The sequence below is a fragment of the Camelina sativa genome, chromosome 7 (assembly GCF_000633955.1).
Source record: "Camelina sativa cultivar DH55 chromosome 7, Cs, whole genome shotgun sequence".
In the NCBI taxonomy this organism is placed as follows: Eukaryota; Viridiplantae; Streptophyta; class Magnoliopsida; order Brassicales; family Brassicaceae; genus Camelina; species Camelina sativa.
The window spans coordinates 9,340,472-9,408,393 of record NC_025691.1 but is presented as its reverse complement, the minus strand read 5'-3'; the positions used below and the strand labels follow the sequence as shown (position 1 = coordinate 9,408,393).

The 67,922-nt window shown below is 36.4% G+C and overlaps 3 protein-coding genes across 3 annotated transcripts; all 3 read right to left on the bottom strand.

Moving 5' to 3' along the window:
• On the bottom strand, window positions 4,098-4,676 carry LOC109125417 (putative F-box protein At1g58090). Its single transcript, XM_019227038.1, has 2 exons — window positions 4,639-4,676; window positions 4,098-4,585 (listed from the first exon to the last, which is right to left on the bottom strand). Exon 2 carries the CDS (start codon window positions 4,545-4,547, stop codon window positions 4,098-4,100), a length of 450 nt encoding a protein of 149 aa, XP_019082583.1. The 5' UTR covers window positions 4,548-4,585; window positions 4,639-4,676.
• LOC104700796 (putative F-box protein At1g58090) lies at window positions 14,207-15,414 on the bottom strand. The gene has a single exon (XM_010416384.2). It carries the CDS (start codon window positions 15,386-15,388, stop codon window positions 14,306-14,308), a length of 1,083 nt encoding a protein of 360 aa, XP_010414686.1. The 5' UTR covers window positions 15,389-15,414; the 3' UTR covers window positions 14,207-14,305.
• LOC104700795 (transcription factor BPE-like) lies at window positions 15,960-17,541 on the bottom strand (the record flags this gene model as incomplete). The annotated part of the gene is made up of 5 exons (XM_010416383.1): window positions 15,960-16,423; window positions 16,654-16,725; window positions 16,809-16,943; window positions 17,042-17,224; window positions 17,338-17,541. Coding segments are annotated over 5 exons (726 nt in total), but the record flags the coding sequence as incomplete, so codon positions are not given.

The following is a 67,922-nucleotide window of genomic DNA, read 5'->3' as shown; positions in this document are numbered from 1 at the left end:
GCATACTGACAATAGACATAACCTACCAACCATCATCCTCTTATCAACATGCCATGTTTTGCTAAAATCCATCACCTTTAGCAACTCACTCCACATAGGACCATCAAGGGTTGTTGGTATTTTCATTTCTTTCCAGAAATCATGGTGATCAACATCAAAGTTGTCTAAAGGGTCAAATGCATCACAATTTAAGCTTGTTATCTCCGCAAACTCATTTAAAGAAAATCTAATTGGCCTATCACCGATCAAAGACCAAACCTCATGAATGTTGTTGATTCTTAGCTGATGTGTTAGTAGAAAATGAACTCTCTGCGCCGCCCATGTGTATTCCAATTCAGAAAACTTTATAAACACTCCAAGAGATGATTGCTTCAGTTTCTCCCACACATCCACCCCTAATCCTTCTCTCAAAATTCCAATTTTCGACACAAAACAGTTGTGGTTCATGCTCCTATGTTGGAGAGGCGATTTCCCTTCTTCATACAGTAGAGGAGGATATTTGATGCTATTGCTTGAAGATGTCATTCCTAAATAATATATCAAATCTCTCATTAATACAAGTCAAAGAGAATCCGATAAACAATTATATCAAAAAACAACAAATCAACACAGAAAAATATATAAAATCAAGACCAAATTCTTCAATAACTAAAGACCCAAAATATATAAAAAGTGAAGCTCATGACCATCAATTGAGACTTGTGGACAACAGTTGGAATTGAAACTAGTGACACAATATAATCATTTCTCTATTACTTAAAAATGTTAGATATCCAATGATCTCAAAAGAGAACTACTTACGTAACAATTCATGGCCATTTGGTTACTATATATTCTAGAATTCTGACACACACTACCAACACTCAGATGTAGTATAACTAAAACCAAACAAGAGTCACCAAGAAAAGAAGAAAAAAGGTTTGTTCAGACTATTAGCTTCAGTATAGACATCAAGAACCAATGTAAAAAACAAACATTCAACTCTCGAAAGCAATAATCTTAATCTGCAAATTATAAACATTTCCATAGTTGATCGAATCCTGTAAATTTACTAACAGAAAAACAAAAATCCCATCCGTGAAGAAGGATAAAAGATATACCTGCTTTTAGTTTCCACAATTATCTGCAAATGGTTGATTTAATCTTCTGTTAACTCCAATGCCACTTGTATATCAAATCCTCCTTAGGACTCTAAAATCATACAAACATCATACAATTCAATGGAAATCAAAGAACTTGCATAATGTAGACAGGGATAATTGGAGAAAAAAATCATATCATAAAGCCTAACCGGAATTATGAAGCTATTGAGGATCAAGACCCAAAACAAGAAGCCTAATCCTTCCCACCGAATCTGTCACAAGAGCAAGACCCAAAACAAAAATAAGGTTAATCTACAATTGCAATTAACAATTCTGTTTATTCTTATAATAATCCAATTAAAAACTCACCGCCGGAGAAAATCACCAACCACCGAAGACACTAAATTCTTATTTCGCCGCCGGAATTCTTTAATCCAACTACGCTGGCGTCTGTAACTGGATGGAGCAGTGAACACCGGTGATTACAAATCACCAACCACCGAAACCGCTAAGTTCTTATCTCGCCGTCGGAATTCTTTAACCCAACTACGCTGACGTCTGTATTTGGATGGAGCATTGAACACCGTGATTACAGCTCTTAATCGTCGGTGGAAGATGACGGCAGATCGGGTTTTTTTTGGGGACTGTAAAACCTCTTCTTCGTTCTTCGCCGGCGGACGACACAAAGTTTTCTAGTGTTTAAAAAAAAAATGTCGGGTTTAGGGTGTTTTGATTTAATCAATTTTTTATTTTATTACTTAATTTTTATTTCCTTTTACAGTTTTAATTGGGCTTTTGGTAATTTAAACACTAAATTGTGTCATTCTAATTTTTCCCAAAAGGAGAGTGTCAATCTAGCAATATTTTTGCAANGTGAAGCTCATGACCATCAATTGAGACTTGTGGACAACAGTTGGAATTGAAACTAGTGACACAATATAATCATTTCTCTATTACTTAAAAATGTTAGATATCCAATGATCTCAAAAGAGAACTACTTACGTAACAATTCATGGCCATTTGGTTACTATATATTCTAGAATTCTGACACACACTACCAACACTCAGATGTAGTATAACTAAAACCAAACAAGAGTCAACAAAAAAAGAAGAAAAAAGGTTTGTTCAGACTATTAGCTTCAGTATAGACATCAAGAACCAATGTAAAAAACAAACATTCAACTCTCGAAAGCAATAATCTTAATCTGCAAATTATAAACATTGCCATAGTTGATCGAATCCTGTAAATTTACTAACAGAAAAACAAAAATCCCATCCGTGAAGAAGGATAAAAGATATACCTGCTTTTAGTTTCCACAATTATCTGCAAATGCTTGATTTAATCTTCTGTTAACTCCAATGCCACTTGTATATCAAATCCTCCTTAGGACTCTAAAATCATACAAACATCATACAATTCAATGGAAATCAAAGAACTTGCATAATGTAGACAGGGATAATTGGAGAAAAAAATCATATCATAAAGCCTAACCGGAATTATGAAGCTATTGAGGATCAAGACCCAAAACAAGAAGCCTAATCCTTCCACCGAATCTGTCACAAGAGCAAGACCCAAAACAAAAATAAGGTCAATCTACAATTGCAATTAACAATTCTGTTCATTCTTATAATAATCCAATTAAAAACTCACCGCCGGAGAAAATCACCAACCACCGAAGACACTAAATTCTTATTTCGACGCCGGAATTCTTTAACCCAACTACGATGGCGTCTGTAACTGGATGGAGCAGTGAACACCGGTGATTACAAATCACCAACCACCGAAGCCGCTAAGTTCTTTTCTCGCCGTCGGAATTCTTTAACCCAACTACGCCGGCGTCTGTATTTGGATGGAGCAGTGAACACCGTGATTACAGCTCTAAATCGCCGGTGGAAGATGACGGCAGATCGGGTTTTTTTTGGGGACTGTAAAACCTCTTCTTCGTTCTTCGCCGGCGGACGACACAAAGTTTTCTAGTGTTTAAAAAAAAAATGTCGGGTTTAGGGTGTTTTGATTTAATCAATTTTTTATTTTATTACTTAATTTTTATTTCCTTTTACAGTTTTAATTGGGCTTTTGGTAATTTAAACACTAAATTGTGTCATTCTAATTTTTCCCAAAAGGAGAGTGTCAATCTAGCAATATTTTTGCAAAATTGTGTCAATGTGGTCTATTTTCACATTAATAAATGCATGAATGAGATGTTAAATCAATTTAAAACTTTCACATGATTCACCATTTCATAGAATCCCCCATTACAGAATAAATCTTTGCCTCTGAAGTCTGAACAAATTAATAGATTGTTGGACATGAACAAAATTGACTCCGATGCAAGACCGTTATTTGTATGCAATTGTCGACTTGCTATGTTTGGGATATATCAGAAATTCAGAATATACATGGAACCTCTATCGATTGATCGATTGGAAGAAAATATAAACATCACTATTTTCCGGTGATAGTTTCAGACTTTTACAAAATTAAAGGACTTTTGTAATTAAATATTCTTTAAATGTTCAAGTTTGATTGATTCACTTAACTCCATGACTCAACTAACTGGCATGTCTCATGACNCAAAAATCCCATCCGTGAAGAAGGATAAAAGATATACCTGCTTTTAGTTACCACAATTATCTGCAAATGCNTTAAACTTGATCGGAAAACTTTGTAACAGAACCTACCCTAGATCTCCACTCAAATTAGATCACTAACATAGAATGCACTTTGAATCACCTAATAAACGACTTTGACATATTTAAAGCTAGCAAAATGATGGATGATAAAAGGGTATGTAAAATAAAAGAATCAATAAAGTAAAGAGGGTTCACGTATATTTCTCTAAAGAGTTACAGAAGATATTTTCCCCCAAAATTTGTAAAGCTATGATAAACGATCAAGTGAGTGCTTGGATCTTCAAAGGATGTGTCATCTCTCAAGGTGGTTGCAGTCTCGAACGTGCGTAGGTGCTGGATATAAAGGCACGGCCGCAGTATCGGAGCTTCAGCAAAAGTATATTAAAAAATGTTTATCAAACTGGGAACATAGACAGACGATTGAAAGTCACATACCACTTCATCTATCTTAATCTTTTTACATAGATCTCCCCTCACAATATAGACCCAAGCTTCTTTAGGTTTCTTGCTACGACAACACAGAACCAAGCTCTTCCCATATATGTTATTATCAACGAAGTAACTTGTAGAGATGTGTCTAACTAACATGGGAAAGTTAGGTCTTGAGACAGTCATGAACTTAATCCACACCACATTGCCTCCATCATCCCCATTAACAATTTTCTTCTCTGTCACCCAAATATTAGTCTCTCCTGTGCTTCTGGATTGTTGTAACACTGAAAGCCGATCTCCCTTGTAAATCGATAGGGCACGAATATGGGAACCAGCCCTTTTTCCCTCACACGGTAGAATACAAAAGATCTTTATTATCTCTTTCGAAAAATCCAGCATTTCTATGAAATACTCGCCAGTTTGGGGATACTTATAACCTGTCCAGTACAAATTTCCATTCAAGGAGACCCTAGACAAGTCGGGTGATAACTTTTTGCTAGAACTGGTACGATGAGGAACCTTCCACTTATTGGTGAGTATTACTCCAAGCCACCTCTATTCTCGACTCTAAAATAGAGTTCCTCTATTTATAGAGGAACCGTTTGTAGAAAAAAATAGAGTTCCTCTATAAATAGAAGAAAAAATAGCAAACTCTATTTTAGAGGTGAAAATAGAGGTGGATTGAAGCAAAATTCACTTTTGTTATAGAGGATCTCTATTATAGAGGAAAAAATAGAGGACCATTGGAGATGCTCTTATGACTTTAAAGACTTTAACTTTAAAATTTTAGCTGTAGATAATTTGGCTGTAAATGTTTTGATTGTAGAAACTTTAACTGTTAAAATTTGATTGGTAACAAATACTTTTAAAACTGAAGATGTTATTTTTATTATTAAAATGATGATAATGAAAATAAAAATAATTATTATTGAAATAGATCTTAAAAGAAAGAGAAAAAAATAAGAATAATTAATGTGTAAAAATAATTTACGTAAAATTTATATATAAACTTTTGGACAGCTTTGAAGTATAATGGAGAGAAAAAAAATAAAGTTTTATATTTGTTTAATTTTAAAATCTGGTTTTGACGCTTTAAAAAATCTGACAAAAAAAAAGAAGGAAAGAAAAAAAAAATGACTTACAAAGCTTTAAAAAAGCTAAAAGTAAAAAAAAGTATGATTGGCAAATAAATGGCTGTCAATGCTTTAAATGCTTTAATTTTTTTAAAATCTTAAAAATCTTGTACCAATCAGGGCCATAATATCAAACCGACGTGTTTAAAAAAATGTATATATATCAAACCGACGCTTAAGGTCTGTGGACGTTTTCAACGTGTCAAAAAAAAATCATTGGTTTAGATTAAAAATAAATCATTTTCTGGTTCGTTGAAGAGTGTTGGCTTTCTCATCCAGGTTTTGTTATCTCTATGAAGAATTTTTTTTGATTTTTCATGATGCTCAATCTCCACAATCTCGATCAACACAAGGGATTGCATTCCTAAGATTTCTATGGTATATCGATTGGCGAATATGGGATCCATGCATAAGAAAATCACGGAAAATTAACGAATTAATGCAGAAGGAGATACTGAGTAACATCAACAATGTACTGAGTATGGAGTTTCTTCCATGAGAGGATAGCCAAAAACAACGATCTGATCACTTTGGATTTGAATCTGGAGAGGGAATGAAACAGATTTTATAATCTGTTGGCGAGTAAGGCTTCGTTATCGAAGGCATCATTGAAATTCACTTCTCCATCGTCCTCTATAATAATCGGTTATGTATTTGTGGTTGTGTATTTTGTTTGGTGTTGTAGTGATGTATTCTCAATGTATAAGATTTCAAATTAATAAATGAATGAGTGAGATGTTAAATCATTTTAAAACTTTCACATGATTCACCATTCATAGAATCCCCCATTACAGAATAAATCTTTGCCTCTCAAATCTGAACAAATTATAGATTGTTGGACATGAACAAAATTGACTCCGATGCAAGACCGTTATTTGTATATGCAATTGTCGACCTACTATGTTTGGGATATATCAGAAATTCAGAACATACATGGACCCTCTCTATCGATTGATAGATTGGAAGAAAATATAAACATCACTATTTTCCGGTGATAGTTTCAGACTTTTACAAAATTAAAGGACTTTTGTAATTAAATATTCTTTAATTGTTCAAGTTTGATTGATTCACTAAACTCCATGACTCAACTAATTGGCATGTCTCATGACTAAAAGCTCATTCAAATCTATTTCAAGATTAAACTTGATCGGAAAACTTTGTAACAGAACCTACCTTAGATCTCCACTCAAATTAGATCACTAACATATAAATGCACTTTGAATCACCTAATAAACGACTTTGACAAATTTAAAGCTAGCAAAATGATGGATGATAAAAGGGTATGTAAAATAAAAGAATCAGTAAAGTAAAGAGGGTTCACATATATTTCTCTAAAGAGTTACAGAATATATTTTCCCCCAAAATTTGTAAATGCTACATAAACGATCAAGTGAGATGCCAAACGATTTATCTGATTTTTGAGTTGCATTGGCCATAGCTATGCACAGTACGCAAACAAGGTGAAGAAAATAGAAAAGCAGAGAGAGGAATAGAAGAACAGATTTGAAGAACGATAAGAAAAAGTATGAGCGGAGAAGAAAAGAGAAATCAAAGAAAGGAGCGGAGAAGGAAAGAGGAAGCAAGCTCTGATACCATGTTATAATTGGAACTCCGTGGAGATTATTATTCACGATAGCAAAGTATATATAGGATACAATATACAGATCAAATCGAATCCAAGATCATATCTATGCTAGAGAGATATTCTAAAGATATACTATATTGACATATATCCAAGATCACTTAGGATCTTAACTATCTAACTAATAGTAATTTTTTTTTAAAATACGATCCAAATTATGAACTGATGGATCCTATTCAAGTTATTGACTACCACTTGCATTGTTGCGCAAGAGACTTATGGCTGTCGTTTGGAGTTCAGAAGCTTTATGACCTTCTTGCCCGAGAATCTGAGCGGTTTTGAGGGAGTTGAAAAGCAATTTAATGAATTAAAATGGGATTTAAACTTGTGTGAAAACCTTTGTCAACGAGATCAAAGAAATTGTTTTCGACACAGAGGATATAATCGAAACATTTCTTCTAAAAGAGGAACTTAGTAAAACAATAGGCAGTAAGAAGTGTATATCAATTATCCCAACAGTTTACAAGGAAATATGTGTGGCAGACGATTTTGAAGAAGCTTAGTCCAAAACACGACAAGCAAATACTTTCCTTTACTAATTAACTAGGTGTGCCGGATAAATCAATTTAAATAAAATATTATGAATATTATTATTTGAGATTTAAGATTCGTTTGTGTAAAACAAAATATGTAAGTAAAGTTTATTTTTTAATTAATTCAAGTTTGCGTTTATTTTGTGTAAAAATACATTTCACCCATAATATATCTGAATGTGAAAAAGATATTCAACTTGGTAGAGAAAGTTTTGATGTTTTTTTGTGTTTCTAAAACCAAATTCATATCTTTTATGTTTTACATTATTACATCACTATGCTATTAAATAGATAAAGCAATATTTTTTAGACCAATCTATTTAATTTAAATTAATTCTATGTGTAATAATGTAATGAGAAAAATGTATGAAAAGTGGTAAAAATAAAAAAATGTAGCTCAGGTGAAAAATTATAGGAAAATATAATTGTCTAGGGTTTTCAAAAAAATTCAATAACATGGATATCATGTTAAGATCGCTGAGTCACATAATATTTAAGTAGTTGTTGGAATTTTAAATAGGAGATGAAGTTTTTGTTGTTCAAAAAATTAATGGTGAATAGATTTTATTTTTTTGCAAAATGTTATTTATTTTTAAGTTTATCTTGTGATAATTAATTTTTAATATACTTGTATAGTTATCAGGTTTTTTTAACCAGAAAATAAATTTTACGTTTTAAAAAGTTAAATAGGTGAATAAGTTTAAATTGTTTGTGGTATGTAATTTACATTTATGATTATTGTGATAATTCATTCAATTATTTTTAAAAATATAGCTGAATAGTCATTAGACTTTTTCAACATAGGAGGGTAAGTTTAGTATTTCAAAAAAAAATGGTTTATAAATTTTTTTGTGAAATGTAATTTACTTTTAAGAATTAAATAGGTTATGTAAGTGATAATCCCCTATATAATAAAACGGAAGTACACAACCTTTTTTTGTAGACTATATAATATGGATTAAAAGATTAATTATTTGATTATTTGATAAGTTATAGGTTATATGTGTAATCATTAGTTAAATATCGATTTCAGATTTTTAAAAAAAGGATATTCCAAAAAGATAAAATAAAATCTCCACAAAATATTTAATTAACCATATGTAGGCAACAAAATCTCAAAAATTAATCACTTTTCCGCGGATTAAGAGTGATTTTCGATTATATTAGCAACTATATATACATTAAAATAACAGAAATGATGTTTATTATGATTGATTTGGTAAATTTAAAAAAAAAAGGTTAATTTGAGGAACAATCATAAGAAATCTCAAAAAAAAAATTCAAGTCCACATATTTAGCATATGATTTTATTGCATAATGTTTTATTCAAAACAACTTTTAAAAACAATCACATAAATTATATTTTATATAAAAATTACAATATAAATAAAAGGAAATTCAACCCGTGCACTAGCACGGTCCAAATCTAGTTAAATACATTTTGGGATTTTAATAGTTGATTAAATCTAATCCCTCCGTTTCATAAGAAATATCATTTTAGAGACAAACATGAATGAAGAAGACCTCCAAAAAATGCTTTTTCAATTGTTGGAAACTAGAACTTCTTTGATCATCCGAGATGACATGTGGAGAGAAGAAGATTGGGAGAGAATAAAGCTTGTGTTTCCACCTAAAAAAGGTGACATCTTATGCTTCATCTTATATTCTACATGTGTTAGGCTTCGATTAAGATCAAAAATATAGAACATGACAAGGCATACCCAAATGATATGATTTCGTTTTTCTTAAAATTTAAAATGTATTATGCAGGATGGAAGGTACTACTTACTTCTCGCTACGTGAACGTTGGATAATTACATGTAGATTCTACGTGTGTCACTTTCAAACCAGGATACCTAACCCTTGATGAAAGTTGGACAGTTTTTCAAAGGATAGCATTTCCTAGGAAAGACACAACAACGGGTAAGGTTTCAGAGAAATACATATAAAAGACTCTTTTCTGCATCATGTCTTGCTTTTACAGCCCAAATTCATGATGTTATGTTGTGTAGAGTTTGAAGTTGATGTCGAATTCGAAGAGATGGGTAGGCAAATGGTAAATCATTGTGGAGGATTACCATTGGCTGTTAAGGTGTTAAGAGGGTTGTTTCCCAACACACATTAAGTGAGTGGAAAAGGATATCTCATAATATTAAATCCAACAATATTGGAGAGACTAGCTTCAATGAAAAAAATATTAGCTCTGTTTATGGTATTTTGTATCTGAGCTTTGAAGAGCTGCCTATTTATCTGAAGCACTGCTTTCTCTACCTTGCCCATTTCCCAGAAGATCATCTAGTACGTGTTTGGGATGCGAGGATTGGCATATCTTTCTCTTCCGCGGACGATACATGATAAGACAAAGTTGGAAATGGGTAATCTAATCAACATGGAGATGTTGGTGAATTTCTCAACAAAGCATAGCAGGGCGGAAGATCTTCAAAGAATGAAAAAGCTACGACATCTTGTGCTCTATAACGATGGCCAAGGGTGTACTAGAGAAATTCTAGATTTATCTATCCCAAGTGAATTGAGATGCTTTGGATATTATAAGATTGGTAATCAAACTTGGGCGCATGGGACCTTAATCGATGGGACAAGTTCATCTGGTACCTTAACCGAGGTGGATGCGACAAGTTCATCTGAGACTACCGATTAGGAGAAATGGTGATGATCATAACTCATGACTGAGAGGGTTTTCACGAACTCTGTCTGCTATGAAAAACTCTTATCTATCTATGAGGCATGTCGATCATTCTTGCATTAGTATAATTCTCTTTGTGTTGTCTTTTATTTGTGTTACTATGCGACTCAGCTTGACTGCTACAATATTTTTGTCTTTATTTGACTTTTCAAGTTTTATTATAACTTTGCTAGCTGCTTTGAAATTGTGATTTATTATTTCCTGCAACGACCCCTCGTAGATAAACTATTCATTCCACTATTCATGGTTATATATTGAGAATTGTGGCGGCTGAGACTATTGCGGTATCATTTGGAGTTTAATAGCTCCTGAATCAAAAATCTGAATAATTTGCAGAGAGATTATGAGCGAGCAAGTTACATGATACTATCATATGTTCTCTTTGAGAATAAACGAAGAACTTTGATAAAACTCTGTTTCTTTATTATAATTTCAAGATAAGACTACAAGCTGCAGCTACATTGTCTTATATAGTGACATAGAGAACATTCTAGGTTTAGGTGACTCATGTGTACAGCTGTGAGTAGGCTAGTCATTATCCTTATCGACGAGAGCATCATAACGGTTGTGAAGTAGAGGTGTTGCAGGTACAGTCAAGTTTGTTTTGACATGAGGGTATTGACCAGGTTCATGATTTGGGCTTTTACCTTGCTGGATTTGTTTTAGGCCCAATACACATACTTCACCTTCATTCCTCCTCAAACTTGTGGTGGGTGAAGCACCAACACCAAGTTTGCTCCTAAGAGCTTCAAATTCTCTTCTTGGAAGGGACTTCGTAAAGACATAAGCTAACTGAAGCTGTGCTGGAATATGATGTGTCTCAATGTGCCCCAAAACAACTTGTTCCCGTATGTAATGATAATCGGTATCAAAGTGTTTAGAGCGTTTATGCAGAGCCGGATTAGCACTTAGATAAACTGCAGAGAGGTTGTCACACTTGAGCACGATAGGATATTGTAGAGAGATTCCCAAGTCACGAAGCAGAAAACAAATCCAAGTTATCTCATGAGCAGTTGCTGTAAGTGCTCTGTATTCAGCTTCTGTTGAGGAGTTGGAGACTGTTTCCTGCCTTCTAGCTGACCAACTGATGAGATTGGGACCAAGGAGAATGTAAAAGCCTGTGGTTGATCTCCAAGTCTTTTTGCAGCCAGCATGATCACTATCGCAAAAAGCTGATAAGGACAAATTGAAGCTTTTCTGTATATATAGTCCCATGTGTAACATGCCCTTGATGTATCTTAAGGTCCTTTTAAGAAGACCAAAATCTGAGACTGTTGGTTCATGCATCCTTTGGCACACGAAGTTGACTGCAAATTGAATGTCAGGCCTGGTGATGGTGAGATATTGAAGCTTCCTTGCAAGACTCCTGAAATAGGTTGGCTCAGAGAACGGTTCTGGATTTAGTTTGTCTAGATTTTGTGGCAGCGGAGTAGGCATTGGGTTACAATTGGACATAGCAGCCTGATGTAGGATGTCTTTAGCGTAAGCTGTTTCATGAAGAAAGAGGCCAGTGGAGCATTTCTGAATTTCTACACCAAGAAAATAGCTCGGCTCGCCAAGGTCTTTCATTGAGAATCTTTTGTTCAGGGACATGAGAAGAGCTTGTAGCAAAGCCGAATCATTCCCTGTAAGCAACATATCATCAACATACATGAGAAGAACGAGAGACTTACCATTCTTGTGGTATGTGAATAGAGAAGGATCAGATTTGCTGCAGGTGAAACCAAACTCTATTAAGTACTTGCTGAAGGTGTCAAACCAGGCCCGTGGAGCTTGTTTCAGGCCATAAAGGGCTTTGGTAAGCCGACAAACATGAGATGGTTGCTGTGTGTCAATAAAACCAGGCGATTGTGTCATAAACACTGGCTCCTGCAATTCGCCATGTAAAAAGGCATTGGAGACATCGAGTTGTTTGATATCCCAGTTCTTTGAAGTTGCAACCTCAAGTACCATCCTTATAGTTGCAGTTCTTACAACGGGACTGAATGTCTCAAGATAGTCCAGTCCTTCCTCTTGATCGAACCCCTTGGCAACCAGACGAGCTTTAAGTTTGTCTACAGATCTATCTGGTTTGAGTTTTGTCTTGAAAACCCACTTACATCCCAAAACATTCATATCTTCTGTTTCTTCCACCAGATCCCACGTGTGTAACATGTGAATTGTACTGATCTCATCATGCGCAGCATCATTCCACCCTGGATGTTGTAGAGCAGCAATGATCTCCTTCGGTTCTACAAAAGCAAACCGCGAAGTGAGCAGCACATACCTGGGATTAGGCTTATGAACACCAGCTTTAGCTCGTGTAGTCATGGGGTGAGTGTTATCTGCTGGATCGTCTTGGAGCTGATCTTCAAGAACCTGTTCTTCGACTACAGAGTTGTCATTTTCATCAGTCGAGGAAGTGTCATTTTCAGAATCACTTGCAATCGAAGGAGTGGCAGTCTCAGAATCACTTGGAACCTGAATATTTTCTGGAGCACTTGTATCAACAAGGACGTTCTCAGTAACCGGATTCTGTGTTGGAGTCTCTTGGTGAGGATAAATAGGTGAAACTGAGACGTTTTCTGATGCAGGAAGTGCTTCTGGAGACATTGAAGAAGCTTGTCAAGCTTGAAGCAGAGGAGTTTGATATGTTGGGATGAGCGACTTGTATTGATGTTGAAAAGGAAAGCAATCTTCATCGAAAACAACATGGCGAGATATGTAGACTTTTCCCGTTGGAGGATAGAGACATCTATATCCTTTGTACTAAGTGTGATAACCGAGAAAAACACACTGTAATGACCTTGGATCGAACTTGTGAACAACCATTGGACGAAGACAAGGATAACAAGCAGAACCAAAAACTCTTAGCATGGAATAGTTTGGTTTCTGTTTGAGTTGAACCTCGTATGGACTGCAATTATTCAGAGTTGCAGTAGGAAGCAAGTTGGTGATGAAACTTGCAGTAAAGAAGGATACCATGAGAATAAACGAAGAACTTTGATAAAACTCTGTTTCTTTATTATAATTTCAAGATAAGACTACAAGCTGCAGCTACGTTGTCTTATATAGTGACATAGAGAACATTCTAGGTTTAGGTGACTCATGTGTACAGCTGTGAGTAGGCTAGTCATCATCTTTATCGACAAGAGCATCGTAACGGTTGTGAAGCAGAGATGTTGCAGGTACAGTCAAGTTTGTCTTGACATGAGGGTGTTGACCAGATTCCTGATTTGGGCTTTTACCTTTGCTGGATTTGTTTCTGGCCCAATACACATACTTCACCTTCACTCTTGTCTTTTAAGCTTTTTTTATTAGTTACTTTGTGAACTGCATAGTATGATTTTTATTTGGTTTTAGATATCATATTTAGTGATAGAGATAGTGGTAATGCCTAACACGTGTTTTTTTGCTGGAGCCAGACTTAAGGTATCAATGTGATTTTTAGTGAGTGGCAGATTTTTCATTTTTGTGCCATTTTCTTACAATGAAAATGCAATCAAAACCTTATTGTCTGGACCTCCTTGTTACAATTCTTAGAAACGAAGGAAGCTTTCTAGACGGCCAAGAGTTTACGTCTAGTATTGAAGAAGCGCTGAAGAATGTAGAGGAGAAGTTGAGGTGTTCCAAGGATGTTTGGAAGGGGAATGGAATCGCTAGGGCTGCGATATAGTCTAACATTTTTGACTTGTGGAAGTCAATCTTTGACAAAGAAAATGAGGTAGCATGTGCTGTGGAAGTGAAGATATGATAAATTCATTCTTTTTGAACAAGTAGCAAAAAAGTGATAAGAATTTGTAGCCACAAAACAGCTGGTCACTATTGCTAAATCTATCTCGTGCCTCAGAGTTCAACTTTAAAGCCACCGAGTACACAACTGCAGTAGACATATGGTCCACAGGTTGTGTGATGGCTAGACTGCTTGTGCAGCCTCTGTTTCCTGGCCAAAGTGCAGTAGTAGATCAGCTCGTTGAAATCATTAAGGTTTTCCGTACACCAACAAACGAGGAGAATACCTCTGGCTTACATACATATATATATATGATATGATTAGTATACTATTAAATTTAGACCTGGAAGTTCAATAATTAAAACGAGAACGCAACACAATGGAAATCAAACTTGTATCTTCTTGCATGTTCACTAGCTTCAGCAAAAGTCTTTCAAGAAATGGTGATCAAACTGGGAACATAGAGAGAGGAGTGAAACTTACATACCACTCCATCTATCTTAATCTTTTTGCACATATCTCCCCTCACAATATAGACCCAAGCTTCTTTAGGTTTCTTGCTATGACAAAACAGAACGAAGCTCTTTCCATAGATGTTATTATCGACGAAGTAACTTGTAGACATGTGCTTAAGTACCATGGGGAAGTCAGGTCGTGAGACAGTCATGAAGTTAATCCACACAACATGGTCTCCATCATCCCCATTACCAATTTTATTCTGTGTCACCCAAATCTTAATTTCTCTTGTTTTTGTGCATTGTTGCAACACTGAAAACCGATCTCCCTTGTAAATCGAGAGGACACGATTATGGAAAGAACCTTTTTTCCCGTTACACGGTAGAATACAAAAGGTCTTAATCATCTCTTTCGAAAAATCAAGCATTTGGATAAAATACTGACCAGTTTCGGGAGACTTATAACCTGTCCAGTATAAATTTCCGTTCAGGGAGACCCTAGACGAGTCACTACTTGATGCTAACTCTTCGCCAAAACTTGCACGACGAGTAACCTTCCACGCATTGGTTGCAAATTCGAAGACTGCAACTCTATGGATAGAATTTGCACTCATACGTCCAATAATCTTGAAACTCTTTTCTGGTCTACTACTATCGTAACCTATGCTCCTGCCACATCGAGTCTCATCCGGGGCAATTCTTTTAGCCTGTCTCAACAACGGATTCCAAACAAGGTATCCTTCATCAACGTCGTCCATGAAGAAGTAACCATCGCAGGTCCCATAGAGATTATGATAAAGGTGACGGCGTAGATCAAAGCACAAATCATTCACTTTTATAGTTGGATCTTCATTGAGATCAACGCTAATCGAATAAATATGGGTATGCGTCTTTAACATGAATTCTGGGGGAGCACAAGCAAAGTTTTTGTTGAGGAATCTCTTATTGTTGAAAAGAGCGTACCATTCTCTGCAAACGGATTTGAAGCGAAGGAGGGATCGAGGTGGAACGCGAAAGAGTATCTCTTCTTCCAGATCTGATGGAAGCTTTCTCGGCACCATTAGGGTTTTTTCTTTTTCTTTGTGAAAAGGAGGAAAGAAAAATCTATTTGAGAAAATTAACTTTGAGTCATCTATGTTTTAAAGGGTTGAGACCCGAGCCGGCGCTGTACATTTATGGGCCGCAAGCCCAATTCGACCTAAATTACAAAGGAACGGAGATGCTGGGTTTGAACTCGGGTCCAGGACCTTTAAAACCAACCACATTTACCAACAGACGAAGAAAACTTCTCATATTATCTGAAGGCCGCAAGCACCTGGTTGGCCGGCTCTGGTTGAGACAAGACAAAGGTTCACCAGAAGTTTCCAACCATGATAATACACAAGTACAATGTTATTTCGATTTGTATTGGATTTTTGTCATATAAGTTGGTTGGATACTGGATTTTGTTCTCTGGTTTATGCAGGATGAGATATTGGTATTATCCTTAACTCTTGTTATCTTCCAACTTATTGTTATGGTTAGACACAATGGTTTAGCTATAGCATTATGAGTAGTCAAATGGATATTACAAAACATTTAGAGTTTAGTCGTTTAGATCTATAGAGATTGAAGAATCTGAGCTTCCTTGGAGATACATTCCAAACTATTGAGTTAAGTTTATTTCCTGAGCAAATACGTAAGAATGAGATACAATTTTATAGCAAAGAACGTTCTTTCTATTACAAGCGCCTTCCCCGGCTTTTTTTTTTTTTCTTCATGATGTCGAAACTAACTATATCTTCTTTTCTATTTTGTTTGCTTTCTTTTTAGAACAATGTGATGTGTATATATATTCGCATCCATATATTTAAAACCTATAATGAGAATGAGATTCATATGTATATGTATGTATGCTTTTTTTTCTTCTCGGGATTTTCTCTTATTTGTAGTAAGATGATGATCAAGTGTTGATGTTTCTTTTATCAGGATGTTCTCTCGAAACCACCTGATCCTATCTGCATATGCAACCACTCTGGTGATGCTCCTCTACTGTATTCCCTCGTAGACTGCGACCCGAACTGCATCTCCGGATTCTCAAACGCCTGCTGACCAGACTGTTTTTTATTTACCAACAAAATAACAGAGATTAGTCACAACTATATCAAGAAACAGAACAGTCTTTCGAGTTATGTCATTTTGGCAGCAGGAGCAAAAACAGAGGTCAATTGGTTCATTTCATGCTTTAAATAGTTAAATGAACAACCACATAGACTCCTAGTTAAGTGTTTTTTTTTTTACAAAAACTGGAGAAGATTTAGTTAATAGGTCAAGAAAGAATCATCACCTCTTTGGGTGGAAAAGCCTCGATGCCAGGGTTCATTCTTGAGTTCACTGCTTCGAGCTTCATCGACAAGAACTGAAAACAACAAATCATTCTCATGAGAACACACATGTAACAAAACAATACGCAAGAGAAGAAAGACAGAGAGGTTTCACAACCTCAACTTGACGCTGCAACGATTGTATATAGTTGATAATCTCATCTAGAACAAGTGCTTTTCCAATAACCTTGTTACATCCGGGTACAAGATCCTGCAAGATCTTCATCCGCTCGCTTATTTTCTCTCTTCTCGCCTACCACAAACACACAAAACCAAAATTGTCTTTTTTCACTCTTTTACTCATTCAACTAAAATAAAAGAAAGCTTTTTATATAAATAAAAAATCATTACTCTTTCAGCTAAACTGTGACTATCGGTAGCTTGACCTCTTCTAGCTCGAACATGAATATAATCTTTACTTGGTTCAATCTGTTGCTTCTTTTGTTCCGTCTCTGTTCCTCCAGGCGATCCAGCTTCACCTTTCCCTTCACTCAGTTCATCTATCTTCTTCTGTCTTTTGTTCTCACCTTCACTCTAAAATCATTTAAAAAAAAAAAAAAAAAAACCATACCAATCAATCTAACAATTTAAATTAAACCGGAAAAAACCGAATCAAACCGGCAAAAGAATTAAAGAAAAATCCGTACAGCGCCATTGGCGGAGACGACGATCTTCGCCGACTTAGACTCGTCTTCCCTCCGCTTCCACGCGCCGGAGATACCTTCAATCACAGCCTGTGACAACGCGTGACTCATACGCGCCGGATCGCCGTTAGCGGCGGCGGTTAGATCAGTATCACCGAACTGATTCGTCCCAGCGGCGAAGCTTCTTCTCGAAGAATCTCCGCTAGATTAAACGGTCTTCCTTCGTTCATCATCCCACTCGGATCCATTAAACTATATGAATCAAAACAAACACATACACGTAAACGACAACAGCTTCCACCGAGTTAACTCAGTCTCCGCCGATTCAAACCAGAGAGAGAGAGAGATGATGATTGATTCAAACTCTCCTTGGACTGTGGAGTCTCTGTGATTGCGTTACTGTGTTGTTGTTGTTGTTGTTAATAAATTAATAATTTTTTCTCCAACATTTTTTAAAAATAAAAAATTTTTTGAATATTTTTTGTGTGCCTCGGGAGCTACGGTGTTTATTAACTTCACTTCATGGCGAGGTTTCCTTACTCTGACCATCGTTGACTTTTTATCTTCTACGAACGCGGGTGTACCTACGCTGTACTGTTGGATCTTGGTAGATCTAAATGGACGGTGGATTAGTGAAACACGTATGGCTATGTGTGAAACACGGAGAGCAAGAAACATACTTTATGAAAATGGAAAAGGACTTGAGGAAGTGGGGACCCACGTAGGTTTCTGATAATATGTGTGTTTTGTTTTTCTGTTTTGTATTAATGCGTTAATTATTTTTATTGATTAGTGATGGGCAATTATTTGGGTTGTGGATTTTCATGATGTAAGGATGATGGATATATACATAGGTTGGATTTTTCAATCCAATAGACTTTTTATTATTTACAAAAGTTTTGATTTAGGCCAAAACTCCATAACTAAACCCATACATGATTCTTATTCATTATTGTGGCAAAAAGAACATGACTAGTATTATTTATTTTAGTATTGTTGAACTAAACCCTAAAATGGCTTAAAACAAATTATAGCTTCTAACACAATTATCTTTTTTTCTAAACGTTGGCCAAAAATTAAAATACCAATTAGGTGCTAAAAGATTGTTCCAATAGTAACAAAATATATTTTTTTAAAAATATATAAAGCCTGATGACTTCGCAAAAAGGCCATATAAATATCTAAAGAACATCAATGGCATTCGAATCAGAAATTAATACTAATTATAAGTGTTAGTGTGTTACGTTAATACTTTCGTATAGTTTTATAAGAAAAATAAAGTAATTTGTTATCTAACGATCAATACATTAATTCGTCGATATTTTTGTAGTATTATTATAAATGTTGCTTGGTCGAAAATACAACATATAAAAATATTTAGTGTTCAGCTTTTATGGTTGAGGAAAGAAGAAAAGAAAAGGAATAGTAGTTTGTGCCAAACTCTTGCTTGTGACCATTTCTTATGATAAATATTCGTTAGGCTTCCCTTTCACCTATAAAGTTCAATGTTTCTCCTTCCTTCTTCTCTTCCGTAACTCAGTACCGCCCATCTCTCTGTCCTATCAAACTTCGACACGTGTTGCTGATGATTCCCGACAACTACGTGAGTAAGTGAGCATCACGCAATCATCGCCGTACCAATGTTCCGCCCGCCTAACTCATCTACTCTTTTCAGACGGAATAACATTTTTTTTTGAAATCATTATGCGTACAACCTCATTTTTGTTTAGTATTGTGAACGTAATTAGTTTTGAACCAATTCTTTTCTTTGTTTGTTGATTCATTGTGAACGTAAATAGTTTCCATTTTAGTAAACATAATTTTATTCTATAAGTACATCTATATTTGAATTAAGTACACTCCAAACCATACATGTATATCTTCAAATATGTTTTTGTGTACTCACGCAAGAGCGGTATGGCACCAATCTAAATGTTTTGTAATTGATGTTGAACATCTAAATAAGGATTAACTAAGAGATATTATGGGCTATGCCGTGCATGATCAGATATGATCTTTGTGATGTGGCTTTCTTTACAGATTATTCAGAATTTGTGAAAATTGTGTATTTTTCTTCGACCGGCCGACATTTTCGACATATCTGAATGATATGAAGATTGACAAGAAGGAGTTTACTTCTTTCTCTTTATCTTTTGTTCATAAAAATGCAAATGTAAGTGCAGATTTTTTGCAGCGCCAAACGCGTACATCTCCGTATATTGTTTTGTACGTAAACAGTTTCTCATTCAATTGGTTCATATGAGCTTATCTTTTGTTCTTTTGTTGTAAAAAAATTAATTAATTAAATAAATGATATGAAATACTACTACTTAACATATGTGACTTACTGGTGATGAAGATTAAAATTCATATAAGTTTATTGGGAGACAAGAAGAATCTTCAAATAATTTAATATTTAATCGTTTAAAAGTGGCATCCTCACGATGGTTCAAAGAATTCTTGGGGAGACATGCATTACTGATTGGACTAATGCAACAAGACGGAGTTGGTGATGTCGATCACTGATTATCATCGGCCTATCCATACTACAAGTGAAGCCAATCGAAAACCTTCAAGATTTTTGAAATGGCTAAATGTAATTATAATTGCATATTGTACCTATTTCAACTATTCACACAACATGAGATGAATCAATTTAACTGAAGCATAAAATATCTATGGTAGTTTAATACTCAAATAAGCAAGCATCAATTTTGAAGAAGAAGACGTTTCTCTTTGTTGGATAAGCTTGAAGTTAACTTGAGGAAGCTATTGTCCTAACCGAGTAATGGTAAAAAGGATAAGATCAATTGTGTTTAGGAGTTATCTAAGCATAAAGAGGTTCCCTATTAGGAATTGGTTTTGGTGTTATATAAATAGAGGTCTTATGCTAAGACATTAGACATGAGTTTGAGAGAGAAAGATTGAGAGGCTTTTGTTTTGAGTGAGTTTCAAAAGTTAATAAAAGAAGTGCTTTTATAAATCTTAATCTTGATATTCAAATTCTAGATTTAGTATCAGAGCATTCAGGTTCGTTTTGATATGTACCTTGTTAAAAACACAACTATCGTTCGGTTGAAAATATGAGTGAATTAGCCACAACTACCAATAAACCAAAGGAAGGTGCTCATTCATAATTACAATGCCCGATATTGCTAAACAGCTCCAACTACACGGTTTGGTCCATGAAGATAGAGGTGATGCTGCAGGTAAACAAGGTTTGGGAAACAATTTGATCCGGGATCGATGATGTCGAAAAGAATGATCTCGCCTGGGCTATACTGTTTCAATCCATACCAGAAGCACTACTCTTATAAGTTGGTAATCAAGAGAAATCTAAAACAGTCTAGGATGCTATTAAAACACGAAACATCCGGCGCTGAAAGAGTAATAGAAGCACGACTACAGACCTTGATGACTGATTTTGATAGATTAAAGATGAAGGAGATCGACACAATTGATGATTTATTGGGAAAGTTCTCTGAAATTTCTACCAAAACAGTGTCCTTAGGAGGACCATTAAAGAAACAAAGATCGTCAAGAAATTCCTCAAGAGCTTACCAAGAGCAAAATACATCCATATAATTGCAGCTCTTGAACAAGTTCATGATCTTAAAACAACAACGTTTGAAGACATTGTTGGGAGATTAAAAACCTACGAAGAATGAATCCAAGAAGAAGAAGATTCACACAAGGGTCAGGGCAAGCTTATGTATGCAAACGCTGCTTCACACGAGGGTCAGGGTGGTTATGTATACAAACGCTGCTCTGCTCTGTGACAACCCGTCCCGTGGAGCCTACTAGCCCACCGCTAGCTGCCCCCATAGACTCCAAGCTGGCCAGGTCAAAGGGTGGGGACCAGGTTTCGAGGAACGCCTGGAGCACCAATAACCTACTGGTGGATTTGGATGTGAGTTCTTTTCCACGGTGAGGGGTTAGGATCAATGACCTGCAGGACCAGCTTAGGGCCTATGGGGACAAGCTAGCGGGATGCTAGTGGGGTCCACGGGACGGGTTGTTACATGCTCCACAAATACAAGAGTCTTCTTATGACGGAGGTAGATGAAGAGGATCAGGTCGTGGTCGTGGAAGAGGTTGCAGAAGGTTTTATAATGGACGCTTTGGCTATCAATCAAGGGAGTATGGCTATCAACAAAGGGACAAGACCAAGATAACATGTTTTTGGTGTGATAAGCTAGGATATTACGCTTCTGAATGTCCAGATCGCTTACTTAAGTTAATCAAACTTCAAGAACTGCAGGAGAAAGAAGAGGAAGACACTCATGAGTCAAAATCTCTTTTGATGTACGAGGTGGTGTATCTTAACGAGAAGAATGTGAAGCCAAAAGAACTTGATACATGTTCAGACAAGATTTGGTATCTTGATAATGGCACCAGCAATCACATGACAGGAAACAGAGCATGGTTCTGCAAAATCGACACAAGGGTCACAGGAAAGGTGTGCTTTGGTGATGATTCACTGGTTGACATTAAAGGAAAAAGATCGATTATGTTTATCACTAAAAACGGAGAACAAAAGATATTGGCAGAGGTCTACTACATCCCAGATCTTAAAAGCAACATCATCAGTCTTGGACAAGCTACTGAATCCGGTTGCGATGTAAGAATGAGAGAGGACTTTCTAACATTGCATGATCGAGATGGAAATCTACTAGTGAGAGTAATTCGTTCAAGAAACAGGCTATATAAATTGAATCTGGAGGTTGAGAACACAAAGTGTCTGCAGATTGCAGGTCTGAATGATTCAACAAAGTGGCATGCTCGATTAGGACCTATCAACTACGAAACTATTAAGAAGATGGTTACTAAAGAACTAGTTATTGGGATACCTAGTGCTCCTAAAGGAGGAGAAACATGTGTATCATATTTATTTGGAAAACAAGCAAGGTAAACATTCCCAAAATCAACTTCTTATCGAGCAAAACGAGCACTAGAACTTGTTCACGGGGATATTTGTGGACCTATCTGTAAAGCCCCCGAACTGTTCCATGACCAAAACCGCCCAGAACAGCCCTGGGATGCTACTTTAGAAATAGCCACCAACGATCCGGCTAAGGTTCTAAAACCCATTTAGACCCTCAGCCAGTCCATTAGTGTTATTTCCACCACTTTAGACATCACTTAGGCTTGCCAACCGTCATGATGCCTAAGTGTTGAGCCGACCCGGGCTAAGTCATTATCAGACATTACTCTTACACGAATATAAAACCGTTTTCTTTCATTATATAAAGATATTTCACAAAGTTTAATAAAAAGACTTTTAGCGTTTGTGGCCAGGCCTATTGCCAAAAAGATTATACATATTTTCCTTTAACATATAAAACATACTTTTTCTTTACACAAGGCACAAAAACTATTTTCGGGCTCCTATCATCCAACACGACTCTAGCTTCCCACTACTAGTTACCTGCATGACAAAATTCTATCATAAGTAATCTAAGATTACTTAATTAGTCTCAGGGGTCCCTACAGAAGATTAGATTCTCATCTCAACCCCAAAATCACAAGGAATCAATCAATCACCACACACAAACAATCAATCAGAGAAAGCATGCGGTAGGTAATAAGCCAAGCAAATAACCACAAGCAAGCAATCAATGCAATCATGCAAAATTTGAATAAAGATAAGTTTTTAGACAAGTTTTACTAGGGCTCGGATATGCTGCCTTCTTTCCCACTCCCTTGTTATGCCCGCATTACAACCACAAAGGCATGCAACCGGTACAAAACACCAAATACACCGTCGTGTAATCAACCTCGGTCAAGGTAGCGAACCAAGACACCAAGCTCTTCGCGACAACATGCAAGCACTATGTTAAGGTGCATGTTGAAGCGGTTCCACAGGGAAGGTCAGACACATCTCCATTCTTGGTGCGCTTATGGATAGTCGGACCTCCCGTCACGAACGCCACACACTAAGACCATCTAACAATTAAAATTTAAGTTTATGGTCTTAAAGAACACATAATCTTCAAAGAAAAGCAACACTTAACCTCACATGCAATAGATTAAATAAACGGATCAACATCCACATTTATGATCTACCATGGAATTCTCCTCAAACATTTTACTTAAGTTTATGGTTTAAAGAACACATAAACTACAAGTAACAATGTAAAATCTCACATGCAATAGATTCAATGAACGGATCAACATCCACGTTCATGATCTACCATGGAATTCCCAAACAAAATTAGATGCAAAAACTTCAAGAAAACTACTAAGAAAATCAAGAAGATGCAACTATATGCACATGCAAATCAAATCTAGAACGGGTCTCCTAACTCCGAACTAGATCGGATCAATGCTCCCTGAACTCACTGTTTTTCGAAGAACTTCAGCTTCTCCAACTCAATCCCTTGCTCGCTTCGACACCTTTTCTCGTAGATGTAAGGAACAATGATACAAGCTCTCCACACTTAAGAAAATTTCTCTCGACTTCTCACTGATCTCTCCAACAGCCTTTGGGCATTCTCTCTCTCTTTCTTTTCTCCAAAATGAGAAGTAGAGATGGTATTTATAGAGAGTGTGGAAGAGCTCCTTAGTCCATACGCATGGGTGAGGTGTCGCGATGAAATTCTCTAACTCAACACTTGTCCAAAGTGTGATGATGATGTGTGTCTCTCTCATTCTCCCATGTCACAAGTGGCGAGTGGAAATAAGGAATATTCCCCTCCAGTTCTCCCAATTCCGATTAAATTATCTCTTAGTGGAATCCTTCCACTAATGATTAATTATTTAATTAATTAATCACCCACTAACTCCTTCCTTGGATTTAAATATTCTCCTTAGTGGGTTCCTTCCCACTAACACACATCGCATCCCGACCATGGTTCAGTTTCGTCGGTCCCTGGTACGCTAATCTGTCCATTCCGCGTACGCCTGTACGATCGATCGTACGACCGACTAGTTGTACCAACCGACCTCTTTTCAGTTCAACCTGTCCTTACTTCCACGTCCGTCTAGCCCGTACCACGTTGTGCGGGTCACTACACTATCTCTCCAACTACAGCTGCGCAAAAGAGATACATGTTTTTGTTGATTGATGATTTCTCTTGTTATATGTGGTCTATTCTCCTAAAAGAGAAAAGTTAGGCATTCGAGAAGTTCAAAACATTCAAAGTTGTGGTCGAGCATGACATGGAAAGTACTATCAAGACATTTTGAACAGACAAGGGAGGAGAGTTTATTTCTCGAGAATTTCAATTGTTCTTTGAAAGAGAATGGATCAACAGACACCTTACTGCACCCTATACGCCTCAACAGAACGTAGTAGTTGAGCGACGGAACAAAACATTGTTAGGGATGACTCGAAGTATTTTAAAATATATGAACATGCCAAATTATCTTTGGAGAGAGACGACAAGACATGCAACTTACTTTATCAATAGAGTGGGAACAAGAGTGTTAGAGGATTTAACACCATATGAAGCACTTAAAAGGAAGAAACCGAATGTAGAACATCTTCGTGTGTTTGGGTGTATCGGCTTTGCAAAGACTGAGACTCCACACCTCAAGAATTTGGATGACAGATCGCGAATGCTTGTCAACCTTGGTATAGAACCTGGTTCTAACGCATATCGACTCTTTGATCCTGTTAGTCGAAAGATTATTGTGAGTAGGGACGTTGTTTTTGATGAAAACAAGAGCTGGATGTGGAGAGATTCAGAAGAATCATCCTTGGACTCAAGAATGTTCACTCTTAGTATTGGAGATTTTGGGAACAATGGAATCAGAGAAGACGGAGTGGTTGCAAAAACAGAGGAAAATAGAATGAAAATAATGACACTATCGAAGAAGAGGATACTTGCAATGAGTCTTTTGACGAACTAGAACCAGAGTTAGCTGAAGGCTAGGAACCATGTCAATCAGCTCCTGTGATTAGAAGATCAGCAAGACAAACTACCAAGCCAAGTTATTTGAAAGATTATATGTTATTAGCAAAGCTTGAGGGAGAACAATTGTTGCTTACTATCGATGGAGAACCTTCGGCCTTTGAAGAAGCAATGGAGCTGAAAGTATGGAGAGATGCGTGTGAAGAAGAAATTGCATCAATTATTAAGAACAAAACATGGAGTCTCGTCGATTTTCCATTGGGATGTAAACCAATTGGTTTAAAATGGGTGTTTAAGGTGAAACGCAACTCTGACAATAGTATAAACAAGTACAAAGCGAGGCTGGTGGCAAAAGGCTATGTACAAAGACATGAAAGTAATTTTGATGAAGTGTTTGCACACGAAATAACAGCTTTAAACGGCGGGGAAATACATCATTTGGATGTTAAGATTGCATTTCTTCATGGTTAATTAAGAGAAGATGTGTATGTTACTCAACCTGAGGGTTTTGTTACTTAAGGTAAGGAAGAAAAGGTTTACAAACTACTCAAAGCTCTCTATGGTCTAAAGCAAGCACCCAGAACATGAAACACTAAGCTGAATCAAATTCTGTTAGAATTAAGATTTGAATAATGCTCCAAGGAACCCTTTATACAGAAAGCAAGAACAAGGACATCTTCTCATTATGGCGGTTTATGTGGATGATTTGATAGTCACAGGCTCTAGCTTAGAGCTTATACTCGATTTCAAAAGGGGAATGGCAAGGAAGATTGAAATGAGTGATTTGGGAAAGCTTACATATTATCTTGGTATTGAGGTTTTCCAAGGAAAAGATGGAATTGTATTGAGACAAGAAAGATATGTGGAGAAAATTTTTGCCCGAGACAAGAATGAGTAACTGCAACTCTGTTCTTATCCCGATGGAGTTTGGTTTGGAGCTTTCTAAAGCTCCACATAAAAAACACATTGATGAGAAAAACTATAGAAGGATCATCGGGTGCCTTAGATACCTGCTCTATACTCGGCCTGATCTTTCATTCCTTGTTGGTGTTCTGAGCAGGTACTTGCAGGAACCACGAGAGTCGTATGGAGTCGCATTAAAGCAAGTTTTAAGATATCTTCGTGGAACATCCTCTCATGGTCTCTATTTCAAGCGAGGGAACAAAACAGGTTTGATAAGATTTAGCAATAGCAGTCTTAGTGTGGATTTGGATGATGGAAAGAGTAATGCAGGTCACATTTTCTATTTCAATGAATGTCCCATCACATGGTTCTCCCAGAAACAACAAGTTGTTGCTCTATCTTCCTGTGAAGCAGAATTTATGGCTGCTATAGAGGCAGCTAAGCAGACTATTAGGCTTCAAGATCTTTTTGCAGAGATCATTGGGACTGAAAGTAAATCGGTGACAATTCGAGTTGATAACAAGTCTGCCATCGCACTCACTAAGAATCCTGTCTTCCACGGACGCAACAAGCACATTCATCGATGTTACCACTTCATAAGAGAATGCATTGAGAATGGACTGGTTGTAGTTGAGCATGTTCCAGGAGTTGCACAAAGAGCTGACATTTTAACAAAGGCACTCGAGAAGAAAAGGTTCAAAGAAATGAGAGGCCACATTGGTGCACAAGAAGTTTTGAAGAGTAGTTTCAAGCTTATGGGGGGAGAATGTTGGATAAGCTTAAAGTTAACTTGAGGAATAAGCTATTGTTCTGACCGAATAATGGTTAAGAAAGATAAGATCAATTGTGTTTAGGAGTTATCTAAGCAGAAAGAGGTTTCCTATTAGGAATTGGTTTTGGTGTTTTGGTGTTATATAAATAGAGGTCCTATGCTAAGACATTAGACATGAGTTTGAGAGAGAAAGATTGAGAGGATTTTGTTTTGAGTGAGTTTCAAAAGCTAATAAAAGAAGTGCTTTTATAAATCTTAATTTTGATATTCAAATTCTAGACTCTTGTCGTGCAATGCAATCAATCTAGCTAGTGTTGAGACAATCGTACTATTTACTCATGGAAGGTAACTCAGTAACTACGTTCACTATAATAAACTTCTCCAAATCCAAGGAAGGGATGCACATGTAGGAATCATGTTGGATGATATTTGAATATGGCTGACCCGGTTTAAGCTGTTGTCTTTCGCTTAATTATGTCCCATGGTCATAATCAAATAGCATACCATTTGGCAAATTTGGCCCGCCAGAAACCAAATTCACTATTGACATTTGACACCAATATATTTTTTTTTTCACTAGAGTGTCTTTTATTGAGTAAAACCTATTAAACAGGCCAAATTTACAAGCCAAAAGAACAATTCTAAAAAACAACCCAACTAAAACAAAAGGGGAAAATTTCCAAACAAAATGCCAACTATTTAATATTTGGCAGAAAAAAACATGAACCTTTTTCGTTGTCAGAAAAATATACAGACTATTTCTTAGTTGATAAAAAATACACGAACAATTTTTTTTTTTCAATTTCTCATTGTTTCTGTTACGACTGTTAACGGCATTACGACGGCGTTACTATTAAAAAAAAATCCAAAAAAAAAACACAAACTATTTATTTTTGCCAGAAAAATACATGAACTTTTTTTTATTTACCTCAAACATACATAATTTCCCGTTTCTTATTTTTCCATTAACAATATTAGAGATCATAATTTATAATTTTATTTGCTCTCTTGAAATTCATACAAGTTTTCACTACTATTTAGGATAACTAAATTCAAAAATAAAAATACACAATTAGATTAATCGATTTCCAAATTTCTCAATTAGTGTTTTTTTTGGATTTATACTGACTTTACAAATTTTGAAACTTCATCAACACTTAAATTCTAAAATTTCATGAGATCTCCACCTTTGTAGACCTTTGTATACCTTTTATAAAATATTCATCTCTCTAGTTTAGTACCTTTTATGATGCTAGTGTAAATCATCTAATGGGATGGTGTACGCAAACTTGATTGAGATCATAGATTATAGCTATTTTGTGGGACATCAACTCTTGCAACCTAGCCAGATTCACCATTCATTTATGCAAAAACAATACTAACTGAGAAATTTGGAAATCGATAATCTAATTGTGTATTTTTGTTCTTGAATTTAGTTATTCTAAATAGTAGTGAAAAATTGTATGAAGTTCAAGAGACCAGAGAAAATTATGAGTTATGATCTCTAATATTGTTAATAGAAAAATAAGAAACGGAAAATTATGTATGTTTCAGGCAAATAAAAAAAAGTTCATGTATTTTTCTGGCAAAAATAAATAGTTTGTGTTTTTTTTGGAATTTTTCTTTAAAATAATAATGCCGTCATAATGCCGTTAACAGTCGTAACGGAGACAAGAAGAAATTGGAAAAAGATAATAGTTCGTGTATTTTTTATCACCTAAAAAATAGTCTGTGTATTTTTCTGACAATGAAAAAAGTTCATGTTTTTTTCTGCCAAATATTAAATAGTTGGCGTTTTTTTTGAGAATTTTCCCAAAACAAAAGCCCACATGCCCAAATATAATTTCTTCCTTTAGACTGAAGAGATAAGGTGGATCACGGACCACGTGGCAAGAGGGAGACATGCTAGTTAACACGTGGGAAGTCGAAGAATGGAGTCTCCGATCACCGGCAGACGGAAGTAGTGCCGGAAAACTTCGATTCCGGTCAAAATCGCCGGAAAGTTACACCGGAATCTCGATCTACACCCAGAAAAAGCAGCGGATTCCAATTTTGCTGAGAAAATGACTCCAAAGCAGAGTTTCATCATCTTCGTCTTAAGTAAAGAACTTTTCAATCTCCAAGAAAGAATCTATATCATAAACCTGCAAACCAAACAAACTCCATCGACCCATCAAACTTCGGCATAGAAACATGCATCATCATTAATTACTTCAAATCAAACCAAGTGAATGATAGAAGCAATCAAAAGCGGATCCGAAGATGAACCGAATCAAGTGGGACAACAAAAAGCTAAAACCAAACACCGCCAAAAGAAAGACGGTGGATCTACCAGAGAAAAGCCGGCCTAAGCGGTGCTAAGGTAGCCACCGCTGCCGGAGAAAGAACCGGCCAAAACAGTGCTAAAGGAGCCACCATTGCCGGAGAAAAAGCCAACCAATCATGTTAAGAAAACCGGAGATGCCAGACGCGAATCCAATACACGGGAAACTAAGCCGGGAAAAACCAATCCGGCGTACAAAAAACAGATCGGAAAGAGTTTCTTTCTCTCTCAGAAATCGTAGAGAGAGAAGAGGACACCAATGTAGTCCATTTTCAGTTTTTTATTTTTTCACATAGAAAGATATTAATATTATGCACGTGGAAAATACGTAATTTATGCGGAAATGAACTAACTATCTACATCACGGGATGAACAATAACAATAGTTCACGTCTTCATTTCTCTAAAAGGTGATGTTTTCTATCCATTCAATTGGTACGTTGGAAATTGTTTTATATGTATTTTAATCGTCTGTAATTTTATTTTTATTTTAGTAATTTCTTTTAGAAACCATCAAAAGCAATGAGGTGTGTCTCATTTGGCTAAAAGCCTAAAAACTATTCCAACTGGTATGAAGTTATGAACTAACAAATAGAAAAAATAAATAATCAAAAATAGGATTCTCACCAAGGTGAATATTTATATAATTCAAAAAGATAATACACCATCATAATTATATTTCTTTTATTTATTAATTTTCATTTGCTTAATTTCTTCTAAACTCAAAATTTCTATATACCACTAATTCTTTTTGTTGCATTAACAGTTCATTAAAACTTTTGACCCTACTTTACCTTCTAACATTCCATTTATAATAAAACGGAAATACACAACATTATTTTGTAGACTATATAATTTTAATAAGTTGGTTACAAATAGATTATACATTAATGATAGATTAATTGGTTACAAATAGATTATACCAAAAATTTTAAAGAGAATATTCGAAAGAATCATATCATCTAACTTACATATTAATTTCTTTTATTAAATTATTCATCAAATAAAATCTTTTGATATCTAATTTAACTTATTAATTTGTTAATTATCATTATACTTTACCTCTCATTTTTATATATGATTCTATTTTGTGAAACAAATAAATTCTCATATTATTTATTATAATTAAAAAATAGTTTTATTTCTGGAGATACCATAAGTTGAATTTTAACATACCAAAATTTTATTTTAAAATATAAATATACAAAATTTTTGTATAAAATAAAATCTAACCAATGTTATAGCACGGATACTTATTTAGAATCATTAACAATATAAAACTTACAAAATAGGTGTCTTTTTTAAAGCCATCATATTTAGCATATAATTTTATTGCATAATGTTTTATCCAAAAAAGCTTTTAAAAACAATCACATAAACTATATTTTATATAAAAATTAAAATATAAATAAAATAAATTTCAACTCGTGCTCTAGCACGAGTCTTAATCTAGTCATTTTAGTATAATAGCAGTTGCACTTGACATCGATGGTTCATGCCAATCTCTTGCTTTTTGTATTTTTGTTGAAAAAACCAAAACTATTTATTTTATTTGAATGTATAGATCAATATCTATCGATTTAGGTTTACTGATTTCTCGGGTTTTTGGTTTATGAATGATGATATTTAAAATAAATCCTAATCTATAATAAATAGTCTGATATAAATTCAAATTGTGGTAATTTTGGAAAAAAAATATTTTGTGCTATTTTTGGAAAAAAACTAAAATATGGTATTTTTGGAAAAAACCTTTTTAGTGGCATTTAAAGGAATTTCTCATACTAATACAAGAGCATACATTGATCATTAATCAAGGAGAACTTTGAGTCATTAGCTAAAGAGAAAATGGCACATGAGAGATCAATGTCTGTCGATAACTCTTCCACGAGAAGCTCAATGGAAGATGAGATGGTCCCTGTCAAACAAAGACTACTGGACATTGAAAGAGTAGTTATGACTAAGCGTCTCACCGGCATGAAGATAGCTACTTGAGGTAGTACAAGGACCATAACATGAAGCTTCAGAATCTTGGGAGCAAAGAAACTCACCAATGATAGGTGACAAACCGTAATCTAACAGGTGGAGTCTTTCTAGCATAAGAGCCTTGGCTATAGAGATCAAGGCTTCCACACAAAGGTTGTGGTCGGTGTGACACCAAAAAATGATAGCTCATATTTTCCGGCGACTGATGAAAGGTGGTTACTAGTGATAATGGGTTAGCATTACAAATAAGAGTGAAGTTCTTTGGGTGGTGGCTGCAATATCTAGCTAGTATTGACAAAGGGTGACTATTGACAAAGGATCTACCAAAGACATAGTCAAATTGGTGGAAACAAGAGTTCAGAGCTGTATAGCCTAATAGCTTTAGAGCCAAGGGAGCAGAGATAATTACCACATAAAGAGCATAAACCAGTGCTCTACCTAGATGATTGAAACATCCTAGCAGTTTAATCGGTGTATGCCTCAAGAGGAGTCTTCGGTATAAGAGGATATACTCACGATTTGGACCTAGATACGAGCTAGGAGTTGTAAAAGAGTAGGAAGAGGTTGACATGGATATTTGGAAGTTGGGCTGGAGCTAATAAACTGTTAATGGGCCAACTTCATGGATCACGCCCACCAAGGAAACACTAGGGTTTACACCATAGGCAAAATGATGTGTGGCGGCTGGTCGGAGTGGGTGACTAGAATTTCAATGACAAGAACATCTCCGGTGAACACAAAAACAGCCCAGGCAAGCTCTGTTGGTGTGGTGAGTAGATAGAGTGGAGGTCCAGAAGTTCGGTAAGACTGTGATTTTGAAGAGAAGCTCGCCGTGCGCCGTCAACATCTTCCCCCGGAATCATTTGATATTTCAGAAGGGTATTCCTCAGCCATCAACAATCGAGGTGAAGGACTCTTCAGGTGAGAACAGGAATCCGACTTTTGAGTTGTACAACACAGTGGACAATCGATCCGCTATCGCAGAAACTGAGACTATGTAGAGACAGGTGGAAAATCGCCGGAAACCACCCTCTTTCTTTGCGATAGAAACCGTCCAGATCTAGATTTTGCAAGCTTTTAAAAAGTAGCCAAAAGATTAAAAAAATGGGGAAAACGCAGGAAAAGAAAAAGAGACTAAAAAAGATGAGAGCAGGGAATAGAACAGAGATCGCCCGACATCGGCGAGCCGAAGCTACCTCGATGCTGGAATTTTTTTACGGAAAGGTTGCTTCGATGTTGGTGACTGGAAGAAAAATCTTTTTTGGTTTAATTAATCCACCGGAAACTTTAATTACAACATTTCTCTAAGATTCATATTCTGGTTGGTTCTAGATCATATTTTTATTCGGTTCTATTTTTGGATTCGATTTTTGGATATAATATTTTTGCTCACATTGCATCAACTCAAATTATCTAAATCAAATACTCCTAACGGAACTTATTATCAAAACTTAAAATCTTGTTTTTTTTTTTGTTATTTTGAAATTTATAAGAAGATAAATGCTACTATCGTCAATATTAAGCACTAGAGGATCTTCTTTAACAACGACTTTAGTCTGACTTTATGTTGTTGCTTAGATGTTCAAGTCATTGTCCATCAAACGAACAAAATCCCAAAAATAACAAATCAAATTTTTTTTATAACAAAATGTATTTGTCACTCCATCATTTATTATGAGGGATAGTTGGTACCTTGTTCTAAATTAGAAAATATGAAAATGCTTTTTAAGCTTGGAAAACGACGGTAGGCTACCACTGATCAATATTAGGGGGTGTTATTGGAGGAAGCATTTTAATTGATTTTAGTTATCTGTGGATTTTAAAATTCAATGGTTTTCTAATGCATTTAACATGGATTTGTTGTCATTAACAGCTGGATTTGAAAGACATTAATGGATTTGAAAGTCATTATTAACTGGACTTTATTATTTAACTTAAATAAAATAAATTTACCCATAATTGCGTTGTTAACCAAAAATGAAGGTAAAAATCAAGGCAAAAATATATTGAACTAATATTATCAATACTCGATACGTTACATTGGTTTTGCAACAATAATGAGGGAGAAGCTGGGTGTATCTGCTAAAATCACCGATGGGAAGCCGTCACAGCTAGGGCTCGCTGGAAGAGAGGAAGAGGACGGTGACGGCGGAGAATGAGAGAAACCGGAGAGAGAGCAGATTTGAGGAGGTGGGTCAGGTGGAGCCACGGAAAAGAAGGCTCTGGTGGGGGTGTTGGAAGAGGCCTCAAGACGAAGGAAGTGACCAAATGCGTCGGGAGTGGAAGACAAGACCTTAAAAATCGACGGAGGACAAAGAGTCATTTGAAGGGAGGAACCTCACCGGAATCGCAAAACGCCGGGAGAGAAGGCCATCTGAGAGATCTTGACTATGAAGCAATAACTGATCAGGAATGGAACTGCCGATGAAGAAACGCATGTAGAAGGACATCTTCTTAATTCTTCCACTAATATGCTGAATCAATTCTGAACAGAGAGAAAGACATTGAAATACTTAAGAAATATGTTGGAGTGTGTTTGTTCATCTTTTCAGAGTAAAGTCCATTAAGATCTAAAATGACACCAAATCAAATGGACATTGAATAACAGAAGTTTTTTATGTATTTTAAAATCCATCAAATAAATACATAATCCAATAACACCAGATTTTAATTCTCTTTTTTAAATACCTAATTGAATAACGTTTGATTTCAAAATACATCAGATTCCTTTAGAATACAGTGTTGAATAACACCCCCTTAATCTCTATCAAAAATATCAATTAATGCAACAAACAGTCTACATTATATTCATATTTTCTAAATACATTTTGTGATCTATACTTTAAGTCATTAATTATATGGAAGGTCTTTGAAAAAATAATAATTTCAAAGTTTATCCAATTTTCATAAATCTTTTTACCTAATTCAAATATAAATATATGATAATTCTTTCACTTTTATTTGACTTTATATTTCGATTATTTTGAATTATTATATAATCCATTTACTAAATAGAATTTGTGATTTTTTCTACATATGATGTGATTCAAAAAATTTTAGACAATCGATGAATAAAAAAAATGCATATAAAATGATGTCTCATATCGCTTGGAAAAATAGGACAATGTTTCAGAGTCATAATATAAAAGAAACCAAAATGATTCTAAATACAAAAAAGCAGTGAAATTGATTAATCATACATTCAAATTTATAAATTTTCTTTGGTTTACTCTGATTCTTTATTTTAAAAGAATTTTAACTTTAAAAATAAAATAAAATATAATTAATTTAATGCTACACGGGTAAAACATCTTATCATTATTTTATTAACCCTATCAATATTAGAGTAGTAGATATATCTAATTAAGTTGATTAAATTAATATTATGTAAAAAATCAAATTGTCTCAGGGATTAAATCATAAAATTAACAATCAAAATACAATTATATAATATTAATCTCTAAACAAAGCAAACAAAAATAACAAACTAATACAACTTAAAATTTAAAATTTTTACTTACAAATAACTTGTTACACGGTATACTGCGTTTACTGCTGAAACAAATTTTATTCATAATTATATGGTTGAATATGCTTTTCACATATCGTTCGCAAGTTTGAGGCTTTACTAAATTTCTTATCCTACCGTTTACCTCTTGGTGTTGGGCACAAAATAACACATAAGGCCCATATAAAAATAATTTTGTAATATACTTTTGTAAACTATACAAAATTGATTTAATTCGAATGGGTTTTTTCTAGTGACTTATTTCGCTGACAACTTAAAATTATTATCTCTACACCCTGATAGTTCCGTGCAATATTTTTCGAGGAAAAATTAGAAATAAATATTTGATATATTTTCAAAAATATTATTAAATTTTTATTTTTGTTTTCTGAGCAAACATTACATAACAATCTAAATCTATGAGTTTTATTATTAAATTCGAGTTTTACTGTGGGCTTTCAACTCAAAACCAATTGATAATGAGTGAGAAGCCCTAGTCCTTTATACATTACTTAAGTCCCTTCACATCTATTAGATGTAGGATCTTTTCACCACACGTCCTCTCAAGATGATAGCTCTTCCAGAGCTATTAATCTCGACAGAATCCATCACGCTCTCTCAAGATAATGCTTTTTTTTTAGAGAACTCGGTGAAATTGGACCTTTCTTTAGGCCATCAATTAATGGGATGATCGGGACTCTATCCCGATCAGATTAATTAACTGGCCAGCATGTGTAGGCTTTGATACCTTGTTAAATTTGGGCTTTACTGTGGGCTTCCAACTCAAAACCAATTGACAATGAGTGAAGAGGCCCTAACCCTTTAAAAATTACTCAAGTCCCTTCACATCTATTAGATGTGGGATCTTTTCTCCACACGCCCCCTCAAGATGATGGCTCTTCTAGAGCCATTAATCTCGACAGAATCTATCATTCATTACAATCATTATTGGATAAACTCAATACAATCCATGTAACTAGGTTTTCTAAGCAAGGGCAGATTCAAACCGTAATTAGTGAAAAATTGAAAATCAATGTCTTTAACCAAAATAGCTGTTACTTTATCTATTCTTGTCTTTAAGTGGAGTCTGGTGTGTTGATGGGTTTATTTATGTTTTTTTAAATATATATATTTTCTATAAAATTATTGGTTTTGTAACATACGCGAACCAAAATGTGTATTTCGGGTATGGGTGTCGACCAACACCAATGGTGGTGTCGGTCGACACCATTATTTTCTGGTTCGACCAGTTCTATTTAATCGTCGATTTGGGTCGGTTTGGTTTAAGAAAAACCATAGAACCGGACTATTAAAGTGAGAGAACGACCTAGGTCGTGTTTTTGTTTTGTCTTATGCCGGTTTAGAGAAAACAAAGCGAAGAAAGTGTTCTTGAGGTTCTAGAGAAAGATTGGGAGATTTGTTGGATGTTCTTGGGAGATCTGAGGCAAGGAACGTGTTAGAAGCTTGCTAGGAAGGTTGGATTTGTTGCTGTTGGTCAGAATCTTCATGCAAAGTGGTGAGTGCATGATCATGACTTATCTAAGTCTGAGAACTCCTTTATCTTGCTTGTTTGGTGTTGTTTGTTGTGTTTTCTTGCTTGTTTGGGTTGCTATAGGGTTCCTACGGATTCATATGGCTTTGGGATTGAGTATTGGACGGACTGGAGGTGTTAGGAAGCTAGATTCGACTCTCGGCTTCGAGCAGTTTGCGATTTCAGAGGCAGTGTCGATCGACACCAGGAGGGTGTCGTTCGACACCAGTGAGCAGCATCGGTTGATACTGTGGGGTAGTGTTGATCGACACCAAGTGCCAGTGTCGGTCGACACTTGGCTGGTGTCAGTCGACACCTCCCTTCCAACGAAACTATGTTTGCTTCCTGTTTTGTTTGCTTTGTTTGTTGATTGTTTTGGACATTGGTATCTCAGTTGCTTGTGTGTATAGCCTAGTAGATGAGAGGATTGCCTTACTGAGTGTTTATTAAATACTCATGCATCTCAATTTGTGGTTGTGGTGCAGGTAAAGGCAAAGTGTAATCATGGAATCAAGGCAATGAAGAGGAGGATATTCTAGGGACTCGATTGGTTGTTGTCTGGCATTGCTATATTGCTAGAGTTGGGTTATTAGAAAATTGCTAGGTTGCCGGTTCTATATTTCCTGATATTTGGTTATTGGATATATATTGTTTATGGTTTAATATTGGTTATTTACTATTGGATATTAATTGGTTTAATGTTATGGTTTATGTTATCCGCGGTTGTGTGATTATGGTTAGGTGGCTAGTGGCTATGGAACCACTAGTTGTAGAGTATTTATTATTATTATTATTATTATTATTATTTATTAAAAAAAAACGGGTCGGGTCATTTTAGTTTGGTATCAGAGCCCTTACGGTTCTAGGTTTGGGTTCACTAGGCTTTGTGCTGTAGATGTTTGGGATTTGCATGCTTTGATTGATTATGTGAGTTAGTCAATTTTGTGTGGCGTGGAGTCCTAGAACATCCTCTTCGAGCCTACTGTGTGATTTCACGGTGAGTTATGTTATTGTGTTCTATATAATTGTTTGCTTAGTCTTCTGTTCATGGTAGTGCAGATGGATAGAGATGATGTTGTTGCTGGTCATGGACGCGAACGTGGTCGTGGACGCAGACGTGGTCGTGGTAGGGGCAGAAGCCCAGCAATTAGTGATATTGTGGACCAGAGTGTGACAGTTGAGTGTGTTGGAGAGTCGCAGGGTGTCCAGGAGGATTCCATGAGTGTGGCCGGAGGGGGCGGTGTTAGTGCTCGAGTGGCCGGTGATGCTAGGATCCCAAAAGTGGGAGTTCCAGCAGGTGGAGTCCCTGGTGTTGATTTTGCGGCTTTGCTAGCACAGGTGTTGGAGTGGTTGCAAGAAATGGTACCGGTTCAGGCTCAGGTAGTGCCATTAGTGGTGGGGGAGGTGCGGCAGCCAGTGGTTGCAGATGTGGGAGCACATGGTCGTTATTTGTCCATGTTGAAGGAGATGCGTGGCATTGAGACTGCACGGTTTTCGGGTGGTACAGATCCTACTGCTGCAAATGCGTGGAGGATGAGTAAGGAAGGTAACTTTTAGAATTTGAGATGTCCTAAGGAGTTTTGGGGGGACAAAGGGGTCCACAATTTGACTGGTGATGCTCAGGTGTGGTGGAGATCAGTGGCTGCTAGGAGTGCAGAGGGAGATGACTTGGGCTGACTTTGTGAAGGAGTTCAACCGCAAGTACTTTCCGAGGGAGGCATTAGACCGGTTGGAGGTACAATTCCTACAATTATCTCAGGGGATGCGGTGAGTGCGGGAGCTGGAGTTGGAGTTCAGTCGACTTCTAGCTTATGGGAGTCGGGCTATGGAGTTTGAGGAGGCCGAGATAAGGAGGTTTATGAGGGCTCTTCGTGATGACTTGAGGGTCCATTATAGAGGACAGAGTTATGCTACGCGTGCAGAGCTGGTTGAGACTGAAGCGGAGATTGAGGAGGATATCCGGGCATAGACAGTGTCGGTTAGTCCAGTGCTGCAGCCTAGGAAGGCTCATCACCAGGGAGGTTCTAGCAAGGGCGGCAAGCCTGCGCAGGGAATCAAGAGGAATTGGGAGGCTACGTGTGCTTTGGGTGTGGGAGCATGGATCACAAGGTAGCTATCTATCCCAAGAGGAGTGCTCTGACGGCAGTTATTCGTGTATGCTATCATTGCAGGGAGTCTGGGCACATCAAGCCCAAGTGTCCCAAGCTACAACAGATGGCAGTGGCAGCAGTTCAGCATTTGGTGCAGCCTAGAGTGCAACAAATATCACAGATTGAGCAGGCGCCACAGGTGTACATGACGGTNGTCAGAATCTTCATGCAAAGTGGTGAGTGCATGATCATGACTTATCTAAGTCTGAGAACTCCTTTATCTTGCTTGTTTGGTGTTGTTTGTTGTGTTTTCTTGCTTGTTTGGGTTGCTATAGGGTTCCTACGGATTCATATGGCTTTGGGATTGAGTATTGGACGGACTGGAGGTGTTAGGAAGCTAGATTCGACTCTCGGCTTCGAGCAGTTTGCGATTTCAGAGGCAGTGTCGATCGACACCAGGAGGGTGTCGTTCGACACCAGTGAGCAGCATCGGTTGATACTGTGGGGTAGTGTTGATCGACACCAAGTGCCAGTGTCGGTCGACACTTGGCTGGTGTCAGTCGACACCTCCCTTCCAACGAAACTATGTTTGCTTCCTGTTTTGTTTGCTTTGTTTGTTGATTGTTTTGGACATTGGTATCTCAGTTGCTTGTGTGTATAGCCTAGTAGATGAGAGGATTGCCTTACTGAGTGTTTATTAAATACTCATGCATCTCAATTTGTGGTTGTGGTGCAGGTAAAGGCAAAGTGTAATCATGGAATCAAGGCAATGAAGAGGAGGATATTCTAGGGACTCGATTGGTTGTTGTCTGGCATTGCTATATTGCTAGAGTTGGGTTATTAGAAAATTGCTAGGTTGCCGGTTCTATATTTCCTGATATTTGGTTATTGGATATATATTGTTTATGGTTTAATATTGGTTATTTACTATTGGATATTAATTGGTTTAATGTTATGGTTTATGTTATCCGCGGTTGTGTGATTATGGTTAGGTGGCTAGTGGCTATGGAACCACTAGTTGTAGAGTATTTATTATTATTATTATTATTATTATTATTTATTAAAAAAAAACGGGTCGGGTCATTTTAGTTTGGTATCAGAGCCCTTACGGTTCTAGGTTTGGGTTCACTAGGCTTTGTGCTGTAGATGTTTGGGATTTGCATGCTTTGATTGATTATGTGAGTTAGTCAATTTTGTGTGGCGTGGAGTCCTAGAACATCCTCTTCGAGCCTACTGTGTGATTTCACGGTGAGTTATGTTATTGTGTTCTATATAATTGTTTGCTTAGTCTTCTGTTCATGGTAGTGCAGATGGATAGAGATGATGTTGTTGCTGGTCATGGACGCGAACGTGGTCGTGGACGCAGACGTGGTCGTGGTAGGGGCAGAAGCCCAGCAATTAGTGATATTGTGGACCAGAGTGTGACAGTTGAGTGTGTTGGAGAGTCGCAGGGTGTCCAGGAGGATTCCATGAGTGTGGCCGGAGGGGGCGGTGTTAGTGCTCGAGTGGCCGGTGATGCTAGGATCCCAAAAGTGGGAGTTCCAGCAGGTGGAGTCCCTGGTGTTGATTTTGCGGCTTTGCTAGCACAGGTGTTGGAGTGGTTGCAAGAAATGGTACCGGTTCAGGCTCAGGTAGTGCCATTAGTGGTGGGGGAGGTGCGGCAGCCAGTGGTTGCAGATGTGGGAGCACATGGTCGTTATTTGTCCATGTTGAAGGAGATGCGTGGCATTGAGACTGCACGGTTTTCGGGTGGTACAGATCCTACTGCTGCAAATGCGTGGAGGATGAGTAAGGAAGGTAACTTTTAGAATTTGAGATGTCCTAAGGAGTTTTGGGGGGACAAAGGGGTCCACAATTTGACTGGTGATGCTCAGGTGTGGTGGAGATCAGTGGCTGCTAGGAGTGCAGAGGGAGATGACTTGGGCTGACTTTGTGAAGGAGTTCAACCGCAAGTACTTTCCGAGGGAGGCATTAGACCGGTTGGAGGTACAATTCCTACAATTATCTCAGGGGATGCGGTGAGTGCGGGAGCTGGAGTTGGAGTTCAGTCGACTTCTAGCTTATGGGAGTCGGGCTATGGAGTTTGAGGAGGCCGAGATAAGGAGGTTTATGAGGGCTCTTCGTGATGACTTGAGGGTCCATTATAGAGGACAGAGTTATGCTACGCGTGCAGAGCTGGTTGAGACTGAAGCGGAGATTGAGGAGGATATCCGGGCATAGACAGTGTCGGTTAGTCCAGTGCTGCAGCCTAGGAAGGCTCATCACCAGGGAGGTTCTAGCAAGGGCGGCAAGCCTGCGCAGGGAATCAAGAGGAATTGGGAGGCTACGTGTGCTTTGGGTGTGGGAGCATGGATCACAAGGTAGCTATCTATCCCAAGAGGAGTGCTCTGACGGCAGTTATTCGTGTATGCTATCATTGCAGGGAGTCTGGGCACATCAAGCCCAAGTGTCCCAAGCTACAACAGATGGCAGTGGCAGCAGTTCAGCATTTGGTGCAGCCTAGAGTGCAACAAATATCACAGATTGAGCAGGCGCCACAGGTGTACATGACGGTCGAGACTGGTGGAACCAGTGCCGGGCGACCTTAGGTATAATTTCTGGTTCAGATTTTATGTTTTTTTGTGATAAAGTGTTAGTTCTCAACACATGAGGTTTATGTAGGGACCTTGTTGGTGGGTGGGTTTAAGTCCCATGTTATGTTTGATTTTGGAGCTTCTCATAGCTTCATTACTCCGGAGTGTGCAGAGAGTGCGAATATCAGAGGAGATCCTGGGGAGCGTACAAGAGTTGTCAAAGTTGCGGGAGGCAAGTTTCTGAGGGTTATTGAACGAGCTAGGGGAATTGATATTCAGATCGGAGNNNGAGTCGTGGCCAGCGAATTTGCATATCAGTCAAGTGGAGTTGTATGATGTTATTCTCGGGATAGACTAGTTGCATTGACATATGGTACATTTGGATTGCCATCGGGGTAGAGTGGTGTTTGAGCGTCCAGGAGGGAAGTTGGTTTTTCAGGGTATTAGACCGACTTCGGGGAGTCTCGTGATCTCGGCCATGTAGGCTGGGAAGATGATCGAGAATGGTCGTGAGGCTTATTTGGTTACTATATCGATGCCAGAGTCAGTGGGGCAGTCTACGGTTAACGGTATTCAGGTTGTTTAGGAGTTTGAGGATGTGTTTCAGTCATTGCAGGGATTACCACCATCTCGATCTGATCCTTCCACGAATTGAACCGGGGACAACATCGTTATCCAAGGCTCCTTACAGGATGACTCCAGCAGAGATGGCAGAGCTGAAGAAGCAGCTAGAGAATTTGTTGAGCAAGGGATTCATCTGTCCTAGTGTATCTCTGTGGGGAGCGCCAGTGCTATTTTTTATGAAGAAGGATGAGAGTTTCCGTTTGTGTATTGATTACTGGGGCTTGAACCGGGTCACTGTGAAGAACAAGTACCCTCTTCCAAGGATCGATGAGTTGTTGGATCAGTTGAGAGGAGCTACTTGGTTCTCTAAGATAGATCTGGCATCGGGTTATCATCAGATACTAATAGATGAGGCAGATGTGAGGAAGACTGCTTTCAGGACGAGGTATAGGCATTACGAGTTTGTGGTGATGCTTTTTGGGTTGACTAACGCGCCAACAGCGTTTATGAGATTGATGAACAACGTGTTCCAGGAGTTTCTGGACGTGTTTGTCATCATTTTCATCGACGATATCCTGGTATTTTCTAAGAGTCCAGAGGAACATGTAGTGCATTTGAGGGCAGTTCTGGAGAAGCTGCGGGATTAGAAGTTGTTTGCTAAGTTGAGCAAGTGTAGTTTTTGGCAGCGGGAGATGGGTTTTTTGGGTCATATTGTTTACGGCGATGGAGTTTCTGTAAATCCGGAGAAGATTCAGGCTATCAGGGATTGGCCTAGACCGAATAATACCACAGAGATCAGGAGTTTCCTTGGTTTGGCAGGTTACTACAAGCAAGGCACGTCTGTTGACAGGGAAGGATGTTCCTTTTGTTTTGTCACAGGAGTGTGAGGAAGGCTTTACAAGCCTGAAGGAGATGTTGACTATTACGCCAGTGTTGGCTTTGGCTGAGCAGGGAGAACCCTATGTGGTTTATACAGATGCATCTAGAGTTGGTTTGGGGTGTGTGTTGATGCAGCATGGGAAGATGATTGCCTACGCTTCGCGACAGTTGCAGAAGCATGAGGACAACTATCCTACTCATGATTTGGAGATGGCTGCTGTAGCTTTTGCCCCTGAAGATTTGGAGATCTTATCTTTATGGTGCAAAAGTGCAAGTGTTTACAAATCATAAGAGCCTGAAGTATATATTCACTCAGCCCGAGCTGAACTCGAGGCAAAGGCGGTGGATGGAATTGGTGGCGAATTATGATTTGGAGATAGGCTATCATCCTGGTATGCTAACTTGGTTGCAGATACTCTAAGTCGGAGGAGAGTAGCTTCGGATCAGGAGCAGGAGATGGAGTCTCTGGTAGGAGAGATCAGTGCTTTGAGGTTGTGTGTTATTTCTCAGGAGCTGTTGGGTTTGGAGTCGGTAGATAAAGCAGATCTTCTGAGCAGGGTGCGGTTGGCTCAGGAGAAGGATTTAGGGCTGGTGAATGCCTCTAAGGATGTTGATTCAGAGTATCAGGACTCAGCTAATGGTACTATTTTGGTGCTTGGACGGATTTGTGTGCCCAAGGATGAGGAGTTGAGGCAGGAGATTATGAAGGAGGCTCAGGCGAGCATGTTTTATATTCATCCAGGAGCGACTAAGATGTACCGTGATTTCAAGAGGTACTATCACTGGGTCGGGATGAAGAAGGATGTAGCTAATTGGGTCGCGAGGTGCGATTTGTGTAAGCTAGTGAAGGTTGAGCATCAGGTTCTAGGTGAGTTACTGATACGCCCAAATTCGAGGATCACTCAGCCGGACTAGAAAGGATAGAAACTCGGCAAGGTGCAAGGTGCAACAGGGGAGATTTGATGGATTGAGGGGTCGCACAGCAGTGGCAGAAGGCTGCTGATATTCCCAACTCCAATCGATGCTAGATATGACACACTAGCTCAACAAGAGGAGGCTGTTGCTTGGATATTACACACCAAGAAGCAAGAAAGTGTTCTAGACAAAGAACAAAGAGATAGACTCTTAAAATGAAAAGGAATTTGACTGATCTTTCTCAAATGAGATTACATATGTTTATATAGTGATAAGAAACTTGGTAACAAAGCCAAGTATTTCTTGAAACTAAAAAGACCATAAAGATATTAATTTGAATGAAGAGCCAATGTTTCCCTTCCCAAGATAGTTGAATGAAGACCCAACTCTTAGTGGATGTTTTCCTTCCCGAGGTGAGTTGAACTCTATTTTCGTCACTCCTCTTTGACCATAAAATAAAGTGATTATTTTGGATTTCCTTGGGCTTGTATTAGGCTTGTATTAGGCTCAAAGTTGACTGGACTTGATAGGTATCATCCCAAATAGGTTTTCTCATGCTCTCTTTGGACATATCTTGAATTAGCCCATTAAGTGCATTCCTTAGCTGTTTAACTTTTGCTTTAGTCATTAGTCCTTCAGGTACAAGCAATGGTTCCTAAGCTACAAGCTCCTCTGGTTCAAGCTCAGCTACATATTCCTCAGGTTCAAGCTCAGCTACTAGCTCATCCTCCTTATCTCCATCCCTCTCCTCTTGAAAAGGATTTGACCTCAAATCTGGATCATTTGCCACAAAAAGAACTAAATCAGAAATATTAAAGCTTGAACTCACATTGTACTTACCTTGAAGATCAAGTTGGTAGACACTGTCATTGATCTTTCTTTTGATTTCACATTTGTATCCAACATCCTTTTTGATGACTTCTGTAAGTGGTGCAACTATAGTGCTAAAGTCCTTCACAAAGTGCCTATAGAATCCAGCTAGTCCATGAAAGCTCCTTACTTCTCCAACGGTCTTAGGACTTGGCCAGTCTCTTATAGGCTTAACTTTATCCTCATCAACCTTAATGCCATCTGCACTACCAACAAAACCTAGAAAGACAAGGTTAACCGTACAAAAAGAGCATTTTTTAAGATTGGCAAACAACTTTTTCTCACTAAAAATTGTAAGAACCGTGTCTAGATGCTGAACATGTTCTTCCAGATTCCTTCTATAGACTAAGATATCATCAAAGTAAAATACAACAAAGATTCCAATGAATTTTCTCAAAACATGGTTCATTAACATCATAAAAGTGTTGGGTGCATTTGTTAGCCCAAAAGGCATAACCAACCATTCATACAACCCATGCTTAGTTTTGAAAGCAGTTTTCCATTCATCACCCTTTTTCATGTGTATTTGGTGATATCCACTTTTGAGATCTATCTTAGAAAAGACACAAGAACCATGCAGTTCGTCAATCATCAAGCCTAGGAATAGGATGTTGATACTTTACCGTGATGTTATTGATGACTCTACAACCAACACACATGTGCCAACTTCCATCCTTTTTGGGCACAAGTAGGACTGGGACCGCACATAGGCTCATGCTCTCTCTGATATGTCCCTTCTCCATGAGCTCATTAACTTTTCTTTGCAGCTCCAATGTCTCCACGTGGTTAGTCCTAGAAGCTGGTCGGTTTGGAAGTGATGCACCAGGGACGAAGTCAATTTTGTGTTCTATACGTCTTATTGACGACAAACCGTTAGGGTTCTCTTATAGAAATATATCTTAGAATTCCTGCAAAACATCTATCAAATCACTCGGGTGCTCCGGTGCAAGGTCAAAAAATCCCATTAGTGTTTCTTTATACACAAGCAAAAGCAATGGCTATTGAGAGTACAAAGATTTCCTTACTTGACCCTCTTTGACAAAGAAGTTGGAGTTCTTAGGAGATACCTCTGGTTTTGCTGATTTAATTTCTTTGTCCCGACTTTTCTTCAACTGGACCTGGTCTTGATGGACCTCCAACGGAGTTAAAGGAACCAGAGTGATTTTCTTTCCTTTATGCTCAAAGAAATGCTGGTTGGTGTAGCCATCATGTATCGCCCTCATGTCAAACTGTCAAGATCGTCCTAGAAGGATATGGCTTGCATCCATGGGAGGGACATTGCACAAGATCTCGTCTTCATATCGGCCGATTGTAAGAGGAATTGTGACTTGCTCCCTGACATACTGTTCGCCCGTTTCATTCAACCATTCCAGTTTAAAGGGCCGCGGATGAGGCCTGGTATCAAGTCTAAGCTTCCTAACAAGAGTATCACTAGCAACATTAGTACAACTTCCACTGTCAATGATCAAAGAACAAACTTTATCTTGAACTAAACATCTAGAGTGAAAGAGATTCTCCCTTTGTTCTTGGTCATTGGACTTAGGCTGAACGCTCAATGATCTCCTAGTAACCAGAAGTGTCCCTTGAGTTGGATATTCAAACTGTTCTTCCACTTCGTCAAAGATTGGACCGAGATCTTCCTCTTTTTCTTTATCGTCCTCAGACTCCATGTCACCGTTTTCTAGGAGGATCATTACCTTTTGATTCGAACATTTGTTGGCATAATGTCCAAGTCCTTGACATTTGAAACACCGAATATGTCTTGCCCGATTGTTGGTCTCAACTGCCTTTCCTTTATCAAGAAGAGTAGGAGCATTAGTCTTAAAAACTGAATTTGATGGGGTTGGAGACTTACCTTTATCTTGATAACTTGGTTTTGGAGCAAAGGAAGGTTTAGAGAAACCCTTCCTCTTGTTTTGTTGTTTAATTAGAATCGCTTTGTGCCACATTCCCTCCAAGCTTTCATATTCTTGAAGCTCCATTCTGTCATGAATGTCCCGATTGAGGCCTGCAAGGAATCTGGCCATGGTAGCTTCTAAGGTTTCATCTACATCAGCCTTGATCAATAAGCGTTCCATTTCCTGGAAATAGTCCTCCACAGATTTGGTTCCTTGAAGCAAGCGTCTGAGTTTTTGATGGAGATCTCATTGGTAATGAACCGACACAAACCGTTTCCTCATCAAGGTAGTGAGCTCATCCCATGAAGCTACTGGTCTTCCACTTGTCATTCTCCTGTGAGTCAAAACTTAATCATACCAGTTAATAGCATAGCCTATAAACTCAGTTGCTGTTAACCTAACCTTCTTGAGTTCAGAAATTTTTTGACAATCGAACATTAACTCCATTTTCCTTTCCCATTCTAAGAAAACACCCGGATCGTTTTTACTTTCAAATATTGGAATTTTAAGTTTTAAACCACCTAAATTGTCATTTCTTGTACCAAAAGGATTAACATCACCTTGATCACGGTTTCCATGACTTCGTCTAGATCGGTTGATGGATCAATCATCTTCTCCATGGAACTCCTCTTATTCAATTTCCTCCTCGGGCTGGTAAGTTCTCCTTCAACGTTATCTCCTAGCTGTGGGTCTAGAACGGGTTTGTTGGCTATTCTGAATCTCATCGAGCCTCTGGGGTAGTTCTTCTAGACCTGTATTCATAAGGTTAGTAATAGTGTCATTCAATGCCCTCATTTGCAAGTTAGATAGCCCGGCGACAAAATTTCCGGGCTGATCTCTTTCTCCATCACTTTCCATGGTTTCCTGAAAACTTAACACCAAAAGTTAGCAGATAAAAAATCCCCACACACTCAAGTGTTTCTCTCAATTTCGGTAGGTCACTCAAGAGCTTTCTCCCTAAGTTATAAGAAAACAAATCCAAGCAACCCAATGGAATTCCCAAGCAACAAGGGAAGCAAAAGATAGAAAGAAAAGAGAATTTTGTGAAATCTGTTTTAACCACTCCAAGGCTGGATTTCTCTTCAGCCAACAGGATTTCTCTTCCACCACCTAGCCAAATGCAAATCCTTTTTTCTTTGTTTTTTATTAGTATTTTTTTTTTTTTTTTTTTNAAAAAAAATTTTTTTTTTTTTTTTTTTTTTTTTTTTTTTTTTTTTTTTTTTTTGTAAAATAGAGATGGCCAAGGTAAGGAGATGACCCAAATTTAAGATAGAAAGAAGAAGAAGTATTTAGAAATGGAAGATGAGAAGATAAACATATAAGTACCGATTGAGTGGCTCTGATACCACTTGATACGCCCAAATTCGAGGATCACTCAGCCGGACTAGAAAAGATAGAAACTGGACAAGGTGCAGGGTGCAACAAGGGAGATTTGATGGATTGAGGGGTCGCACATCATTTGCGGAAGGCTGCTGATATTACCAACTCCAATCGCTGCTAGATATGACACACTAGTCCAGCAAGAAGAGGTTGTTGCTTGGATATTACACACCAAGAAACAAGAAAGTGTTCTAGACAAAAAAACAAAGAAATAGACTCTTAAAATGATTTTTCTCAAATGAGATTATATGTGTTTATATAGTGATAAGAAACTTGGTAACAAAGTCAAGCATTTCTTGAAACTAAAAAGACCATAAATATATTAATTTGAATGAAGACCCAATGTTTCCCTTCCCAAGATAGTTGATTGAAGACCCAACTCATAGTGGATGTTTCCCTTCCCAAGGTGTCTTTCCCAAGGTGAGTTGAACTCTATTTTCGTCACTCCTCTTTGACCACAAAATAAAGTGATTGTTTTGGGCTTTCTTGGGCTTGTGTTAGGCTCAAAGTGGACTAGACTTGATAGGTATCATCCCCAATAGGTTTTCCCATACTCTCTTTGGACATAAGCTCTTGAATTAGCCCATTAAGTGCATTCATAAGCTGCTTAACTTTTGCTCTAGTCATTAGTCCTTCAGGTACAAGCAATGGTTCCTCAGCTACAAGCTCCTCTGGTTCAAGCTCAGCTACATATTCCTCAGGTTCAAGCTCAGCTACTATCTCATCCTCCTTAGCTCCATCCATGATCACATCAGTTACTGAAGATTCTACCCATTCCAGAGTGGAAGTGGGATATGATCACGATGAATTTTGTGGTAGGATAGCCAGTGTCTCGGACTTTTGATGCTATTTGGGTCATTATGGACCGGTTGACTAAGTCAGCACATTTTCTAGCCATTAAGTAGACTGATGGAGCAACGGTCTTGGCTAAGAAGTATGTGAAGGAGATAGTCAGGTTTCATGGGGTGCCAGCGAGTATTGTGTGTGATAGGGATTCTAAGTTCACTTCGGTGTTCTGGAAGGCATTTCAGGCAGAGATGGGCACTAAAGTGCATATGAGTACAACTTATCATCCCCAGACAGATGGACAGTCAGAGAGGACGATCCAGACGCTGGAGGATTTGCTGAGGATGTGTGTGTTGGATTGGGGTGGCCATTGGGCAGACTAAACCTGGTTGAGTTTGCTTACAACAACAATTATCAAGCGAGTATTAAGATGGCTCCTTATGAGGCTTTGTATGGGAGACCATGTCGTACACCGTTATTCTGGACTCAGGTGGGGGAGAGGAGCATGTTCAGGGCGGATTTTGTTCAGGAGACCCCAGAGAAGATTCGGGTTCTCAAGCGGAACATGAAGGAAGCTCAGGATCGGCAGAGGAGTTATGCTGATAGGAGGATGAGAGATCTTGAGTTTTAGGTAGGAGAGAGACTGTACCTCAAGATGGCCATGTTGTGGGGTCCAAACAGGTCAATGACAGATACTAAGTTGAGTTCGAGGTATATGGGTTCGTTCAGAGTGATTGAGCGGGTGGGACAGGTAGCATATAGACTGGAATTGCCTGAGGTTATGCGTGCGTTCCATTAGGTTTTCCATGTGTCTATGTTACGGAAGTGTCTATGTGAGGATGATCAGTTGTTCGCTAAGATACGTGAAGATCTTCAGCCTAACATGACTTTAGAGGCGAGACCAGGGAGGGTTCTCGAGAGGAGGATCAAGGAACTTCGGAAGAAGAAGATTCCTTTGATGAAAGTCATGTGGGATTGTGATGGTGTTGAGGAACAGACTTGGGAGCCAGAGGCGAGGATGAAGGCAAGGTTTAAGAAGTGGTATGAGAAGCAAGCCGCGACTTGAGCTTGTCTAACCTGGTCCCAGCTGTAATCCGTGGCTGGAGCGGGAATGGAGTATTCCAGCCCATCTCTCTTGTTTACTTGTTCGCTTAGGGGTGGTTGGTTGTGTGACTAGGTAACAAGATGAGGTGGTGTTTAGAGTACAAAATTTCCGCGAAGCGGTGGTTTGAGAGAAAGTTTCCTGAAATAAAAGTTTTTAAAAGTGGAAAGTTTCAAAAAGTGGAATGTTCTAAAAATGGAAAGTTTTATGTGAGTTAGAATTTGTCCATTTTTAGTGGTTGTGAGCCTTGGAGGGGCTTGTGTGGCCTTCGTGACGGACTATTGAGTCATTGTGCCTATGTGTGGCGGTCTTTTGAGACAGTGTGTGGCCTTTGTGGCGGGCTGTTTAGCCAATTGTGTGGCCTTTGTGGTGGACAGTTTAGCCAATTGTGTGGCCTTTGTGGCGGCCAATTTAGCCAATGTGCCTGTTTAGGCGGACCTTTGGGATGTATGCTCTTCGTGATGGTCTTTCGGGACGTGTGGCCTGTTGAGGCGATCCTTGGGGATGTATGGTCTTCGTGACGGTCCTTCGAGACAAGTGGTCTTTATGACGGTCCTTCGGTACGAGTGGTCTTCCTGACGGTCCTTCGGGACAAGTGGTCTTTGTGATGGTCCTGTTGAGGACATTTGTTTGGCCTTGGTGGCGGTCCTGTTTAGGACATTTGTTTTGCCTTGGTGGCGTCCTGTTTAGGACACTTTGTTTGGCCTTTGTGGCGACCCTTGTGGCATGTACATGATCTTTGTATGGTCATGGGGTATTCCAGTGAGGGGATATGTGGTTGGTAGGACATTGTGTTCTCTTACGCGAGCCACAAGAAGGAAACCTGGTTAGGGATAGGACTCAGACGTGTTTAGAATTGTTTGCTCGCGACTCTTGGGGGACGTTAGTTCTCCTAGTACCGCATATCCTGAGACTTTGTGGCTTGAGGGTATGGTTGGTATATCGACTTCGGATGACGATCCGGGGGGGGCGCTGTAGGGGGGCAACCCGAGAGACGAATATTGGACTTCTTTATATATTATGGCATGCAGGTTTCGGCCTGATGAGGAGCCAATAAAAACTCAAGGGTAAGACCTATGAGTAAAGGAAAGTCCAAATGTCAAGGGAAAATAATGCCTGGAACGTGAGTCTATCGCCTAGAGGTGACCTTTCGTAGATCGGTCGGAGGAGTGCGGATCGTGGAGACGGTTGCACGGGAGTCCCTGGCTGATGGTTGTTCGAGATTCGAGGACGAATCTATGTTGGTGGGGGAGAATTGTAACATCCGCGAACCAAAATGTATATTTTGGGGATTCCTGCAAAGAGGAGAGTGCATAACCATGGCTTATCTAAGTCTGAGATCTCCTTTGTCTTGCTTGTTTAGTGTTGTTTGTTATGTTCTCTTCCTTGTTTGGGTTGCTATAGGGTTCCTACGGATTCATATGGCTTTGGGATTGAGTATTGGACGGATTGGAGGTGTTAGGAAGCGATATTCGACTCTCGGCTTCGAACAGTTCACGATTTCAGAGGCAGTGTCGATCGACACCAGGAGAGTGTCGGTCGACACCAGTGAGTAGCATCGGTCGACACTGTGGGGTAGTGTCGGTCGACACCAAGTGCCAGTGTCGGTCGACACCTCCCTTCCAGCGAGACTATGTTTGCTTCCTGGTTTGTTTGCTTTGTTTGTTGATTGTTTTGGATATTGGTATCTCAGTTGCTTGTGTGTATAGCCCAGTTGATGGAAAGATTGTCTCACTGAGTGTTTATTAAGTACTCATGCATCTCAATTTGTGTTTGTTGTGCAGGTAAAGGCAAAGTGTGATCGTGGAATCAAGGCAATGAAGATGAGGATGTTCTAGGGACTCGTTTGGTTGTTGTCTGGCATTGCTAGGTTGATAGAGTTGGGTCATTAGAACATTTCTAGGTTGTCGGTTCTATGTTTTCCTGATGTTTGGTTATTGGATATTGTTTATGGTTTAATATTGGTTATTTACTATTGGATATTTATTGGTTTAATGTTATGGTTTATGTTATTTGCGGTTGTGTGATTGTGGTTAGGTGGCTAGTGGATATGGGACCACTAGTTGTAGAGTATTTATTATTATTATGTTTATTATTATTATTATTTATTATTTATTTAAAAAAAACGGATCAGATCGTTTTAGGTTTATTGGTAGGTTTTTCAATACTTTTAATTTAAATTTTGAATATATCTTACTTGAAAATGAACTTATTTTCTATTTTTTGTTTATTTTACTAGATTAGGACCCGCCCGATGTGCGGGTTTAGAGTTTTTAAAATAAAATAAAATTTAACAAAGAATATAAAGTAAATATTTATAGTAAGTAAAAACTATCTATAAAAATAAATAGATAAACAGAGTTGTCCACTATGATATTTGGTGTAAAAGATGAGATTCTGCGGTTGAGACTATTAATCATGTTTTCTTTGAATGCCCTCGCTTGTGTGAAGTTTGGGATTTATCTATGATTCAGGTCTTGTCAATGGGTTTTCCATATGAGTAGGTGTACTCGAATTTGAATTTTATTTTCTGGAGGGGTGCATCTCAACATGGTGATCATGATCAACTTCTTCAATTACCATGAATTTTATGGATAATCTGGAATGCCATAAATAAAAAAGTTTTTAAAGGTTTAGAGATCGAGGCGAATGATATAAATTGCTCAAGCTTTGGACGATAAGTTAGCCTAGGAAGAGGCACTCTCTTTTACGGCAGTCATGTCAGCACCATCTCCGTCTTTGAATGTCCAGGTTTCTTCACCTGGTTGTCAGATTGATGGTTCATGGAAAACAACCAATGTGCATTCAGGATTGGGCTGGTGGTATTGCGTTGGTGAGGAGCGAACCTTGTTGTTGGGGGCAAGTGTCTAAGAAGGAGCCCCTTCCCCTACATTCGGAGTTAGAAACGTTATTGAAATACGAAGGCAGATTATCTTGTATGTGCTTTGCGTTCTCTTATTTCTGAAGTTTCTTTTGTAAACCCCTTCCCTTCAGCTTGGACAACTTACAGAGAAATTTCTTTTTAATTTATTGTTTGGTTGAAAAAAAAATAAATAGGTACACTTTTAGCTAAAGAAAATAGTTGTAGATGAGTTCAAAGTTATTAAAATAAAATTAAATTTAACAAAGAATATATATTTAATTCTTTTCGTAAGTAAAAATAATGTATAAAAGTAAAGAGATAATCTTTTAGTTATAGAAAATAGTTTTTTTCTTTTTTGCTATAATACACTAATGTGTATATCCATTTACAAATCTATTATATACATTACCACTATAAGTGTATTTTTACACACAAATATATTTTATTGTTAAAATATACTTGTAGTCTTTACTACTACCAACAAATTATCTTTATAAACAAATTAAATAACATATTATATGTCTCTTCACTTAAACATTTTTATAGTTACAAAAACGCATACGCTAATATTACATACTCTTATCTCATATATTACAATAGATTATTTTTGAATAAATTATTTGATTGGTGAAAAAAAATTTGAGACGATCTTTTTTTTTTAAACTTCAACCATCTTTTTCTTTATGTAAAGGTGAGTATTAACATTTTTTTAGAAACAGTAATTAATTGTATATTTTCACAATCATTGTTTTATCTTATATAAAAAGTAATCATTTTTATTGTAAAATTAGCAACTTAAAATTAAAATAAATAAACAATATTATAATTTCAAATTATAATATATATATAATTTCCTTATTGTGATCTTTTAAAATTTTAAATCAGTTTAAATTTTATAATTTTCTTATAATTGCCTTTCAATATTTTTAAAATTGTTAACAGTTTTGTTTTACATTTGGAAGTTTACAAAAGTTTTTTTTTCATTAAAAGATTTTAAATAAAATTAGTTCTCAATTTTACTTTTATATAAAACCTTTTTATGGTAGGTTTTGAATTTTTACATTTTTTTTTAAATTTTAATAAATTTATAATTGACGTTTGTCAACATCTAAATGATATAATTGACATGTGTCACGATCTTGTTAATGAGTAACTTTGACTTCAAGTTTTATATAATAAGATATTAGTTTTAACCAATTTTGCAATTATCTCTCATCTCCATGTCTCTACATTCTCATCTGGTTTAGCTTACTTAGTAAGAACCTGTTAAATCAATAAGTTTGATCATCCTATTCAGAATGTTTTTTTTACATCTATTTAGTTTAGGGGTGGGCAAAAAAACCAAAATCCGAAAAACCGAACCGAACCAAACCGAAATAAATGGTTTGGTTTGGTTATGATTAAGTCTAAAAATCCGTTTGGTTTTTATTTTAATTAACCATTTGGTTTAGGTTTGGTCTAGTTAAAAACCGTAAAACCGAATGGTTTTTTTGGTTTTTTATAGAACTTTAGGATAATTAGATATAATAAGTTTTTCAACTTATAAATTTATATTGTATAACAATATCAATAATTTTTTTCTTTATTGGGCTTATAGTTAATGATCTCCAAGTTTTTATTTTGGTTTTTTTTTTTCTGTTTTTCTTTTTCAATAGCCTTTACTTTTCAAAAATTTAAATTTCAATTAAGTATTTAGGTTTTCAAAACTATATTTGGATTCTATTTTTTTGAATTATGTTTAGGATTTACATTTATGCTTATTTTTTTGTTATTTATCAACTATCTATTTTTTAAAGTATGGAATAACAGTTAAAAACCGGGACCAAACAGAAACTAAACCAAACCGTTATACGTATGGTTTTTATATGGTTTCATTTTTGATAAAACCAAAAAAACCATAAACCGAAAAAACCGAACCGTAATCAAACAGAATTACATATGGTTTCTATATGGTTCAATTCTCATAAAACCAAAAAAACCGTAAACCAAAAAAAGCGAACCGAAACCAAACCGAAAAACCAAACGCCCACCCCAAATTTAGTTTGGGTAAAAAAGCTTAAAAATACCTCATCGAGATGAAGTATTAAACGTCCAAATAATAATTAGATGAGGTATTTTTAAGATTTTTTTCCCATTTACTTTGTAAAAAAAAGGATTTTAGAACAATATCAGAATCAGAACATCTATCTCACCGAGTAGAGTAGAATCTTGATAGTTCGGTCGCATCCATCAGTGACACTAGCCTACACACAAGACGATTGATTGAGATATCTTGGTGTGGTGTGCAGGAGATTAGGGAGAAAACAAAATCGTTAGGGTTTGGGAGGAAAGGGTTTTGACATAGCAAATCGCACCCAAAGGTAATGCAATTTTCTGGAGTTATACCTAATCCTTTTATCTAGTATCTCCATTGACGGAATTTGATTTGAATTAATATTCTAGGAGATATCTATAGTTTAGAGGAACGTTTTTTCTTAGACTTGGGTTGTCCGGACATTGGGTCACATTGTGGTACAAACTTCTGCGACAGTGGAAACATGTTACAGTTAGATAGTGTTGAGGGATTCGAGGATGAATTTTTGTTGGTGGGACAGAATTGTAACGCCCGCGAACCGGAAATATGGGTTATGCATCGATCGACGCCAGTGAGTGCATTGATCGATGCAACTTCAGGTTAGTTATACTTTCTCCAGGTTTGACGCGGTTTAGTTGATGGAAAACCTAGGGCTCGAGTATTTTAAGGGAGAACTCGACGCCACTTATTCTTTTAGCCACTTTGTCGTTTCTGGAAGAAGAGAAAGAGGAAAAAGTTCTTGAGAGGTTTCTGTGAGTTTCTGGAGATTTCTAAGTCTGTTTTTGGTGTTTTTGGAACATGGATAAGGAGATATGAGCGAGAGTGTCGAGTAGGGGTTGTTGGGAGGCTTGAATCTCGTTGTTATTCGCCAGATCTACTTGTTTTATAGGTGAGTGCGGGACCATGGCTTATCTAAACGACTAGATGTGTGTTTTTGGATGTTTTTGGGTGTTGATTGCTTATGTGGTTGTTTGTGAGTGTTTTGCCTTGAGTTTGGTGGTCTTTAAAGGATATATTCGGCATCACGAAGCCAAGAGAAGTCGGTGGAGATTATGGCGATGCTTCGCGCGACTGCATCGATCGATGCAAGGTGTGCGTCAGTCGATGCAGTTAGATATTTTGGAGGAGATGCGAGGTTGAATCGGTCAATGCAGCTAGGGATTTGGAAGTTGCATTGATCGACATAAGGAGTGCGTCGGTTGATGCAAAGATGTCAGTCGATGCAGTTAGAGATTTTGGAGGAGATGCGAGGTTGAATCGGTCAATGCAGCTAGGGATTTGGAAGTTGCATTGACTGACGTAAGGTGTGCGTCGGTTGATGCAAAGATGTTGCATCGACCGACGCAACGTCGCAAATCATGAATGTGTTCAGAATTGTCTGGTTCACTTGTTTTGTGTTTGTCTTTTCGCTTGTGTGTAAAGCTCAGTAGATGGGAGGATCGCCTCACTAAATATTTGTGATAATACTCATGCATCTCAATTGTTGTTTGTGATGTGCAGGTATATGATGTGGAATCATGGCGATGAGGAGGAGGATGATCTAGGGTCTCGGTTATTCTGTTGTGGTTATGTTTATATGTTGTCGGAACCTTGTATAGAAATATGCTAGATTGTTGGATAGAATGGTATAATGTTGATGTTTTGTTGGAGTTTGTCATGAGTTATGTTTCTGTTGTGCATGTTATTGGATGTTGGTTATTATTGGTATTATGGTTGGTTAGTAATGTTTATGTTATATGTTAATTAAGTAGTTAAAGATGCTTAATTATATATTAATAAAAAAAACAGGTTGGGTTGTTTCAATGAGTAGGTGTGGTGAAATGTGTTATTAGATGTTCTGCTCAATGGTTGGTTTGTTATGTTTTATTTGTGGTTGTACTCTTGATTTGGTTGTGTGTATAGCTCATAGATGGGAGGATCGCCTCACTGGGTATTTTTAGTAATACTCACGCATTTCATTGTGTTTTTTTGTGCAGGTAATGTGTAGCGTGAAATCATAGCGATAAGGAGGAGGATGATCTAGAATCTTGGTTGTATTATTGGTCATGTTATTTATGTTGGAACTTGGTTTAGATGTATGTTAGGTTGATGGTTTTTACTAGTTTTAGTTGATATGGTATTTAAATTGGAGTTGGTTTGGTGTCTTCCGCTGTTCATATTGATTTGTTGTGGATTTATTGTTTAGATTGTAATTAAATATTATAGAGTATTTAATTATATTATTATTATTATTAAAAAAGGGTCAGGTTGTTTCAAGAGGGGCCTCAGCACACACCCGTTATGTCAACGTAGTTCCGCCGTTGCTAAGGAGTTTTAAAGTATTTGCAAGCTTTTTAACCAAATTATGTGAGAGATAGTGTGACGTGGACGGAACAAACTACAATTTTTATTAGTAAGCCATGTTGAGCTGTATGAATTCTTTTAATTTTATTGGCCACCTATTATAATTGAGGTATCAGCTTGTTTTAGAGAGAAACTAGCAAGTTCTATTGTATTCATTAGACAAAGGCAAAAAAATCTCATATTTTCTTCTTTTAATTTATTGATATGACATAATGAGATTTACACATTTTTTGTTTTCCAATATGCTATGATAATGTTGAACGTTGTAAAAACAAAAGCTGTCAAAGCATAAAAGTGAAAAACAAGAAAGAAAGAAAGAAAATAAATTCACTTTTATGTGAACAGCAAAGAGACTATGACAGCTAAACAAAATTTGATTATTCAGATAATTCTATTGATCGAAATCTCAAATCAATTTATGTTTTTACTGTGATACATATGTAAACAATATTTTCAAATATGTTCTTTCACACAGCTAGAACCCTAAATTGATTTCATCAAACCATCAAAAATAATGTTGAATCGCTCAATCAATCATTAGATGGGCAAAACTTTCCCAGCCAACTAACAGTAGTGGGTGTTGGGGTGCTTGGAAAAACGGCTTTTTCATACCTCCACAATAGTCTTGTGTTGAATTTATACATTTGACTATTGATCTGGCGCAAATTCAGACTCTATTGTTCTTTTCAAAAAGAACTTAACACATTCCAAGTCATGTACTGCAATGACTTCCATTCATGTGTCCCAAACAAGTATAGCAAGGTAGTGAAGGATGGGGTCATTGCTAAGTTAGTATTGGATGACATTAGGAATGATCCTACTTTCAAGCCGAAGGCAATACAAGCAGTAATGGAGGACCGTTACAACTTGGTGGTCACTCCAGATCAATGTAGAAAAGCCAAGACAAAAGCATTGGCAATGATTCAAGCTGAACATGATGAGCAATTTGCTAGACTAAAGGACTACCGTCTAGAGCTACTTGAGTAAGTTTTTCTTTGTAGATTTGCATTTACTTTTTTGAAACCGATTCTCATCTCTTACGTTGCTTATTTTTTTGTTAGTTCTAACCCAGGCTCGACTGTTGAAGTGGGAACAATGAGAACGGATGAAGGTATTGAGAAGTTCGACAGGTTCTACGTCTGTTTGGCAGCACTCCAGAAGACATTTGTTGCTCAATGTCGACCCATATTTGGGATAGATGGTTGTTTTTTGAAGAACGATGTCAAAGGTCAACTCTTGGCAGCTATAGGACGAGATGCCAACAACCAGTTCTTCCCTGTTGCATGGGCTATTGTGCCAGTAGAGAATACAGATAGTTGGCTATGGTTTATCCAGCTTCTTAAAACAGACTTGCAACTTGGAGATGGTGAAGGATTTAGTCTCATCTCAGACAGGCAGAAGGTGAGTTGGAGACACTTACTCTCCTAATCTACATTATACTTAAAATATGAGTTTGAGACACTTACTATTTTTATGATAGGGCCTGCTTATTGCTGTGGAACAAGAGTTGCCCAAAGTCGAACATCGTATGTGTGCACGCCACATATATGGGAACCTTAGGAGAGCATATCCGGGTAAAGAGCTGCCTAAACACCTATTTTGGGCTGTTGCCAAAAGTTTCAATAACGCAGACTACAACAGAGCCACTGAAGAACTGAAGAAGTTTGATCAAGGTGTTTATGATGCTGTGATGTCGAAGAATCCAGAGAACTGTAGCCGTGCTTTCTTCGGCTACACATCAGTGTGTGAAGATGTCTCGAATAACTTCTCAGAGTCTTACAACAATACTATCAACAAAGCAAGAGAGATGCCATTGGTAGCAATGTTGGAGACAATAAGGCGACAATGCTTGGTCCGAAATGAAAAGAGAAGAAAGAAGGCTGCAAAGAACAAGGGGAAGTATACTCCGAAAGTGGTCAAGACTATTAAGGAAGAGCAGAGATACTTGAAGTATTGTCAGGTAATCCCCTGCGGTAATGGTCATTATGAGGTGGCAGAACATGTTCATCATGGTTTCAGGGTTGATATGAATGCAAAAACATGTGCATGTAGAAGGTGGAGTATGACAGGAATTCCTTGCCGTCATGTCTTGCGTGTAATTGGGATGAGGAAGAATCTGAAGCCTGAGGATTTTGTTAACTCTGACTGGTATTTGACATCAAGATGGGTGGCTCAATACAATGAGACAATGAGGGGAGTTAATGGTATGTACTTTTGGAGAAAATCGGGTGAAACAGAGATTCAACCACCACCTATAGAGCCAACTAAAGGGAGGACAAAGATACAAAAACGAATCAAGGGCAAAAATGAATCTCCAAAGAAAAGGAAAAGGAAAGCAAAGGTTGTAGAAGATGTCGCTCCACCAAAGAAGATTAAAATTAGCAGAGCAGGAATTATTTTGCGTTGTGCTAACTGTATCACGGTAGGAAATAACACAAGAAGTTGTCCTAATATTGGGATCCATCGATATAAGCCAAGGAAAGCACAAGGGGAAGGTCCAAGTCAAGCAAGTCAACCAAGCCAATCAAGCCAACCATCACAGATTTCACTTGCTGATTAGTTGTTTTATAGCTTATGATTAGGATGGTTCAAAGTTTTAGGATCATGTTGTTTGGATTGAATGTTTAGGATGATGGTTTTTTGGTATATGGTTTAAGATGTAGGATGCTTGTTTTTTGTCTACTTATTGAATCGGATGTTGTTTAAAACTTTGTCATCTAAATGGAATCATCTAAAACAACACTCTTTATAGCATTTTAGCTCCATTACCATTACATAAACATATTGCTCCATTAACATTGGTAGCAAGTCAAGACATGTTTTGCTTATTGCTTAAAAGATTAAAGCATATACAACAAACATGACTACACTACACACAATCAAATTTTTGAAGCTACGTAATGCTTGAATCTCTTTCTCACAACAAACGATCATGGCTTTGAGTTCTCCAATCTCCTTCTCACATCCTTGTGCAACAGCTTTTATGCCTTCTATTTCACTTCCATTGCTATTCATTGCTAGACTCTTCATCTCAGCTTCCACATCATGTAAGCCTTTCTCTAAGCTTCCCACATCTACTTGTATCTTCTCAACAACACTCTCAACCTCTTCAATCTCTTCCACCATAGATAAATCAGTCCATTTGAACAAATGACCACAATTCTCCTTTGAGCCATAAGGACAACAATAGAATAACCTCCCTGGATTCTTCAATGTTTCTGAAGTTTTGATTACAGACACTGCACCACATCTACATTTTCTAGGTATCCCTCTTTCTTGTCCACGACGATTGTAGCTCGCTTTCAACCCTTAGCCAAATTTCCAAATCAAAATTCGCATATATATTATCGAAATTGAATAATTAAAATCAACCAAAACAATAATTATTACTTACCAGAACTAGATGATGAATACATTGGATAACCTACTTCAGATCGACTCGAAATTGAAAACACCCAAATTCTAGGGTTCCTCCGCCGCGAGAGAGAGTTTCGGGAGAGAAGAAGAAAGATTTTGGATAGAAATAAAAAACGACGTCGTTTTGGACAAAATTTTAGATTCTCTGTTTTGCCAAAACGAAGTCGTTTGGATCGTCGCGCACACGTGGAATCCACGTCATATTTATTAAACGGAAGCTTAACAGAGTTAGTCGATAAACACGTTTTTGTATGTCATGGCACAACAATTATACTTGGGGTATTGATTTCGAAGTTAGGGTACGAAATTCAAATATCTATCAACATAATGTATGTTTACGCCAGATCAATAATCAAATGTATAAATTCAACACAAGACTATTGTGGAGGTATGAAAAAGCCGTTTTTCCTGGGATGCTTAATGAACTAAATGAATGAGAATCTTCATGCTTGTTAGAATTGTTTGAAACGGATCAAATGTTTAGTTTTAAGTAATTACTTTTTGTTGCTACAAAAGTAGTTTCCAAACTTTGATTTTGGAGAATCATAACCAGTTTTTTGTCAAAATTTTGATTTTGATGCTTGGATTTTATAGTTCATTTGAAAATTAATAAATCAAAAGATTTTTCTAATTCAAATGCTTGCATTATCATTTGTTTTTTGCATTCCAGATCGGATACGAATTACTGAACCAATTTGGTTGGATATAATTCATTTTATTTTAATTAGGGAGAAAAACTAGATTGAATTACTAAATTAACTCATAAAATGTGAGGGTTAGATGACTTATTTTTTTGCCTAAAATACTATTTTCTGCTTTATTAGGAAAAAAATAAAGTCAAATTTACCCTCCCAAAATTCTTTTTAAGAAAATCTAAATATTTTCAAAAGTCGGTTGTACTAGTTGTGACAGATTTATTTGTGTATGACAGATTTGTTTTGGCACAACCGATTTATTTTTGTATGACAGATTTTTTATGACAGATTTATTTTGGATGACAGATTTTTTTAGTTACACTTATGACAGATTTATAATTGATGAAAGATTTATTTTTCATGACAGACTTATTTATAAAGACATCACATATTATCATAATATATGACAGATTTGTAAAATGTCTAGCAGATTTACTTTCCACAGTTATTTCAGATTTATTTTCTTGATTAAAAGTCTGTCGTAACATGACATATTTTTTTACAGAAAAATAATTACTAGGTTGANTTTGTTTTAATTTAACAGATTTTTTAATTTAACCAAAAAACTGTCGTTTGATAACAGATTTATTACATTTTTAAAAAATTGCTAAAATGACCTATGGGAATACCATATGTTATGGCAGGTTTTTTTTACGATATGACAGTTTTTTTATTTGCGTCCAAAAATTTGGTGTTTGATAACAGATTTATTAGATGTAAAATATAAATATATTGACAACATATTTGTTTTAAGTTATATTTTTTCAGTTATATTTTTATTAATTATATTTTTTATAAATCATATTTTTAAACTCATATATTTAAAGCATATTTTATACATTTTATTTTTCTTAAATCATATTTAAAAAATTAACATCATATGTTAAAATTATATTTTTATATATTATATTATATTTTCATAAATCTCATTTTAATACTTCTTATATACATTATTTTTTAGATATAATTTCATACATTATATTTTAAATAAAACTTATTTAAACTATATATCTTAATCTTCATATTTTTAAATCATATTTTTATACATAATATTTTTATAAACATGATTTTGAGTATTATTTTTATACATTATATTTTAAATCATACTTTATTTTTAAAAATTATATCAAAAAAATAAACATCATATTTTTTAATCATTTTATATTTTTCATTAATCATATTTTTAAATCAAAATGTTAAATGCTATGTTGTATTTTTGTTTTAAAAATACAAAATTTCTGTGTTTTTAGTCTATTTTTTAATCATTTTATATTTTTCATTAATCATATTTTTAAATCAAAATATTAAATACTATATTGTATTTTCGTTTTTTAAAAAAAAAGTTAAGAAAATTTTTTTTTGGCCTTTAGTCTTTTTACCTAAAAATTATGTCATTCTAGTTATTTGATAGGATGGAGTGTTAATTTAGCAATTAATTGCCAAATTTGTGTCAAACTAGTATATTTTCAATTTTAATTATAAAAAAATCCCATTTTAAGGCAATTCAACGTGTAATCAAACAATTATATTTTTTTTATGGTGTATATTGTATATTAGGATTTGTCATATTGCATAAATTACAGACCGATAATTGTAGGTTTTGTATATAATTTTGAAAATCCAATATATTTAGTATTATTTTCTTATATCATGAAATTCATTTAACATCAAATATAAAAGACAATATGGATTGAAGACTAAGATTTTACCAACTATACATAAACTTTTCATGATAATACTCATTTGAGAGATAGATCCCATCCTCTCTAACATCCCAAAACGTTACCTCACCAAATTTAATGTAAAAATAAGGATTTTCTTTGTAAGCAGTAAAAGTAACAGAGGATTTAAAACCCACTCCATGCGATAGTTTGCAGTCAAACTTAGTCCCCCCAAAAAATTTATCCCCAAACTTAAAGGAATAGAAGTCTGCAAAATGCACATAGTGAATACCAAGATCTTCTTGATCAGATATACAATGAATCGTGAGAATATCATCACTCCTTTTGAGAGAATTATGGATAATTACTTTGTTTTTTGGAAAAACTTTGCTAGCATTGTTCGATCCAAAACTCAAAGCAATTACAATGATTAAAACAAAAAAATGTATTCATGATTTAGAGCTATCTTTTTTATGTATAGTTTTGTATAAGTTGGTAAAACCAAGTCACCCAAGTAGTATATATACATTAGATTTTTAAATTAATATCCTTACATAACTTAAAAAGAATCTTTGATTATTTATTTTGGTAACAACTTAATTAAGTACCTAAGTTTCAGTCTATACATCCAATGCACATTAAAAACAGTAAATGATGGAACATTTTGATTTAAAATGAGCCCATTTATACTCATTTATGAAAAAAATTAAATGGGCTTATATGAGTTTCCCAAGTTACTCTCATTAACTATATGAGTTTTATCATAAATAAATAGGTATCCATCTAGATTCATTTTTGTTGATATTCTTATTAAATATTTATCATATAAAATTATATTTTTCTGCCAAAATTATAAAATTATATTTTTCCGCCAAAAAAAATTATCTTTTATTAAAACCATTTTTTCTCGCCAAGTTCGTAAAAATGAGTTTTCCCGCCAAATCTGTAAAAACTTGTTTTCCCGCCAAAACCGCAAAATGTGTTTTCTCGCCAAAACTACAAAAACATGTTTTCCGGCCAAAACCGTAAAAACGTATTTTCTCCCAAAACCGTGTTTTCTCGCCAAAAACATAAAACGTGTTTTCCCGAAAAAAAAAATTATCTCTTTATCAAAATGTTTATTTTCTCAAAACTGTGTTTTACCGCCAAAAATGCAAAAATGTCATGTGTTATCAAAATGTTTTTTTTTTCTCAAAACCGAAAAAAATTGAGTTTATACATCATTAAAAAATATTCTCACAAATAGATTTTTCCCGCCAAAATTACAAAGCCGCAAAATTGCACATTATCACCAAAATTATATACTTAAATGGTTTTAATATGTTAAATGGGGCAATCTATGTTTAAATGGGTATGATTAAATGGGTTTCAAATGGGTTTGTACTTAAATGGGGTGGGTTTAAATGGCATGAGTTTAAATAGGGTGGGTTCCATTTTAACATCCCTACTTTGGGCAAAATGATATCAATCTATGAAACTTAAATCTCTGTGTTTTTAATTTGTTGTCTTTTATTTTTCCTGCACTAAACATCCTTCCTAAACTTTTATTGCGCAGTTCACTAAATAAAGCCAACCTTAATGAGCTACATGAAAACCTCTATAAGTTATTAATTTATTGATATATAAATTAAATCGAAAACCTAATTTAACACCAAAGAAATATACTGATTTATTGACATTTATCGAATGTTAATTATAGAGGTTATAGTGCTATATTTCCTTTCAATCTAACGTTTTTATTCTATTTAAAGCTCATTGAGCTAGATCGACTAGATACTTATTTATAAAAACACTTCATCCTGTCACTATTTTGATATGAATTTCCATAGAATTGATATGTTGGGTCAAATTTATTTGGTACATTGAAAAAAAGTTTTATAACACGTATAACGTAGTGCATGTATAGCTCGATCTCTTGGTTATCAAGGGCTTGCTGTGAATTGGATAATGTTTGCTGTATTAATTTGTTGTTCCAACTTTCAAGTATAAAAGTTTATTAGGTTGTCTTTCATAGAATATTGGAAACCTACCAAGACATGTGTGATTAAACGATTCCTAGCGATTGCTTTTTATGTGTGTTCTTCATGAAATTTCTTTTGGGAATTTCTAAGTTGTGAGGATGAACATTTATAGACCGATTAACATTGAAATTTAAATTTGTAGTTTTACTATACACCAATTTCAAATGAGAAGAGACCAAAAAATCCATCCACCTTTAGTGTCCATCATATCTTATTATTTCATCGCAAAAACATGATTATGCGATTTCACAAAATGCCAATATAAAAAACAACATTTCTTCTTTTGAAAGCAATAAAACAAAAACAACATTTTTCTCACTTTTGTAAAAAGTTGTCCTACACCATGCACCGACCGTGTTATAGTTTTCTAACATTTTATGATTATTGGTGATAATTATTGCTATTTTATATAAAATATTGGGAAAATGAAATAAAAGGTGAGATGTAGATAGAGTGAGGGTCCATGAAGAAGAAATTGTATAGTTGGCATAAGAAATTAGTTGGACTCAACCTCCTCTTTTTATTTAAGATTCTTGCCAGTTTAATCTTCTCTCCGTTTCAACCAAATTCATAACTTTTATTTCACCACCTCCATTTATGCTCAACTAGATTCTAAACATTTGCCAATAGAACACATTACTAACGTAAATCAACCTATAAATATTGGATTCTAGAGCTGTTATTTCTTTTACAAATCAAACACTCAAACTAATAGCATCATGTTTTTACATTCAGAGGTGATGGTTGAGTAATATACCATCACTAAGTAGAGGACTCCGCGTGGCGCGAGAGTATATTTAACTTTGTTATTTAATTTATTTGACATATACAAAATTTCTTTTAAATTTATCTTTATTATTTTAAGTAATTCAATATTGTCTTCTACATTTGTAGTATCGCTTGTTTTACAGTGGGAAAAAAATAATAACATAATTTCATAATAGTATTTTATGAAACATTATTATAGTTTCTTTTATAAAGCCATAATACTTTTTGAAAAATACTTAGGGGTGAACCTTTGTATCCACCTCCTCCCCTCTCAACCAATCAGAATATTTTATTTAAAAAATATATCAAAATTAAATTAAAAAGTAAAACAAATTAAGAAAATAAATTCTGTATATTTTTATGGGGGATTTTCAAAAATACCTTTTTCTATATCACTTTTCAAAAATACCCTTTGATGGTGTCCATTTTTAAAAATACCCCTTTTAATATATAAAATGGCAAAATTATAAACTCTAAACCCCAAATACTAAACTCTATCCCTTAAAAACTATACCATAAATGTAAATTGGGAACCCAAACCTAAAAAAACAAATTCTAAAAATTAATTTAACATAGGAAATTTTGTAAAAGAAGGCAAAAATGAAAATGTTCAAAAAAGAGCATTTTTGAAAAGAGGTATGCCAAAAAGGGCATTTCTAACAAATTCTCTATTTTTATTTAAAGAAAGTTAAATATTTGCTTGGTTTACATTTTACAATTAAATGAGATTATATATCGGTTTGGGTTTATAAATGATAATTAGGGTTTAAATTTTATAATTAAAACGAAACTATATGTCAGTTTGGATTTACAAATGAGGTGGTTAGGGTTTAAATTTTACAATTAGAACAAAATTATATGTCGGTTTGAGTTTACAAATGACAAGGTTAGGGTTTAGATTTTATAATTAAAATTAAATTATATGTCGGTTTGGTTTTACAAATGAGATGGTTAGTGAAACAACCCTTCCCGTTTTTTTAAATAAAAATAATAATTCTCTAGTGGTCTCATACCCACTAGCAACTAACATAAACATCAATAGCGGATAACCAAACAATTCCATTAACCAATAAAAATCCAACAATGATATAATCCAATAACCAATCAAGTAAATAACAAAAACCAACATCCTGCAATGTTCTATCAACTCAACTCTAGCAACCTAACAATAGCTAGACCACAATCAATCAAGCCTCTAGAACATCCTCCTCCTCGTCGCCTTGATTCCACGATCACATTTTGCCTTTACCTGCACCACAAACACAAATTGAGATGCATGAGTATTGTCATAAACACTCAGTGAGGCAATCCTCTCATCTATTGGGCTATACACATAAGTAACTAAGATTCCATTGTTAAGGCAAACAAACAAACACAAACAACACATCAAACCAGGAAAAACAAGTGTTGGATAAGATTGGTGTCGACCGACACCTAGCCGGTGTCGATCGACACCGCCTTCGCAGACGCGATCTGCACGAAGCCGAACGACGAACCTACGTTTCAAATCGTTTCCAATCCGTTCCAAACTCTCCCAAACGCTTCAGGAACCTAAGGAAACACGAAACCAACCAACCCAAGCAAGCAAAACACCACAAACAACATAGAACAACCAAAACAAAAGAGATCTCAGGCTTAGATCAGCCATGGTCAAGCACTCACCAACAACAACACTCCTGGTCTTTTGCAGGAAGATTTGGTTGAAAACAGTGGAAAAACACCTTACGAAACTCTTCCTTTGTTCCCAACAACAACACTCCCTTCCAAAGCAACAAATCTCACCAAAAACCACCAAGAACAATCCAAACACCTCTCAACTCATAAACTCTTTCTTTTCTCTCTTTTTCTTCTCAAACGGCGACAAAAGCTTCTTTTCCAAAACCCTGAGTCGACCCTCCTCTTTAAATATGTCGGTTCGGGCTTCAGTTGAACCAAACCAATCCAAATTCGACAATATAACTCAATCTGGTCGAACCAGAAAAGCTGGTGTTGACCGACACACCCTTGGTGTCGATCGACACGCATCCCCAAATCTCACTATTTGGTTCGCGGATGTTATAGTTAGAGTTTAGATTTTACAATTAGAAGGAAATTATATATCAGTTTGAGTTTACAAATAAGATAGTTAGGGTTTAGATTTTACAATTAGAACGAAATTATATATCGGTCTAAGTTTATAAAAGAGCGGTTTAAGTTTCTCATTTTATAATAATGTATACAGATTTTATTTATTTATTTTATAAGGGGGTGAATGAAGAGGTTCACCCCTAGGATGAACCCAAGTATTGTCCATAGTTTTTATAGTCACGTTGATGCAATTGGCTGCCGGTAAAATAACTTTTCTAATAATATGTACTAGGTACTGACGCACGTTAAACCGCGGTGGGATGATTATTTTTTTTGAATTAAATTTAAAATAACTTTTTTTGCTATTTTGTTATTCATTATTACCAATTCATCTACCATACTTACAATCAGATTATTGCCGAAAAATCTATATAGATCAGATAATATCTGTATAAATTTTAGTTGTTTAATCAAATGGATATTTTTAAATATCTTATTTTTAATACACTACTTTTTTTATCTATTCTATTTAAATTCTTTTAATTATTCTTAATGATCCTTTTTTTTTTAACTATTTCTAATGGCATTTCAATATAATTTCTTACACTTTTAATGTTATTTTTATAAATGTACTTCTCATAAGATACAAAATTTTACTCAAAACTATGTATTGTATAATATAATACAAAAATTTGTGAACGTAACCAAAAATTAGCAAAGTAAAATTAATATAAACATATTAGTAGG

What these genes read in the sequence shown, in the direction of transcription:
- LOC109125417 (XM_019227038.1), bottom strand. Translation starts at nt 4,547, where the DNA reads ATGCTGGATTTTTCGAAAGAGATAATAAAGATCTTTTGTATTCTACCG.
- LOC104700796 (XM_010416384.2), bottom strand. Translation starts at nt 15,388, where the DNA reads ATGGTGCCGAGAAAGCTTCCATCAGATCTGGAAGAAGAGATACTCTTT.